Source organism: Microtus oregoni, unplaced genomic scaffold (genome assembly GCF_018167655.1).
Source record: "Microtus oregoni isolate MIOR12 unplaced genomic scaffold, Mior012 000026F_ref0000081, whole genome shotgun sequence".
Lineage (NCBI taxonomy): Eukaryota > Metazoa > Chordata > Mammalia > Rodentia > Cricetidae > Microtus > Microtus oregoni.
Window position 1 is genome coordinate 1,923,534 of NW_024543085.1, and position 72,089 is coordinate 1,995,622.

The 72,089-nt window shown below is 38.0% G+C and overlaps 1 protein-coding gene across 1 annotated transcript; it reads right to left on the bottom strand.

The window, feature by feature from the left end:
* Positions 1-24,271: 24,271 nt before the first annotated feature.
* Bet1 (Bet1 golgi vesicular membrane trafficking protein) lies at positions 24,272-38,511 on the bottom strand. Its single transcript, XM_041675611.1, has 4 exons — positions 38,355-38,511; positions 33,482-33,606; positions 27,000-27,056; positions 24,272-25,381 (listed from the first exon to the last, which is right to left on the bottom strand). Exons 1-4 carry the CDS (start codon positions 38,371-38,373, stop codon positions 25,226-25,228), a joined length of 357 nt encoding a protein of 118 aa, XP_041531545.1. The 5' UTR covers positions 38,374-38,511; the 3' UTR covers positions 24,272-25,225.
* Positions 38,512-72,089: the final 33,578 nt, after the last annotated feature.

Below are 72,089 nucleotides of genomic sequence, written 5' to 3' on the forward strand. Positions count from 1 at the left end.
TGTGGAGTAAGGGGAACACTCATTCATTGCTGGGGGGAATACAAACTTGTGCAACCACTTTGGAAATCAGTGTGGCGGTTTCTCAAAAAATTGGGAGTCAACCTACTTCAAAATCCAGCAATATCACTCTTGAAAATACACCCAAAAGATGCCCAATCATACTATAAAAGCATTTGTTCAACTATGTTCATAGCAGGATTATATATAATAACCAGAACCTGGAAACAACCTAGATGCCAATCAACAGAAGAATGGATAAAGAAAGTGCGGCACATATACACATTAGAGTACTACTCAGGGATAAAAAACAATGACATCTTGAATTTTGCATGCAAATGAATGGAAATAGAAAACACTATACTGAGTGAGATAACCCAGACCCAAAAATGATGAATATGGTGTGTACTCACTCATTAGTGGACTCTAGCCATAAATAAAGGCTATTATGATATTGAGCCTATAGTTCATGATTCTAGAGAAGATAAGCAATAAGGTGAACCCAAAGAAAAACATATATAGATCCACCTGGAAACTGGAAGTAGACATGATCACCTGGCAAAAGTTGGGAACATAGGAGTGGAGGTAGAGGGAAAGGGAGAGGGGGGGTAGAGGGAAAAAGGGAAGAAGGGGAGGGCTGGGGAGAGCTTGGAAGTGTTGGATGGTTGATATGGAGGAAAGAGGGATATAGGAGCAGGGAGAAGAAGATATCTTAATTGAGGGAACCATTTTAGGGTTGGCAAGAGGTTTGGCTCTAGAGGGGTTCCCTGGAGTCCACAGGGATGACCCCAGCTAGGACCCTGGGCAGTGAAGGTGAGGCTGCCGAAACTGGTCTTGTCCTGTAGTCAGACTGATGACTATCTTGAATATCACCATAGAACATTTGTCCATCTGGCGACAGACACAGAGACCCACACCGGAGCACTGGACTGAGCTCCCAAGGTCCAGTTGAAGAGCAGAAGGAGAATATGAGCAAAGGAAGTCAGGACCATGAGGGGTTGGACCACCCACTGAGACAGTGTGCCTGTGCTAATGGAAGTTCACCAACTCTACCTGGACTGGGAATGAATGAGCATGGGATCAAACTGGTCCCTCTGAATGTGGTTGACAGTAGGGGCAGACTGAGGGGCCAATGACAATGGCACTGGGATTTGTCTCTACTACATGTACTGGCTTTTTGGGATCCTATTCTTTTTAAATGCATACCTTGCTCAGCCTGGATATAGTGGGGAGGGCCTTGGACTTCCCACAGGGCAGGATGCCTTGCCTTGTCTTAGGACTGGAGGGTGGTGGGAGGGAGGCTATGTGAGGGGAGCAGGAGGAAAGTGGGAGGAGGGGAGGAAGTTGGAATTTTGACTGGTATTATTTTTAAAGGAAAAAAAAAAAGAGCATGTGTATAGTACCCTAACAAGCAATGCTCCTCATGACCCTAAAGACCAACTTAACCCTTGTCTGACCTGGTACTAGGTGTTTATTCTAAGCTGGAGTTTTATTGTGGGGAAAATCCTATATGAAGGAAAAGTAAAAATATTTCCTATGGAAAGTTTACCTTTTTAATATGGACATATCAAGAAGCTTTCCCAGGCTCAATGTGTACTAGCCATGACGCATCAAATGAAGAAAGAGATTATAAATACCAGGAGGAAACCTAATTATTGACTAAAGAAAAACATGCATGGCCAAAGAAAAGCCATTTCACAAGTACCCACATAATAAAAAATTCTGATATTCTTAAAAAAAAGAATCAGCAACACCACTTTTGTTTATATACCCAAAGGATGTTCAATCATACCACAAGGACATATATTCATCTATGTTCATAGCAGCATTATTTGTATTATCCAGAACCTGGAAACAACCTACATGCTCCTGAACTGAAGAATGAATAAAGAAAATGGTCTGCTACACAGCGATAAAAAATAATGTAGGCAGTGAATAGATCTAGAAAAATCCATATTGACCCAGAAAGGCAAATAAATGTACTCATTCATAAGTGGCTTTTAGACATAAAGCAAAGAAAAACCAGCCTACAGTCCACAACCCCAGAGAACAAAGATGACCCTAAAAGAGACATAGATGATCTTACATAGGAAGGAACAAAAGACAAGATTTCCTGAGTAAATTGGGAGCGTGAGAGTCACAGAAGAGGATAGAAGGGAGCGGGGAGGAAGGGAGAGACAATGAAGAAAATTTATAGCTCAATAAAACAATAAAAATGATTGTCAAAATGCATGGTATTGAATAACAGCCTACAAATAAATATCAAATACCACCAAAAACGGTGAAAGTTTTGTGAAGTTGCCTGTAAGTACTCCTCCACACTATTCACTGTCTAGTAGAGGAGATCACGGAGCAAGGATAACAGGAGGTTCTAGAGCACAGTAGAAAAACCTAGTAATCTACAGAAAAGCTGTAGTTAAAATTGTACCCCGTTTATACACACTATTGACATAAAGGGAAATAGTATGAAAAAAATATAAGGAAACTGCCTTTGCAATGTTTAGCATGCTAAATTCCTTTAAAAACTAATTCTAAAAACTAGAAAAAATACCCTAATATTAATAATGATCGTCTTTTGAGGGGGAAATAAAGATGGTTTTAATTTCCCTTCTCATTTTGTCTTCTAAAATTGCTGAAATGAGCTTGGATTTCTCAGAAAATATTTTGATATTGCTGTTTTATACTCTGGTCAGGAAAGCTGATATACATAGTTGTGAATAACAACAAATTGTTTTTTAATTGTGAAATAATACAGAAAAAAGTAATAGCTCAGCTTACATGGTGTCTGAGAGCCTCAACAGCAAAGGAGATTTGGCCTTTTGGTAGCCACAAACATTCCAGGACAGGCTGTTTTTACGCAGACACTTAAGCCATCACTGAGTCATCCTTTATATTTTAATTATAAGATATCTGCTTACCATATTTGAAAGCTGAGATGATCCTAGATGTCATAAGTTTATACAGAAAATGTTTTTATTTTGAGTAACTGAAGGCTGCTACGATAGTATCTTTTAATATTGTGCTCAACCATACATACCTGATACTGATTTTTAATGCTTAGATATTATGAGCATACAAAAAATACACCTTTATTAGAAGTGTTGGAATTGATTTTAAATTTCAAGATGACATTTTGTTATGTGACCGTGCCCAGGCAAGACTGAGGGAAGCCTGTATTTTCTTTGGCTTCTGGATGAATGTACACAGGATCTGAAGTCACCACTGTTACGTTTTTGAACCTGAAGGATCTGCTGGATAAATACTTAATCGTAGTTTCCAAATTTCTTGAAAAATGCTATTTAAGATTAAAGAAGACATAACTTTCAGGAATTGCATGAAAAGTGAGAAAGCCAGCAACATGGCAGAAATCAGCTTTCTTAGCTGTTCTCGATGGTGCCCTTTCCCCGTTGGGTGCATTGTCCCAGAAGAAAATGCTTCTGGATGTGAACCAGCAAACACCATAAAAGAAAGTGGCCACAGTAAAGCAGTCTAAAAATGACAAGGTTATCTTAAGAGTTTTAACAAACTGGAAACATTTAATATATTTACGTATCATAGATGCATTTCTATAGTTAGTTGTTTTTATACTCTTTGCTCTTTGGGGCCTGCCACCCAGCTCCCAAATAAATATAAACATGGAGACTTATTTTTTTCTTATAAATGCCCAATCTTAGCTTGCCTTGTTTCTAGTCAACTTTTCTTAAACTGTTTTCTTAAAAGATATCTTTTGCCTCTGAGCTTTTTATCACTTTCTGTATGCCTTTCTTTACTGCTTACTCTGTTACTTGCTTTCTGTCTGAATGACTGAACCCTGATTCCTCTCCCTTCTTTCACTTCTCCATCTACATATTCTCTCTGTCTGGCAGCCCTGCCTATCCTTTCTCCTGCCTAGCAATTGACCTTTCAGCTCTTTATTAGACCAATAAGGTGTATTGGACAGGCAAAGTAACACAGTTTCACAGAGTTAAATACAAGATAAAAAATGCAAACATCTTTGTATCATTAAACAAATGTTCCACAGCATAAAAAAATGTAACACGTCTTCAACTAATATTCCATTCTCTTCAGACAATACAATATAACTATAAGAATGTTTTACATATCAACTTTTTATATACTAGTCAAACTCGAAAGTAGGAAGGCTCTCTGAAGTAATGTTTCCAGGTTACTATAAATGAGGATTGGCTTAGCATAACAGTTCTGCTTGGCTACTTGTTTTATAGTTTGTGTTTTCTGGATTATTTGTGGTCACTTGAAATTCATTTCTCAGTGGTAGGCATGCGAGTACTTCATCTGATCTGTTGTCAATCATTATAATTTGGGACTATGGGCTTTTAATCCAAAGTAATGGAGCAATTTTCTTCAACAATGATTTCAAATACACAGTACTCTACAAATGAAGCTAGCTCTCTGAATGCTTTGGTGTTCAACGTGGTTTGGTCTAGCTCACAATCGGCTTTCTCATCTTGCGCCTTGTAAAGAGTATTTGTCACATGTTTTTACGACCACAAGTATCAGGAAAATGTTCTCCAGGATGTCTAAATCTTCAGAAGAAGAAAGAAAAGTGTTACATATAAAATGCCTTCCTCAATAACCTCACTCTTGAGACAATTGTCTCTCCTTCTGCCGAGAACATGATGGGACTACCTTCTTCACTGTCTTGAAGTTTGAAAGTCCATGAACCAGGATCTGTCAGTGAAATCTGAAATGTCAACAGAATGTTCTGGGTTACTTTAGAACAAAAACCAGAAAGTGCTCTTTTCAGTGTTCCATTATTCCTCCCTCAGCAATTATAAAGCTCATCCATGAAAGAAACCTTCAGCATCTGTGACATGAAGCCAGACTTCCAAGTAAACATTTTTAGAGCTAGGGAGGTGATTTGGTTGGTAAGACACCTGCTGTGGAAGCTTGGGGACTTGCGTTTGGATCCCAGCATCCAAATAAAAAGCTGTGGACTCTCTTTTGAAGTCTCAGTGCTGGTGGGCAGATGTAGAGACAGAAGAAACTCACTGACGAGCCAGTCTAACAGGTCCAGTGAAAGGCAGAGAGAGAGCCACTACAGAGAAACCACACATTAACATCTGGCCTCCATACATATGGTTGCTCACACATATGTATGCACACTCATGTATACACACACACACAAATACACAATAAGTGTGTTGTCAACTACACCATTTTCATCAAATAAAATCCATGACAAATGTGGCTGCAAGGCACATGGTTGTGATGGAATCTCAATAAAGTGATGAACAACAGCAGGTGACATAGCAGAAAGGTTGTGAGCTCCTGCCTATGTGGAATTGTTAATTCAAGTGACACGATTCGACTTCACCATTCATAAAAACGATACTTAGAACTGTGTTGCCTCTAAAATATCTTCCATAATCACTACTTTTATTGCTATTATTGTTGTTTTACTATTTTTGTCCTAGAAGCAAGTAGCTGTCAGAAAATATAACTTTAAATAACTTCTTGATTCAAATATAAACAAGTAAAATTTTATCATTGTTTTAATTTTTAGTAAGAAAGCTATTAAGAAAAGCATGTGGTGGCCGGTTTTTCTTTTTAACATTATATTCTATATATTGAACTTTTATCCTGTGACTTAAGAAGATATTTCAATTTAAAATATATTAGTTTTTAACTAATAGGCAGGGATTTACCCAGATCGTTATCTGCATAGGCTTTTCATTATTCTTTTTGTGTGGTCCTGGGAGTCAGTAACATAATATACTTTTTAACTTGAAAACATTAATCTACCTCTCCAGAACACTTGGACAAAAGCTGCATTTCCCCACTCTCCAAAAGATATTTTGTATAATTGTTATATTTATATTATGTCTATAAAATACTTATACATAAGCAAAATGTATATAGATCCAATTTAATAGTGAAGGGTAATAGCATGTACAGAAACTAAATAATTAATATCTGCTAATATCAACTAAAGAGGAGTCAAAAGAGAGAATCCTTTGTTCTTTGGGTAGAGTACTGGAACCCATGGACAATGAATTCTTCCTGCAAGGTTACTGAGTGTAGGAGCTGCTCCTACAAAGTCAGCTAGGGTTCCTGGAAAAGGAATCCTTGAGGCCAAAGAAAAATCAGATGAGAGAAACAGAAGACTGGATAGAATTGGGATATCATGCCAAAGCAGTCAAACAGCCCAGAGTGTATTTCAGAACTTGCTTATATACAAAAGCAGAACAAAGCACAGCACAGACGGTCAGTATCTGACAAGATTATTCCTGCCCTTGAGTGAGCAACCTCCTCTCCAACACGTGCTTGCTGCTTGGGAGCAGCCTTAATTTCTATCTTGGTGTTCCTGAGGTTTGTCGTCAGCAGTATACTTTCTACTAGACAGAGTGTTCTTTTCTCACAGGCTCAATCAGAAGTCTCTCATAGCCCTCAAGGTTATAGGAAAAAGTAGAGCAGGCAAGCGAGAACTCAAATGACTTCTTTAAGTCAGAAATGACTCCAGATGGAAACTGAGTCACATGGGGGCTCCCACAATTCAGGGAGGAATTCTTTCCTAGTCCAACCTCTCAAAAGTAAATAATTAAACATATTTATTTGTGGACTCATTATCCACAATTATCTTACTAGTCAGTGTTCTATTGCTGTGAAGAGACACCATGACCATGGCAATTCTGACAAAGGAAAATACGTAATGGAGACTGGCTTGCGATTTCAGAGGTTTCGTCCTCTATTATTGTCATGGCAGAAAGCATGGTGGCATGCAGACAGACATGATGCTGGAGAGGTAGTTGGGAGATCTACATCTGGATCTGCAGGAAGAGGGAGTGAGACAACTGTGACTCGAGCTTTGGAAACTTAAAAGTTTCATACTTTCTCCCAAAAGACCACACTTAACCCAGTAAACTCACACCTTCTAATACTGCCATTCCTTATGAACCTATGGAGACCAGTTTTATTCAAACCACTGCACTTTTGCATTGCTGATATAAACAATAATGACTTTTTTGCAACCGGGTTTTGGAAAAAATGAATATTTGCTTTCTTTGTGTCTTCTTTCCATTTAAGTTAGAGCATGTTTTTAAATTTTTTTCTAAGTATTCAGTTCTAAATTCATAACATGAGGTATCTCTGAATTAATAAATGAAATAAAATTGTGTTTGTGTGGAGAAGTATAAGAACTGATATATATATATATATATAATTATATTATAAATTATGTTATTGAAATCCACTTGGAATAGTATAAAGTTTTGTTCCACAAAAATTATGAAGATGTGATGCAATCTCTTAAGTTACTTAAAGCGTACAAGTTATTCTGGTTGAATATTATGTAGTTCTCAGAAGAATTTTTTTATTTTTCTTTGTTTTTGAGACGCTCAATGTACATGATAAAACGTGGTCACATCTGCCTCCCTCTAGTGTCTCTGTATCTCCTTCTCACAGTTTTATGGTTTTCTGTCATTCAGAAATTATTTTTGATAATCCACTAAGTCCAGTTAGAGCTGCCCATATGCGCACACCTAGGAGACCATCAAAGAGCACAGGAAAACTACCAGGGGACATTTCCTCAATAAAGAATGATTCTCTCCCCAGCAGCTATCCACTGCCAATCGCTCCTTAGGAAAGGGTGGGGGCTGGAGATCATCTCCTCCATCTATGCTGTGTTTCGGGGTAGGAGTTTGAAGTTAAGTAATCTCAGCATGGCCTGAGTTAACTGCCACTGATGACCACCAAGGGAAGGTAGATCAGTGTATGGACCACAAGCGTTATTACTGCAATACATTCAGGCGATAAGTTGCCTAGTTAAACCTGACATGTGCCTCTCTGTAACCAGTTTTTTTTTCCTTTGAAAAACAGCGGAAGACAGACTACTAGGCAGAATTATCCCAGCTGTCAAAATCCACAATAATTACTTACTTGTCATCAAGACTAGTGAAGAATATTTTTTTCGACAAATTAATTAGTTTATCCTTCAATTCATTGTACTTTATCTCCTTCAATTGACAAGTATGCATTAGCAATATATACTTATTCACTATTTAATCAATTTTCTGCAATCATAAACAATATTCCAACGCAGAAATAATATTTTTATTTTCCTAAGCCTGTGTCCATGGTGGGAGACTAACCAGAAGTTCCATTTTCAGAAAATATAACTATTGTTATTTGAAATAAATATAATGAGGGTCATATTTCACATAGAATGTTTCTAAGCCAAACTTGGAAAGCAATGCCTACAATGTGCCCTGCATGATCAGTTGGTTTCAGGCTTTAGCTCAAGATTTTAGATAAACGGTTGTGTGCTGGAATAGAGAATATCATAAAAGCTGGCTACCCAGAGTGCCACAGATTTCTCTCAAAGCTGTATAATTAATAGACAACATATTTAATCTTTTCATAGGTCTCTGTAGTCTTACACTGGTTAGAAAATATTGATTTACGTTTTTTTTCACCTAAACTATATTTTCCAAAAAACTGTGCTATTTTTTGTTTGTAGGTTTTTTACATAAAAAAGCATTATTTGCTCCCAACCATTTCTCTAATGATGTCTCTGTAGAAAGGTTGAAGAGAAAGAAGGGTTGACCAGGGGCTGATACTGTATTCACAGGGCTTTAAAACTAAAGAACACTATTTCAGAATCCAAAATATATTTCTTAAAGTATTCAGAATGCTTCAGTAACTTGGATAAGGCTAAATCTTATCCAACCTCTGTCTTAATTCTAAAGCCTGAGTGTTTAGGTTCTTAACAGGAAGTAAAGAGTATGTTGGCTTAGAAAAAGATTTTTTTTTTTTTAAGATCCTGAAAATTCTGGTCTCTTAACAAGTTCAGTCTGGCACCATGAAATAATTGATGCCATCAGTTCTCTCATTAACACTCCTTCAGCTTCCCTATCTCTTGAAACGTTATTTGGATGCCCTCAGTTGGTCAAGCTCAGGCTTTCACAGGGAAAGAAAAGAACTTCAATACACCCTTATCTTCTAGAATGGAAAGCTCTTCTAAGGAATATATCTAAGAAACGCCCCATAATAAAAGATTTTCTGGATGCATAGAACAACCAGTTTCCACCACACACCTATTATGATACTGTTCAATGCAATGATGAAGAAATACAAATCAATTATAGATACATTACAATTACTTTGTTATATACATATGCTTATGTATGTTACCTGGAAGTAGGAGAAGATTGCCGTAGTGGTATGTCATACAAAGGAAAACATAACAAACACCTTATTTTTGAAAACTATTATCTTTCATTATGAATATACACACAGGAACTGTCATGTCATCAAGATAACAGGAGATCCTAAACTCACTCTTTCCCACGAAGATAAATGTCTAACAACAACATATAGAAGAACCTTCGGCAAGAAGTTCATAAGCAAGCTGAAAGCCTTCTAAACCCCAGACAGTTACAAGATGAGTCATGCTAAGGCCAGCAGGAATAGGCAAGGCACATTCTTCCACTGCACTTACTCTCTGAAGTGAGAAAAGGGGAACTCTTTCTCTACTTTCTCCCTATGGATGGGCAGTAAGAACTGAATTATGCACCCGACATTTGACTTTTAAGAGGGTGTTCCAAAAGACTGACTTCTACATCCCAGGTCTTTGGCACCCCAGGTCTTAGACTCACTGAGAACAAAGATGACAGTTTGTTCTAGCACACGTCTCAAGTAGTCTAGTAAAAAACGCAAACTAGATTTCAACTTTTCCTTGAAGTGGGAGGTCTTTGACCAATGTGACCAATGTGACAGTATTTCTCTTTCTTCAATGTACACATTTCTAGTAAGATAAAGAACACTAAGATTAAATCATGAAAGAAATAAAAATCTCGATATAGCCATAGCTAAAAAGAAAGATTAAATCAGATATCAAAATTTTACAAGAGTACCAAGTCTGAGTCAGCACTTGACTGAACTCTACTCATGTCTGAAAACTTCTCACCATTCTTTCTCAATGTCTCCCCAACAGCCACAGAGGAAGGCACAATTCTGAATTCATCTTAGGAGGCCAGTATTTCTCTGGCACAGAAATCAGACACTGCAGAAATACTTTTGGCCAGTGTTCCTGAAGAACATACACGAAACATTTATGAGTCACCACCAAAAGCACCTCAAAACGATCACACTTTAATGTAGTAAAGAGTGTTTCAGGATGGAATGTTATGCCCCACAGTGAAAAAGAAAAAAATCGTAAGGTCAGGGAACAAGACAAAGAAGCTCGCGGTTGTCACTTCTGTTCAGCTCTCGAATCCCAAATAAAGCAGTTAGGCAAAGCGAATCACCATTTCACTCATTCTGCCTCCGACAACTCCATAATTTGTTTATTCTTCTATAACTTTTCTTTCTTTAACAAATGCAAGATTGTCTTACTTTGTGACAAAATGCCATGTCCAAGACAACTTATAGAAGAAAGCATTAAATGGGGCTTCCAGTTTCAGACGGTGAGTCTATGACCATCATGTCAGGGCGCAAGGATGCAGACAGGTAAGCATGACACTGGAGAAGTAGCTGATAGCTTATGTCTGTCCCACATGGCACAAGGGAGAAAGAGGGCTGACTGTGAATGGCATGGGCTTTTGAAATCTCAAAACATGCTCCCAGTGACACACCTCCCCCATAAGACCATACCTCCTAATTCTTCACAAACATTTTCACCAATGGTTGAGTTAAATATATGAGCATAAGGGGGCATTCTCATTTAAATTGACACAATAAGAAAAGCAACTTTAGTAAAGGAATTTGTTTCGGCTCACAATTTGAGTGTATACTGAATCCATCAGGGAAGGCATGGCAAACAGGAGTATGGAGGCAGTTGGTCCTGCTGCATCCACAGGCAGGATGCAGAGAGAGATAAATGGTGGTACTGGCCTCCCCTGGCTCACTTTTCCTCTTTTTATGCAGTTTGGAACAACAGCCTTCAGGCTGCAGCCACCTATACTGAAGGCTAAACCTCATCAACATTCAGTAAACTCCCTGGAAACACTTTCCAAACATACACAGGACTGTGTCTCCTAGATGATTCTAAATCCAGTTACTTTGACAAGGAAGATTAACATGTTATTCATTTATTTATTCCTTTAGTCCACCAACTTTCTGCTCTTTGCCAGTTATTGTGTTTAATACACGTAATAAATACTGATATGTTCTATCCTTTTCCTGTGCTCAAGAGAACAGAGTATATCAGAGTATAATCAGAAAGGCACAAAAGAGATTGATACACAATGAAAGATCCAATTCCTTATTTCCAGGAGTAAGGACATCAGCAAAGACAGTTTACTTATTTGTTTACAAAGACAGTTTACTTATTTGTGCTTGATTCTGGAAATACCTCTCCACATTCCAATAGGAATAGTGATCTGTGCCACTTATACTTGAGAAAAAGAGGAAGTACATTTTTCATAAATATGAAGGGAAAATGAGATACATCAATTGTTGGACTCTTCAAACAATCCATCATACAGACACAGTGTGTTCTGATGCTAAAGCCCACCAGGAGAGTGTGGTGGCAGTCTCCCTTTTCCACCTTTATCAATGGCCAAGGTTGATCAATGGTTTGGTGGTTATTTCTCATTTGTCACAGGCTACTTTCCATCAGTGACAAAATATGCTGTCTGAGCTCATTACTCTCTGTACCTCTAATTTTCGTATAAGTACCCTGTGACTTTACGGAGACTTATTATTTCTTTATGCCACACCAAGCTGATGCTTGTGCTTCAAAACATTATAACAATGGTGTCTAATTTCCATATATTAAAATCCATATGTTGAAATAAGGTACGCTGTGGGACAATGGTCTTTTATCATGTTACATATAATTTTTAATAAAATACTGATTGGCCAGTTGCCAGGCAGGAAATAGAGGCAGGGCAATGAGAATGCCGGGAAGAGGGAAGTTTCAGTCCCCAGTCATGACCCAGATGCAGAAGAAGTAAGATGTGACTGCCTTGCCGAGTAAGGTACCAGCCACATGGAAACTCAGACAAAAATTATTGGCTAATGTAAGGTATAAGAATTAGTTAATAAGAAGCCTGAGCTAATGGCCCAATCAGTTTATAACTAATGTAGAACTCTGTGTGATTTCTTTGGGACTTAATGACTGCGAGAACGGAGCAGGACAGAAAACTCAGTCAACAGAGGTACATGAAATTTGTGCTTTATTTTGGAGGTCAAAATTCACAAGCATTCAAATAGGTGAAAACCATATATTTCATGTATCAAAGGTCAATTTTGACACGTGAAATTTGGTTAGTTTTCAAATCAAAACTGTAATGGAAAAAAAACGTTCCAGCGTTATACTCTGTTCACTGGAATGAGTCAGTTTCCTATCAATCCATTGTGGGTTCTAATTATCCAGTCTTTTCATTAACTGCAACTTTCTTTCAGATATTGACCCCATTAATCTATCTGCATTATTCACAAAATTCAGAATTATAATATATCAAGCATATGTTTATAAATGGGGGAAGTAAAGAAAGAAATCATGATGAAGTCTTTTGGGTAACTCTAGAGTTTCTATGACTGTCTGCTTAGGGTTAGGCTGGCACAGCAACACAGGGCAGCCAGAGCCCCACAGCCCTCCCTATCAGTCTGCATGTTGGGCATCTGAGACATCATTCAGGCACGGTTTAGAAACCTGTGAGCACTTTATGTCGATGTATTTGTTTCCTAGAGACAGGGTTAAAATCGACACAAACCAGTAGCTCAAAACAGCACAATTTTGTCTTCTCACACTTCTGTGCACATAACTTCATGCCCAAAGTGTTGGTAGAGCCATATTCCTTTTGAAGAGACCCAGGGCGGATTTTTCCTCAACCACATCCAGTTTATGTTAGCTGCTGGTGATCTATTATGATCCTCTCTGGAAAAATGCATCGCCCATTCTCTGTCTCCTCATACTGTTCTTCTTTCAGTGTCCCCTAAATATCCTTCTGGATATCAGGCATAGACTGTGCCCATCCTAATCCATTTGACTTATTCTTGACTACATTAATCCCCAAAGCACTATTTCCAAATAAGTTTTGAGAGTCAGAGTAGACATGAGTCTTTAGGAAATACCAGCTAGCAGTCAGTTAGTAGTTAGCAACCTTTTTGTCGTGTTAAAACGGCCTTCAGTTAAGGAGATTTAATGATTAAATTCCATCTTCGAGGTAAGACTTGTCTTAAAGGAAGTCCTTACTATTACATCAGAAGTCAAGACAAACACAATGCTTTGCAAAAAGCACTGGTATTTAGAATAGCAAAATAGTGCCAATCAAGTCCTTATTTGTAATCACTCCTCCTGTACACCTTATTAGCATAATTGCTACAGCAAATGTTCAGACCATGATTGCAAATGTCTGATGCAAGATAAGATGAGCCCATTGTAGATTATTACACAAGCTACAAAAAGGTCTGCCAGGAAAATTTAGACATAAGTTTGGCTAAATAAATAAATAAATAAATAAATAAATATTATTCCTTAGAAATGTGTTTATGCACTGTATTACCATAGGATAGAAATGTCATCTATGGGGTTACATGTGATTATGCCTATTACATTTGCTCACAAAGTCAGCTTCTGAGTTTTAAAAATTAAGTTCACAGATCAGCAGGTATCAGCAGGTTTAGATAGTTTAGGCTGTTTCAAAGATGTAAGAAATTGATACCTCAAAGTGGTTGCACAAGTTTGCATTCCCACCAGCAATGGATGAGTGTTCCCCTTGCTCCACATCCCCTCCATCCAGCATAGGTTATCATTGGTGATTTTGATTTTAGCTCTTCTGACAACCACTTTGGAAATCAGTGTGGCAGTTTCTCAGGAAACTGGGGGTCAACCTACTTCGGGATTCAGCAATTCCACTCTTGGGAATGCCCAATCATACTACAACAGCATTTGTTCAACTATGTTCATAGCAGCATTATTTGTAATAGCCAGAACCTGGAAACAACCTAGGTGCCCCTCAATGGAAGAATGGCTAAAGAAAGTGTGACACATATACACATTAGAGTACTACTTAGCAGTAAAAAAAAAAATGGCATCTTGAATTTTGCATGAAAATGGATGGAAATAGAAAACACTATCCTGAGTGAGGTAACCCAGACCCAAAAAAGATGAATATGGTATGTACTCACTCATTAGTGGATTCTAGCCATAAACAAAGGACATTGAGCCTATAGTTTGTTATCCTAGAGAAGCTAAATAAGAAGGTGAACCCAAAGAAAAACATATATAAATCCTCCTGGAAATTGGAAGCAGACAAGATCGCCGGGCAAAAGTTGGGAGCACTGTCCAGCCATGAATGGAGATAAAGACAGAGACCCACACTGAAGCACTGGGCTGAGCTCCCAAGGTCCAGTGGAAGAGCAGAAGGAGGGAGAAGATGAGCAAGGAAGTCAGGACCACGAGGGGTTCATCCACCCACTGAGACAGTGTGACTGATCTTATGGGAGCTCACCAAGACCAGCTGGACTGGGACTGAACAAGCATGTGATCAAACCAAACTCTCTGAATGTGGCTGACAATGGGGGCTGACAGAGAAGCCAATGATAATGGCACTGGGATTTGAGTCTACTGCATGTACTGGCTTTTTGGGATCGTAGTCTGTTTGGATGCGCACCTTCCTAGGCCTGGATGGAGGGGGAACAGCCTTGGACTTCCCACAGGGCAGGGTACCCTGCCCTCTCTTAGGACTGGGGGGAGGGGCAGTGTGGGAGTGGGAGGGAAATGGGAGGAGGTAGAAATGTTGAATTGTATTATTTATAAAACAATATAAAAAAAAGAAAAAACAAAACAAAATAAAATAATAAAAATAAAAAAGCAACAAAAATAGAAATTGATACCTCTACTTTGCATTGTATTTTGAAAATACAGAATTTTTCAACACGGTTCAGTTCTCAGCAAGATAACCTTACTATTCCATTTTCCACCTCCTTCACTTTGACTTCTTCTATATTGTGTGTCCCCTAGTTCTTCCAACCAGTTCGCAAACCCCGAAAGCAGGAGACAAGCACCTATTTGCTAGTTCTCCATCTCTCATCAGGCTATGAAAATGTCTACAAATTGTATTGTGAACAGCAAAGGCATTGCTTTTCTAACCACTACAGACTTTAGGACAAGGCTGCCTTAATTCCAAATTTTATGTGTGATTTTGGGTTGCTTATTGTTTTGAAAAAAGAATTTTATTATAAAAATAATGCTATTAATAATGCCTCCAAAATATTACAAACCTGAGAAAAGTCACAATAGAAAATATGGCCTGACCCCATAATTAGGTATGATTACCAACTAATGTGCTGTTAGTATGAACACAGAAAAAATACATCTGAATTCAAAGTAAACTATGAAGAATTCTGGAAAGAAAACGTAGCTTCTCATGGTGAACATACTTGAAGTTTGTAGTAACCCAGCTTTTATGAGTGGCTGATGGAACCAAATAGAAAGGGATTCAATGAATATAGATATATTTGAACTAAGTTTCAAGCTGTCCCACAGTGAGACACAGTCCTTCAAATAACTTCCTCTGTGATGATAAAATAGAGCAAAATGGTGACACCCAACCGAAGGCCTAGAGCCTCTTTGAGTTTGTGGGCTGGGGCTTGCAGTGCATCACAGCAGTTCTGTGACATTGGACTTAAGTCTTCTTAAAAATTTATCTTTTATTTTTCTGAAATTATAAATATTTTCAGGACTTTCAGTATATATATAGATAGATATTTGTGTATATATTTTATATATAACTTGGTATTGAATGACCAACTGTGTGTTTGTCCCTGGGGAAGACTATTCTCTCACTCTCAGGATTCCTTAGTTGCCTGTTATTCTTTGTGTAGGACTGTTGTCCTTTGAACTTTCTCTGTCCATGTTAGTATGTCTGTTCATGCCCATCTTATTTGTGCCAGCATCCGAGTTTTCTTTCTTCAAAAGTTATACTGCTCTTTGTCCAGCTAAAACCAAAATGTTGACAATGAAATATGATCATATCTCAGTCTGAAAAGCATAGCTGTCTCTCTGAGTACTCCCTTGACTTAATTAGTTATCAGTTCTCTTTTGATTTTTATCTGTGAAAGGGTGTAAGTCAGAACTTTGAATTTATGAGATATATTCTAATTAAATAAAGCATCCTTTGAAATTCAGAGTTCTATTATCTGGTAGAAAATTTAAGCTCTGAGAATTCATGGTAGAAATAAAGAATCGAATTCTTAAGTTGTTGATATTCATCACTTGCCTTTCATGAACTCATTAATAGAGTGCCTGCTCTGAAAGCTGAAAAATGAAGCTTCCATTTTCTCTGGTTCTCTTTTGCAACAGATGGGGAAAAGCCAATGAATGACTGAATCGCCAACCAGCCATGGGTGCCATGGTGACTACCAGTGCTTAACTTCAGATAGCTGTGATAAATCTCAAAACTCACCTGAATAAACTCTTAATCAGTGTGTCAGTGAAATCCTCTTGAAAATGAGAGGATACAGCTTAGACTATGTCTAATGTTTCCCACACCATACCATTGGGTTTTGAATAAAATGCAAATGACTTAGCTATTGTCATCAGTTAAGTTTTATTATTTAGAAACAGAACAAAAATGATCATTTTTAAGATGAAAATTCTAGTCTTTCTGGAATATAGTTTATTAATTGTAGGATCAACTTGGGTCAGAGTAGTTACCTTGAAATATGTATTTTGATAGAAAAGAAAGAATATTAGAACAGTTTTCTTCAATTACTCTTTGCCTTGAGTTTAAATCACATCCATTTTTTTTAATCAATGCTCCCTTTTTATGTCTTTGCCTAGTATAGAGGTTGAACACCAAAGCTAACCTTAGATCCTTACTTTTTTCTTTTTTTCAGCAGAATATGTTTTATTACTTTATAAACAATCCCAATCAAAATTTCTACTTTCTCCCCTCCTCCCACTTCCCTCATGCTCTCCCACTCAACCTCCCCTCTCCCCCTCCAGTCCTAAGAATGGGAAGTCCAAGGCCCTCCCCCCTCCATCCATGCTCCTTCAGTCCCAATTGTCAGCCACATTTAAAGGGTCCAGTTTGATCCCATGCTCTTTCAGTCTTGGTCCAGCTGGATTTGGTGAGCTCTCCTATGCTCAGGCACACTGTCTCAGTGAGTGGACCAACCCCTCGTGGTCCTGACTTTCTTGTTCATATTTGCTCTCCTTCTGCTCTTCAACTGGACATTGGGAGCTTAGTCCAGTGCTCCAATGCGGGTCTCTGTCTCTATCTCCATCTGTCGCCTGACAAAGGTTCTATGGTGATATTTAAGACAGTCATCAGTCTGACTATGGGACAAGACCAGTTCAGGCAGCCTCTCCTCCACTGCCCAGGGTCCTAGCTAGGGTCATCCTCATGGACTCCTGGGAACCCTTCCAGAGCCAAGTCTCTTGCCAACCCCAAAATGTGTCCTTCAATTAAGATATCTTCTTCCCTGCTCCCATATCCATCCTTCCTCCATCTCAACCATCCCACTCCCCCAAGCTCTCCCCAACCCTCCCCTTTCTCCCCTCTCTCTCCCCCTCTCCCATTCCCTCACCCACCTCCACCACATGCTCCCAAATTTTGCCTGGCAATCTTGTCTGCTTCCAATTTCCAGGAGGATCTATACCGGTTTTTCTTTGTGTTCACCTTTTTACTTAGCTTCTCTAGGATTGTGAACTATAGGCTCAATATCCATTGTTTATGGCTAGAATCCACTAATGAGTGAGTACACACCATATTCATATTTTTTGTGTCTGGGTTATCTCACTCAGGATAGCATTTTCTATTTCCACCCATTTGCATGCAAAATCCAAGATGTCATTGCTTTTTTTTTTCTATAGCTTTTAGGTGTGCTGTTAAGTCTCAAATGTGAGCTTTCTCCGTTTTCAAGGGGACATTTTTTTTGATCCAGTCTATTTGGTGTTCTGTAAGCTTCTTGTACCTTCATAGGAATATTCTTCTTTAGGTTGGGCAAGTTTTCTTCTATAATTTTGTTAATTTTCTGGGACTTTGAACTGGATTTATTCTCCTTCTTCTACCCCTATTATTCTTAGGTTTGGTCTTTTCATGGTGTCCCAGAGTTCCTGGATATTTTGTGTTAAGAATTTGTTGGATTTGATGTTTTCTTTGATCAATGAGTCTATCTCCTTTACAGTATTCAGTGCCTGAGATTCTCTCTACTATCTCTTGTATTCTGTTGGTTATACTTGTCTCTGTAATTTACCCAGATTTTCCATATCCAGCCATCCATCAGTTTCTGTTTTCCTTATTACCTCCATTTCGGTCTTCAAGTCCTGAACTGTTTCCTTTACCTGTTTGAATGCTTTTCCTTGGTTTTCTTGGGTAACTTTGAGGGATTAATTTCTTCTAACTTTTTGTTTGTCTTTTCTTCCATTTCTTTAAGGGTCTCCATCATTTTCATAAGGTTACGTTTATAGTCTTTCTTCTACTTCTGGGTTAGGATGTTCAAGTCTTCCTGTTGCATGTTCGCTGGATTCTGGTGATATCATGTTGCATTTCAGGATGTTGGAGGAATTCTTGCATTGGCACTTTGCCCATCTCTTCCTTCAAATGTGGCCACAGAGTCTAGGCATCTTGGTTCAATCTTTGCTGTGGCTGACTAGTTACTTGGGAATTTTTCTTTGTCTGCCCTCTCTTAGGTCCCCTCAGCACTGAAGCAGGCTTAAGGAGTTGGAGGAAGCCTGGATTCAGTTTCTCAGGACTGTCTGGCTGTGTGGTCACTTGCTCACCTCTCCGGATCCCCTCAGCATGGGAACAGGGTTTCTTGCTGTATTCTAAAAACCTCACAGACAAAAAGGCGGACTTGGGGAGCAGGATGGGATGATACAAAGAGCAGGAACACTCCCCGCTGGCTCTCTGGACCCCTCAGCCTTGAAGCAGGCTGTGTTGGGGGATCCAAGAACCTCGCAGAGGAAAAGGAGTGCTTGGGGGCAGGGTTGAATGGGGTAAAGAAAGCCAGCAGCAGGGGACATACCCTGCTGGATAGCCAGAAAAGCTTAGGGAATTGGAGGGGGCCTGGATTCAGTTCCACCGGACTGTCTGGCCCTGTGGCCACTTACCTCTCTGGATCCCCTCAGCATGGGAGCCCCATTCTTGACCCTATAAACAAAACATTAAATTTAAACCACATACTGTCAGCTTTATAAATGAGAATATTATAGGAAAAAATTAATTAGCAAAACATTTACACCCCAATTAACCCAATGGCTATATGTTGTTCTTCCAATATTCAAAATTTAAAACTCAGCTATATGACCAAAACCACCTTTTAACTGCAAACATTCCATCGACTCAGCACTAGAATTTTAGTAAGAGATGACAAAATAAAGGTATGTCCTTTAGCAGGAATAATCAATCCAACATTAATTTATTCCTCAAACATGTGTTGGTGTCTACATTGCACTGAATGTTTTACAGAAAGCACAGGTAATTGAACATAATGTATACACCAAAGACTTTATTCTTGAATTAATTCAAATTAATTCAAGATTTTCAATGTGCTAGAGGTATGTGCATATGAATACAAGTGCCCTTAAAGGCTGCATGTATCAGATCACCTGGAGCTTATATGGAACAGCACTTGGGTCCTCTGAACAACAGTATATGCTTTCAACCATTGAGGAACCTCTTTAGCCATATATTTTTATTTTTGATTATCAAAGTTTGTATATATTACTTTACTATTATGAATTAATATCAAAGTTAGAAAATTATAGACAAGTTCTAACAGTTTATAAAATGGTCATTGATAAGGAAAATATGACTTTTACATACTTGATATTATAGTTCTAATATGGATTTATGTTAATAAGAGTTAAGAAAATGAAAAGACTAAAATTTAAATATTTATATTAACTGAAAAATATCCCTTAAATTTACCTGGCATAAGTTAATACCCAAAAAAACTATTTAATCTAAAATTGATCAAATTTCCGGAAAACATACTCTTCAATTACAAAGAACAAAAGAAAAATTATATTTTGAATAAATCAATGTTTGGATGTTTTATTAATTAAAGTTCCTACATCCTTCAAACTAGGTTAATATAATTTTGACCAAAGACTACAAAAGTACATTAGTGATGGAAACATAGATCCTGTATGCTTTTCCCCTTTGCATGCCTTCCTGTTCATTTCTCATACATCCATTGCATCATAGTAAACCTTATTACAAAAGACCTCCCTGATAATCTACTCCAGAATAAACGATGGCACAAAGGACTTAAGCATAGTTAAGTCACCGTGGCCCTATGAATCTGAATATTAGAATGCTTTCTAGGAGCTAGCTTTGCTTATATACTTAAATTAATTAAAAGTATGAAGTTTAGAAGGTGAACTTTGAGGACTCTACCAGTGGTTTGGTAGAGGCAGAAACACACAGAAAAGCATAGGCTGGCCAACTTAGCTTTGTACTGTGTGGTGTCTCTCTGGACTTCCCAGGTCAGAACCTGGCATCACCAGTTGCCTTATGTCACTGGCTGTGGAAAAATAAACATATTTCTGTTACTTTTCAGTCTCTGCCTGGAATCATTACCATTACATGTCCCTCACACTCAGTTTCCAATGAGCCAAACCATTGTCATCAATAAAAGTAGAGTTTCTATGTTCCATTGGTCACTCTATAATAAATGTTCTCTGAGTACTAAAATCCATTCTAGAAATAACACAATTAAATTCAAACTATTTAGTCATGAGAAATAAATGCAAAGTAAACATTTAATGGAGCCGACTAACATATACTGCTTTGAAATTGGCTTCTCTTTAAAGCAATAATCTAAAACATAATACTATAATTATTGCAAGAGTTTTAATCTAACAGTATGAATCTCTTTAGCTGACTTTACCACAGTCAGACATCTTATAATTGTTTTGTGTCTCTGTAAAGAAAAGCAACTTGCCTCGAATGTATTTCAATATTAAACTTAAGTGTGCAATTACAAAGTTAAAAGGAGGCATTTTAAACAACCAAGCATAAAATCTGTTAAAGTCCAATGCACTTTATTTTGATAATTTTTCTGAAATACACTATTGCCTATAACACTCATCTAATTTCCCTGGAAGAATGAGTTTATCTTGAGAGTTCTAAAGCAAATAGTTACTAAATAGTGCAAAAGTCTAATAAGTTTTTAGCTTCTATAACACGTACTCATTACTGATAAATGATAAAAGGATTCAGGAGAAAAGAATAATTATATTATTTTAAAGTTTAAATTAATAACTTAAAGCTTTCATATATTAGCATGTTTCTGTATTTTAAAAAGATGATGTCTCATGTTTCTGTTCATTTTAACATTCATTACAAGCATTAAAGAATCCACACGGACTCAGCTGTGCATTCTTATGAGCCATACCACAGGAATAGATACGTGAGAAAACACAGCAGGATATAAATATGCAAAACTCCAACTCTATACACTTGTATAGCGCTGACACCTGTTGAAGCCTGCAAAGCTGACTTACTTCATTAAAAGCACTGTCCTAAGTGCCATAAAATCTGTAGAATACATATACTTAAGATATGAATGTGGTTATACTTTAGTTACACTTTAGTTTCAAAGGTTATAATTAACGAAGCTTACATGAAGTTTAAAGTCAGATCTACTATGTTTGACTTTTTCAACTAAAAACGTCATGTATGTGTTTCTAATTTTTTATTTATCTTGAGGATTAAACAAAGGTTGGTAGGACTTGGCCCTGCACAGTTCAGTAACTTTCTTCTACTTCTCTCATGTCAAACATTTGCTTCTAGAATGCTGAAAGGTCTGTTCTCTCTAATAACTCAAGACAGTCTGGGGATTGAAACACAATTCCATCAGGTTGCTGATGATGCAAAGAAGCCTAAATGAACTAAATACCAGAAAAATTCCTAGAAAAGACAGTCAGGACAGTGGGAGAAGTAAGCCAAAATTCATCAGTGTATGAGGTGATGTGACAGATCAGAATCCCAAGAATCTCAACAAAAAGCACCTGCCAAGTGCCTAGCCTAGACTCCTTCGAATGGGATTCCATTCAATTGTCACAAAGAGCTTAGAAGTGCACTATTTCTATATGTGACTTTAATTCCTGTTTCACAAAATCAGCTTGAAATCAGAAGGAGGCCACAGCCAGGGTTTATGTCAGGCAAGTTAGTTCTGAAGCAGTTTGCCAGTAAGTTTATCTATCCATCAATAGAGCCTGATGACTGAACTCCAATTATCAAACATGATTTCAACTACCTCCTTAAGTAAACCCAATACAGTAAAGCCAATTTTGTAGAAACAGCTTTTTACATGGATGCAGGTGCCAAGGCTTCCCCACTCCAAGCTTCTAGCTCTACATCAAAATATTACATGTCAGATTTAACCTATTCTCAACTCAAACAATATTCAAGAATTTTATAATTTAAGTGACAAGAATAACATACATAGCTTATCCCTTTATACTCATGGACATCTATTATTTCCATAAGAATAAATTGTACTTTCTATTATTTGCAAGGGTTTGCTATACTTCTAAAGAACAAGACATAGTAAATTAAAAGTGACTGAGGTTTTTCAAGACGGGGTTTCTCTGTTGCTTTGGAGGCTGACCTGGAACTTGCTCTATAGACCAGGCTGGCCTTGAACTCACAGAGGTCTGCCTGCCTCTGCCTCCCAAGTGCTAGGATTAAAGGTGTGTGCCACTGCCCGGCCCAAAAGTGACTAAGTTTTAGGAAAAACTTGGACCTTTGGTATCTTTAGAAGTTGCTTTCGGCAACCTAAATGCCCCTTGAACGAAGAATGGCTAAGGAAAATGTGGTACAATTATACAATGGAGTACTACACAGCAGGAAAAAAATGACATCTTGAATTTTGCAGGCAAATGGATGGAGCTAGAAAACATCATTTTGAGTGAGGTAATCCAGACCCAGAAAGACAATTATCACATGTACTCATAAGTGGTTTTTAAACATAAAGCAAAGAAAACCAGCCTACAAACCACAATCCCAGAGAACCTAGACAACAATGAGGACCCTAAGACATTGATCTTATCTACATGGGAAGTAGAAAAAGACAAGATCTCCTGAGTAAATTGGGTGCATGGGGATGGTGGGATAGGGTTGAAGGGGAAGGGAGAGCAAGGGAGGGGAGCAGAAGAAAATGTAGAGCTCAATAAAAATCAGTAAAATTTAAAAAATGAAGCTGCTTTCTCAATTTTTACCACATAGAGATATCTACTGTCCTACACACTATCCAAACAGCTGCTAGTCTCAGATCATTTAAATAGAGATGGTACTGTGAAGTTTATCAAGCCTGTGATCACAATCAACTTCTCTAAAATGCATATCTCTTAGAGAATTAGCAATGAGTTTATAAACTATTATAAATAGGACATTTTTGTAATTTAAAATATCACCAAAACTGATTCATAAGAATGCCCTTTCTTAATGGCTTCAAAACAAAAGCAAGTAGAATACTGGCCAAGGATCCTGAATGGAACAGTGCGGGCAAGTACTTCCAGAGGAGTGCCTACCCGCAGGCATCTCAGCACGCAGCAGAGTGATATGTCAGGCTTAGCTCTCCACAAAAATAAAAATGTAATATTGATGGGTGCTGTAGAATAGCTTCTACCCCATCACATGTGACTCCTGCTGTTTCCATTAGTTCCAACTACAACTTGAATTACTAATGGTGACTTCTAAGTCTTAAGCTCTAATGTCATGCAATTGGCAGAGGACAGTTAAAAATGTCTGGAAACAATGAGTCACACTCTCAATACATAATAAAAATACCTGCTTGGAGGTTATATAATTATCTCAAGACCTGAAACCAAACTACCGGACATTAGTAACCCTTCCTGACTATGGCAGGTCAGGAGCTTCTTCTCCACTGTCTATGGACAGCGCTCAGTCCTGTGAAAATGTGAGTGAAGAAACAGAGGCTACAAGCCTCGGGCAGGTAAAGATGTGCTTAGGGAGCGCAGATCATCCACCTCATGTTAGCATTTCTTCCTACACCTCAGCCCTGTCTCCTCACGTCACTTAACTGCACTCAGATTTAGTGTTTGTAACCAGTAAAATATAGGCCCAAAGGATACACCACAGAAGAGCTCTTGAACTTAGTAGGGAATTATCAATGAGCGAAAAGAATTGAAAATGCATGCAGGCCAAATGGATAGACTCCTAAGTAAAAACAGAAAGAATAAAGATTTTGAAGTAGCAGTCAAAATTTGTCTCATTTGTTCTGTTTAATACAAGTGTTCATTTTGACTCATTTTGTTTAGAATCTTGAGCTTTGGGGATATTTCTAAGATTCTGTGTCAAGAATATAAATCACTTGAAGAAGCCACAAATACATTTTCATAAAAGTTTATTTTTGAACCTAGAAATATGCAAATTTCTAAAGTAGGAACAATACAGAATGTTTTGCAGTATTTTAATATTTTTTTTTTTTACTTAAATCCACCTTGCATTTTGATCTCTGTAAGCAAATAAAATGGTGCAGAACAACAATCCTCTGTGCTCTGGTTTCAGCACCAGCAGATTTTCAGTCCCCAGGGAATGGTAGAACATGTGCTAAAACAAAGGCAATTGATTTTTTTTCAACACTTCATTTCTCCACAGAGCTTAGCAACACTGAACTTCACATTATTCTGACACAAATAATCACCAAATGGCCCATCCATGCAGCTAGACATCAGAAAACAGTTCTAAAGCACACCAACAGAATTTATCATTAATATAGAACCATACCTACACTGATGCACATGTGTAGTATGCTCCCACAGAAATATGTCAATAGTTTTATGCAAAGAAGTTCTTATACAAACGTATTAAGACAATTATCGGGAAAAAGAAGTTGGTACATATATGGTAACAAGCGAGGCAAGCCCATCATCCCAGTGATGACAGCAAGCAAAGAAAGGGAACATTCTACCACCAGCCAACAGCCACCACAAAAGTGGATGTCAGCTTCTACAGCATTCTATTGCTCTTCCACTTGCTTCAGAAAGTTACACTTAGTGTAGCACAGGGTATATATAATATTGGTATTTAATCTGAATGGAAAAACATCAGTACAGTCACACAGATTTCAGGCTAACTCCAAACCCCTGAAAATAGGAGTCAAAATGAGTCAAGATGGAAGAGCAGTCAAAAAGCACTGGGTGGTAAAGTATGGTTTCTGAAAGAAGAAAGCTCCAGTAATCTTCAATGAAGAAAGCCATTAGAAACGTTGGGATGCTGGCTATCAAAGTGGTACCCCAAGATATTAACTGCAACAGATTCCAAGTCCACACTAACTTGTATCACCTCAGTTTAATAATCCAATAAATGACAAAAAAGACAAACAATGAAAACAACATCATATAGCATAGTAATTTTGTTTGGCTTCCTCTGGATAAAATCTTCAGTCTTCCCATGGTTTTACCTAGAAATCCAGTTGTAGAATCAAATTGTGAATCCTATGAAAGAATAAGAAAAACATAATAAATTCTAATATTCTACACATGCTCATTCCAAGCAATTTACATAAGATTATTAGTATGTATTTTTAAAGATAATTTGTATGTAATCAACTCAATTATCTATCTATTAGCTTAGGAAATCAGCCTGATTATTCTATGTAAAATAAAGCAGTTTTCTCAGTGGTTCTTTCATTATCCAATAAGGATTTCTTGCAGTTCCTGAGAATCATTAAAAAACTCAAAACTCAAATGATTTAGGACTTTCTTATTTCAATTATATGAATAAAAAGCCATTAACAATAAAGGCAAGTCATCTCTGTGCTAGTCAGCATGTCTTTGTCCACTTTCTGTTTAGAAATTTTTTCCCAAGGTCAAATGTGTGAGTGTTTAGATACTTCAGCTAAAATTTAATATGATTAGTGCCAAAAACGGTAGAGTCTTTTGTTTAGACAAATGACTTTGAAATACAGAGAAATTTACTAAAAGTTAAGAGAATATAGAAGTTGACAGAGCAGTAAGTGGAGGATTTAAATACATACACGAAAAATGCCATATTAAAATAAAGCCAGAAAAGCCTTTAAGACATGGAGACTAGCAGAGGTGAGAGACAACACACTTGCTTTAAGATCACAACATGCTGAGATGAGCAGGCACCAGCACAATGAGGCTCCACATAGCTTAGTCTCCACATAGCTCATGCATTTGAAACCCTTGCTTCTTCATTACTTCGGGATGCTTCTCACAAAATCTAAATGTTGGGCTCCCCTAAATGAGATTTTGAATGAGCTTACATGAAAAAAAAAAACCACAGGAATATCTGTTTTCAAAGAACACTGCATTTGATGCCATATTTGCTTTTAGATAGCTGTTTTGAATGCATGTGAAGAAACAAAGGAAGGTCTAGAGAAGCTGGGTATCCAAAGTTAGCATCAGTGACTGACTGGACGGCTGCTCTGAGAAGAAAAGGTACATGCTCTTGAGTTTGTTTAGACTAGAAATAAAGAGACCTTGTCTACTCAAATCTGAGGAATTTGCTCAGCAGTAAACCTTAGTTGGCGGAGGAAGTGTCTGTTAAGTGAAAGGCACTTAGTTGGTTGGACATAAAATGCTTTTTTATGGCTAGGTTAATAAATTACAAGTGCCTACCCATTACAATTTCTAAGACCACTCTAATAACCATCACCATTCGCTTCTCAACGGTGCTTTATACCAGAGTTAAAATGCATTGGCTTCAATGTTCACTTCTTATTTACATCTTAGACAAGAAGAACGCAAAAATACACTTGATAGAAATTCTAAACTGATTAGCTAAAAACTGAGTGAAGTCCAACAGGACTTACAATGCCAGGGTCTGTTTAACTGGATAAAAATAAAGGATAGGGTGGGGAAGAGTAAGAGGGGGAGCCATGAGAGTTGAATATGTCAAAATACATCATGGGAAATTCTTAAAGAACGTATTAAAATTTTATTTTTAAAAAGTATTACTGCATAAATTATATCTGTATAGAGTTGTTAACAAAAAATGTTTTTAAAAATGTAATTCCTTATACCTGGTCAACACACTAAATTTGAAAACATTAGATAAAATTTCTTAGTTAAAATCATTATAACTTACCATTTCAGATAATAGTTTGTTTTGGTTTCTAACTTCATGGCCTATTTCAATGGAAAGCTAGGAAGAAAGCATATACATTACTATTTACATGAAGGTATTCAAAAGTGATAAAGTAAAAGCAACACTGCCCTACTTAGCATATTTAATTTCTCAGATGAAACTGTATTCTAAAAATATACACTCTCTCCTCACACTTTGTCCAGTAAAAATATTGGAATATAAATTTAAAATTTTCCCCTTCCAACAATAAACATATCTCTCTTCTCTTCCTAATATTCAATCTCTATGTTAACATTCTCCTCCTGGCTCCCCTATTCTTGTATTCTTTCTTCTGTTTTTTTTTTTTTTTTTTTAGTCATATAAAAGTATTCACCCACAGATTCCGTTTTTATATTTTAGCAAATACAAACACTCACATGACCAATTCAAATACAGACATATACATTTAGTATTCTCTTAACAAAATATTGCATTTATTTGAATATAAGTGTAATGATGGAGGAAGGTCATTGGCTAATAAAGGCACTGCCCTGGCCCATTTTATTGGTTAGAGGATAGGTGGGAGGAGAAAACAGGACAGAACACTGGGAGCAAGATGAAGTGAGCTCAGAGACTACACAGCTCTCCTCTCGGGAGCAGACGCCTGAGAGAGACGCCATGCCCGCTCCGGGATGAAGCTCCGACCCAGTATGGACATAGGCTAGAAGATGCCTCAGAGAGAGACGCCATGCCCTGCTCCCGGCATGAAGCTCCGACCCAGGATGGACATAGGCTAGAATCTTCCCGGTAAGCGCACCTTGGGGTGCTACACACAGATGATTAGGAATGGGCTAAATTAATATGTGAGAATTAGCCTAGAAGAGAATGGGCCAGGCAGTGTTTAAAAGAATACAGTGTCTGTGTAATTATTTTGGGGCATAAGCTAGCCATGTGGGCGGCCTGGTGTGGGGGACGCAGCCCTGCAGCCCCATACTACTACATTTGGCGCCCAGACGTGTGAACAACTAAACCCACTTAAAAAACCTGAGAAGGCTTAAAAATAAGGGAGAGAGAGTTTAACACAGATTTTTGCTGTTTGTTGGTGGCGTGCTGTAGAGAGATTTCCTGATTCGGCAACAGTAGCAGAAAAAACGCTGTGTCATTTTAAAGCGCGACTTCCTGGGGCTGTGCCACCATTGCGATCTCTGTCTGACTCCTGCAGGAGACAGAGCTTTTGAATAGACCATTTGGAGTAAAGTGCTACGATTTGTTTGATGGCAACTAGACTCGCTGTGTTCTCGGGTCTGCTCTGCTTGCTAGAGGCAAGCATGCGCTTTCTTCTAAGAGAGGCTTCCTGACTCAGCTTTAGCTGCAAAGCCTGCAGCTCATTAAGAGGTCCTGCCACGAAACACTTAAACGGTGTTGACGAAAAGCTGAGCGCATGCTTTTCGGTTTTCAGCCGTAGCAGGAAAAAAGCTGCGCCGTTTAAAAATGCCGGCTTTCTGGGCTGTCCTGCCAGGGCAAACTCTGACTGTTTGAGGCAGGAGGGCCGGCTACTGAGAGAGGACTTGAGTGTTGTCTGTTGTAGCTCACTTGCTGGCAGGGACCTTGAAATGCCATCCAGTAAACATGGCTACAGCCAGTACCTCAGCCATGAGGCTGGAAAGCTAAGGAATGGACTGGATCTAGCTGGCAAAGCCACGCCTTTAGTCCTACTGAGATCGCTTGGTAAATTAAAGACTCATGTGGTCAGAAAAAGAGAGATATATAGTAAAGAGAGATTCAAAGACAAAGAAAATTTCTAAATGGTTTGAAGTGTGTTAAAAATATATGCAGACTAAAATTTAAAGTTCTTAAAGTAACAAAAAAAAAAGGAAGAAAGTTGTGTGTGTGGTAGCACACGCCTTTAATCCCAGTGCCTAGAAGGCAGAGACAAACAGATCTCTGTGAGTTCAAGGTGTAGTAGTGTACACCTTTAATCCCGAATGCCTGGGAGGCAGAGACAGGCGGATCTCTGAGAGTTCAAAGACAGCCTGGTTTACAGAGTTACTTCAGGTCAAAGATACAGAGAACCTGTCCCAAAAAGCAAAAAGTTAAAAGTAAAAATAAACAAAATAGAGGTTAAAACAAAGCTGCACAAAGATGGAAAATACACAGAGAATCTTGATACTGTATGCTATTATGCTCTCTTTGAATTGTTTGAATGCTGAGGAAGAAGCAACAGCTGCTAAAAGATATTTATTTATAAATGCTGCTGAACTAATCCGACATAGATATTTTGATGCCTTAACTTTGAAATTTGGATCTAAGGACATGATGCTTTGGAAAGGAGTTTCTTATTTTGTTTTCACAGAGGATGAGATGCTGTTCATTTCTTCTATTCTGATTTGGTATGATCGACCACGCCCTCCTGAAGGGTTGCAGTGAACATCTTCAGAAAATTGCTTCGCTCAACTGCCAACTGAGATGAAACTAGCACACAGGTTATACCATGAAAGACCTAATTAACGACGCCCCCATTCAGCAGGAAGCAGTTTGGAGAGAAATAACTGCGCCCATATTCCCAAAAAATGTTTATAAATGTTCTTTTACATTTAAAGGGGGATATGATATAGATATGAATAATTTGCATTAGTATAGATTTTGCTTTATTGATAGCGATTTAAGGTCAATTTTGTTATATGTATAAGTGTTTCTGATTTTGATTAAGGTATTGTGATTGTGTAGTTCATTTAAATATGTACTGTATAATTAAGAAATATAGGTTGTTAATGGATAATCATCGATAATAGTAAAGCTTGTAGTCATGTTAGTTAGATTTTCTAGATATATAGAGATGTATTTCAGTTAGATAGACATTCTTCATGTCTTTCAAAGATTACAGAATAGGACATTTAATGTTTTAATAACTGAGGACTTTTCATGACAATGAGACACTCTGCTCCTGGCAGCACCAATCTACTTCAAGAGGAAGATGGGCATCGAAGAGGCACCTTATGGAGTTTGATAGCCATTTGGGCAAGAAACTGCTCTTGCCTGGACTATTGCATAAACTGGACACAGAGAACCCGCAGAGAGAGGACTACTGAACTTGCCTAAGGTGAGATGATCTTTCGGGGTTCCTGATTCATTTTGAAAGAGTCTGCGAGACATTCTGCAGGACACAACAGATAGTGACTGAACTGACTTTGAATTTTCCTGCTTTATGGAAATGTCTGCTGGATACCATGGGCCTGAAGGCTGAAGATGGATGTCCCAACGGTACAAAAGAACTTTGGGTGACTGTCCAGGCAGCGAGATGTCTTTGTCATTTCTAGAGTTTGAAGTTTCTTAGTATATTACTAAGGTAGTATATTACTTAGGTAATATATCTTTCTGGAGTCTTTGATGGAGTTAAGAATAGTTAGTTATAGTTATAGTTTTCCTTAGTTATGATAAAGATTATTGTAACTTTTACTTGATAACTGTTTTCTTATATGTAATTTTGCTATGTTAAAGCCTTCTTTTTGTTTAAACCGAAAAAGGGGAAATGATGGAGGAAGGTCATTGGCTAATAAAGGCACTGCCCTGGCCCATTTTATTGGTTAGAGGATAGGTGGGAGGAGAAAACAGGACAGAACACTGGGAGGAAGAGGAAGTGAGCTCAGAGACTACACAGCTCTCCTCTCGGGAGCAGACGCCTGAGAGAGACGCCATGCCCGCTCCGGGATGAAGCTCCGACCCAGTATGGACATAGGCTAGAAGATGCCTCAGAGAGAGACGCCATGCCCTGCTCCCGGCATGAAGCTCCGACCCAGGATGGACATAGGCTAGAATCTTCCCGGTAAGCGCACCTTGGGGTGCTACACACAGATGATTAGGAATGGGCTAAATTAATATGTGAGAATTAGCCTAGAAGAGAATGGGCCAGGCAGTGTTTAAAAGAATACAGTTTGTGTGTTGTTATTTCGGAGCATAAGCTAGCCGAGCGGGCGGCTGGGGTGCTGGGGAAGCGGCCCCGCTGCCCTTATTACTACAGTGTAATTCGTTATTTTAAAGACTTTGGGTTTAAAATAATAATAAATTGGAAAAACCCTTAAGGTTAGTATTATCTGATGGAGGAAGGTCATTGGTTAAATAAAAAGAAACTGCTTGGCTCTCATTGGTTAGAGATAGGTGGGAGGAGTAAACAGAATGCTGGGAGGAAGAGGAAGTGAGCTCAGACTCCACAGCTCTCCTCTCAGGAGCAGACGCCTCAGAGAGATGCCATGCTCCCAGCTCCCAGGCAGACACACACCATGAAGCTCCGACCCAGGTTGGACTAGGCTAGAATCTTCCCGGTAAGACCGGTTCTCACAGATTATTAGAGATGGGTTGATCGGGATATCAGAATTAGCCTGTAAGGGCTAGAGCTAAAGGGCCAAGCAGTGTTTAAACGAATACAGTTTGTGTGTTGTTATTTCGGAGCATAAGCTAGCCAGGCTGCCGGGGTGCTGGGGATGCAGCCCCGCCGCCCTAATTACTAAAATTATCTATAACCTAAAATTATATAAAAAGAATATGAGTGTGTAAAACAGCAGTTGCTATGCAAAACTATACCTCATAGCTTACACAACAAATTCATCAGAGATTTCCCTTCTAATGAACTTAAACACAATTAATTACTGAGAGTCTTTGTAAACAACTATTAAATGTTCTTCTCAATTTAATCTGAGTGAAAACCAATCACAGATAATACTGATATGGAATTATACTAAAATTATGGCGATCAGATATGAAGTTTTCCTCCAAATTCATCAAATCAGAGATAACAAAGCAGGCAGCCCAACTCACCCAACTACTTAACATGCCATTCAGGCAAAAGGAATAAAATCTCCAGTCTTCTAATATGGGAGCTCAATAATCAACACTAGAGGGTTCTGCTTGTTTATTTAAGACATTCAATTCTATGTCCTTCCCAAACTTATGTTTCTTAACCTCTGAACATTATACATGATTAGGTCCATAGATTAAATCGTTTTAATTAATATGATTTTGAAAACAATACCATATATCAAAACTCTAATTTGAGTCCAAGCTGAATACAGTTTAATTTTTCAATGACTGAAACTAAATACCAATTCCATGTAACAATGTGAGCATCTACTGAATGCTTCACATGTATCATATGTTTATTGCACTGGAGAATCAAGACTCATGCTTTTAACATCACCTTCTATAATTCCTTTAACAAAAATTCACTCAGTATTGCTAAGAAGGAACTATACTGCATGTCACAAATGACCCTAGGTTTATAGCGAATGAGTCAATTCTGGATGTAGTACTGAGATACAGCATGGAAAGAGGCAGGTGCAGCGATGGGGCCTTTCATGAAGAAGACAACTTCAAAGTAAGGAGGAAGACAATGAAACTGCTTAAGGCAAAGTTTAATTTTGAAAATATGGAATAGGGGCAACATCAGTATGCAGAGAACAAAAGAGAATTCTTATTTTTCTGGCATCAAATCCGTATGCATTCTTGATGTGCTGAAGAGAAGTTCTGCTCTGAGGAACATATAGCACAATCAGTCTACAGAATGTGAACTTAACCTTTTAAGGAACAGTGGACTCCAAAGACTTCAGAGCGGGCAGGATAAGCTTTAACAAAATTCTACCAATGACTGTGACAACATAACATAGACCAGGGAAAGCTGAGACAGGTCAAGAGATTCCTCCAGGGGCCTAAGCATAAAAATCAGGACTGTGTTAGAGAACAACAAGAAAGCCATGACTCAAACAAGGCTCAAAGACCGAGGAGAGAAAGACTTGTGTAATGTATTCAAGCCTCTATCAGAAAAGGCTAGAGGAGCTATTTCAATGGCTCTCCTGACGCTCTGTCCAATGGAATTATTGGACAAGAAAATTTAAAATTTCTCTTCCTTCTAACAGTGGCACCTCTCACCTCTCTTTCTCATAGTAGTCAACCTACCTATCAATACTCTCTGGTTATGTTATTTTAGCAAACTCTGTTTTCTCCTTCAGTCATAAAAATTAAATGCTTTCATCTGTATATTCCTTACAATTTACAATGTACAAGTATTCATATAAACAAGTCAAATACATACATACACATTTAATATTTTCTTAACAATATATGGTATTTCTTTTATTATAAATCTAGACTGACTGTTTTAAATATGTTTTCTTTACTATAATAACAAATTGGAAAGAAATTACAAGTTAACATTATCTAAACTTAAAATTATAAAGAACACATGACTGGCTCTGTTTAAACTACTACATGAATGTACAGTACATTTTAGATTTTGCTAGGTACACAACACAAATACACAACTGAGGTTTGAGAAAAATTAAACCAAAGTACCCTATCTTTTAAGTTGTGGCATCTTCTAACTTACTTATGGGCAGCCTGCACTTGTGCGGCACTGTGACCTCACCGCACAAGTTTCTAAGTTAGTTCCTTATTAAGATGACAGTGAGCACAAATCTAAAGGTGAAGTGGGAAAGCACTGGTGCTGTACTTACAGATTTGATAGCATCCACTTTGCTCCTCAGACTTTCAGTGAGTCTGTCGTTCTCTTCTTCACAGGCATTATATCCACTACTGGCATAGCCATAGTTCCCATAGCTGCCAGGAGCTGCTCCATCACCTACGAGGATCAGAGGCAACTGGTAGGACTGCAAACAAAACCTTCAGCTACTTTCCAAAGTCTAGCAGTTAAAACAAGCCGAAAAAGACGCCTGGAGGGCGTTGCAGACCCCATATATTTACAATAGTTACACTGAAAATCAATTTTAAAAAATCAGAACATTAAAATTAAAACAATTCTTTTTATACCCTCTTTTAAGGAAAGTATGCATTTTTTCAATACACATTTATTAATTGCTTAAAGACACTAAAACAGGTACTGATATACAAGAATATTTGAGAGAAACTTCTTGCATACTAGAAATACATGTTTTAATAAAGGACACAAACATAGAAACATCCACCCAAAAGAGAAGCTAGATGATAAGAGAAAAGGTGTGGAGGATGGGGTTCCCGTGGCAGAAAGATGCTGGTTCTTTAACGAGCAACTTCTCTTCTAAGAAGCAAGTGGTGAAAAGTGAAGAAACAAAGGGAAGTAGAGGCCATTAGTGAACGCCGAGGAAAAAGGTCCAGTAGCTTGTAGAGGCTATAAGCTGAGATTTATAAAGAAGTCACTCATTTTTATCAACAAGTATTCGAGAAACATCCATGTATCAACTCTACTTTTCTGCTATTTGTAAGAAGTTGCATATAGGACACGGTTTAAAAATCACAATATCCATTATTCTGTCTACTACAGTACTTGATAGTCACTAGGAAAACAACAGGTATAGTGAGCATTGGGCAGCAAATACATATATAAATGTGTTGGGACTGGGATATTATTTCACCAAGGTTTTTATAAACTGATGTCAGAATTTTCATTGCAAAGGAAGAAAGTGGGCTACACAGCAGAGAAGAGTGATTGTTTCTAATAAAACAATAAAGAAAATCACGAAGACCAGTGACCAAAATCATCCAGTATTTCTAGGAGAATAAATTGACAATGGCTGTGGCAATATAGCTGGATTAGTTTCTGTCTTTCCATATATGAGATCTCTCAACAAAAGGGTTCCTTGGTCTCAAGTCAGCTGTTGAGAAGTCACACTGTTGGATGGACCTAGAATTATATGTTTTGATATTGGGACTTCAGAAGAACAAAGCCCCCAAACTTTGGAATGTGGTGTTAAGAGGTACTTCCGTCTATGTGCTGCTTTCATTAATGAATAAAGAAACTGCCTTGGCCTGTTGACAGGGCAGAACTTAGGTAGGTGGGGAAGACGGAACTGAATTCTGGAAGGAAGAAAGCAGAGTCAAAGAGACATCGTGGAGCCACCATAGACAGACATGCTGAATCTTTGCCCATAAGCCACTGCCACGTGGTAATACACAGATTACTCTAAATGGGTTAAATCAATATAAAAGTTAGCCAATAAGAAGCTAGAGCTAATGGGCCAAGCAGTCTTTTAATTAATATGGTTTCTGTGTGGTTATTTCGGGGCTAACTAGCTGAGCATCAGGGATGAAGAAGCGGGCCCTCCTCCTACAGGTATGGTTTGACAAAAAGAGTGGAGAATGTATTAAAGGGACTAGATTATCCACGGTTAGAAGCAGTTTCTCTAGTGAACCAAGAAAGCGGAATAAAGGAATAGCTTAAAGCTACAGGCTACCATAGGCTCAAGCAGCAAACGGAGTAGCAATAGTAGTAAGAACAAAAACTGTAACAGCCAAGAGGGTAGACAGCAGGAAGTCTGAATGATGGTTGATGTGTGAATGAGAAACTCTTTCAAAGCACAGCACAAATTTAATTTTATTAAATAGCAAAACTCTTGAGTCCTTACAGCTTGGATTGTATAACATCAACTTTGACATCTAGATTGAACTATAAGATCACAAATTAATCATTCTATACTTCCATTTACACACATGTACACACAGGCACATACATGAACAGGTGTGCACATACCACCACCACCTCAGTACTTTAAGTGAATACTTGTAAATTACTGAATAAAGAATACAATTTTAATTTACTGCTAAGCAACTTCATTAAGAGCAGAGTATCTTATGCATCTACTTTCTCCCATACATATGAGCACTTTCTATGCATCAGAAACCTACAATTCTCCTTATACCACAACAACAAAAAGTTGAATATTCCAAACAGATGGCACAGTTACATACTCACATCTCCTATCAAATACTGGCATGCTATCCATGAGGTTCTCAGTACAAGTTTTCAAACAGATTAAAAGCTGCTGAACTGTGCACAATCATTTCTTCCCACTCACCAACTAAAATACCACTTAAAATACCCTGTGTAACCTCTAACAAGAGCAAGATCTGTAACTTGTCTATGTGACTAAGGATCTCAGTAGGACACACAGTCTAGTAAGTTACTCTGGAATAGCTAAAGTTAATTACTGGATAACTTCACCAAGGAATTCATTCAAATTTAATGGCTATTTTATTTCTTTTGTTTTGACTCTCTGGCCAATCTTAAGTTTAATTGTAGAGTTCTTCCACTTTTTCCTTTAAAGTAAAATTCTCACTTTTTGTTCAGAAATTGTTGATGCAGTTCCAAATCTGACTTTCTTCAAACTATCCTCCATTCCAATGCAGAAAAACAAAAACAAACAAAACTAAAATTCCAGAGCTCCTATTCCAAACCTAACCCATTTTTTTCTGTGCGAATCACTTACTAGCATTAAGAGCTGTAGAAAAACAATCCTGAGGTCATCTGCAACCTGTTATTTCTGAAAAATGCTCCTTCCGTGAAGCATGTACCATCAGTAACCAGGCCAATTCACTTACAGCTCATGTGAAGTGTGACAGATTTTTACACATAAATGCCTGTCACATTTGCTAGTATTTCATATTTGCTAAAATTTCAAGTAAACATGCGTTGGTACTTTAATAGGTCTTCATAATTTTACACCAATGCTCTTCTCAACTGCACAGACACTTTAGAAAAAATTAGGAAGGGACTCTTGTCTAGAGACTCCTCTTTAATTGAAAATCTAATTTACTATCTTTCTGAATAATTCCAACACATAACCAGAGCTAAGAACCTATTGACAAATTCATGCCCTGCATGTAATAAAAACAGTTAGCACAAACATCCCAATAGGCCAGTGGCCTGCTGATGAAATGTAAATTCCTTCCATAAACAAAGATCTTCAGAATGCTTCAGGGTCCTAGCTTCAAAGTGACTTGATCACATAATCTCTTGCATACATCCTTCATAACTCAATGCCTGAATCTCTGTCATCTTCCTATTTAGAACCTACTTCTCCCGCTCTGGCCTGGGGAAGTACACAACGAACCATTCAGTATTAAATCCCTACGGCATTCACCATCTATTGAACTTAACTGGTGTTGGGGTGAAAATTACCACCTTGGATCAGTTTCAGAAGCAATTTGTCTTCTGCTCCTCAGTTACATGTGAAGCTTTGGGAAGTCCACACTAATTCACAAATGACCATGCAATAAGACTTAGGTTGCCATTAAGTGTTTGTTGTCATTAGTAATGGAAGAATTTAGGAAGAATAATGTCACTTGATATTATTCTTATATAATAATTATATTATTATATAATAATGTATAACTATATTATTATATAATAATGTATAACTATACATTATTTGGCAAGGACTACTTCTTCCAATGATTGCAAGCATTCAAAAAAACTAAATTTATAAGTTCCGTCAGAAGCAACTATTTATTGATAACTGTGTAAGTCTGTATTACTAGCACGTCTCACCGCCAATATTTTTCTATGGTTTTAAATTACCCGGTTTCTAGTCCTATAAGTAACCCTATTAAAAATACCACTATCCTCTTCCTCTCTGTATTTCTCTTTCCCTCGTCCTTCCTTTACCCTTCTTTCAATAAACTCCTCACTTAAAAAAAAAAAAAAAACCCTATCTCTCTTCACTGTCCTGAGTACTGTATTCCTTTTCATACAATTAAAATTCATACACAGCAGTGGGTTCTGGACTGAAAAAAAAAAACCTTTATTTATCTCCCATGTCTAATTTAAAGTGTTTATTCACTGGCTTTAGACACCTGAAACTTTTTTAAAATACGTTTTTTACAACTTATGGTGGAATGGAAACATCCTTTTCCATGTTTCATTCATTTTTTAAAGCACTCTGCCCTTCCTTTACAAAAAATAAACAAAAAACATGTTAAAATAGAACTTCAGAACCAGAAAATGCTATTCTAATTATCTTGTTATTATTTCTCCTGATCCATAAAGACAAAAACAAATGTTAAGTCATCAAAACTTATCACCATCTATTGCCTTAACAGTGGGACAAGGTCTAACTCAGAAACGTACCAAGTAAATCGCCTTTGATCGAGACCTCTCACAACTCAACTGCCACTTAAACAATAATGACGTGTAAATTTACCTTTGTACTAACAGATCATTATTAGCAGACACTGAGTTTAACATCTACTCTCCAAATGTCACTTCTAAGACAAGTAAGATCCACAATGAGTGAAGAAAAGGGACCTGGGCAAGGCTTGGAAAACACGGCTACTTCCCAAACTAGCACATCAAAAAGAAAAATCCAAACAACCAATACTCCACCACTCTGCTACAACCTACCATATAAACTTTCCTGTGAATTAAACTTAAGGAAGCAGCTCGGACCTGGGACAAATGATGCCCTTCCACTTGGAACCTCCTTCAAAGAACCCAAACAGTTGTCTTTCCGCCCTCAGAGTCACTGACAGAAGGCCGGTAGAGTTCCCCCCACGCCCCCACTCCTGGCTCGGATGGTCCTAGGGTCCCCAAAGCTCGAATCTCTGTCCTGTTCTTACCCAGGCCTGCACGCCTCATCCTGCCTGGAGAGGGAAAGGCGGGCGAGAAGGAGTGGGTAGGAAAGGGTCAGGGCCACCCGACCTCGGCTTCACTTCGAGCGCCCCTCAAAGCACCAACTTTTTGCCTCTGAGCGCCACGACATCAGTAGAGTCTAAACCCCGCGCCGGTTTATGTCGTCACCAGGACACTTCTAGGCTCCGTGCAATGAGGTTTAGTTGCATTCTGGGAAATGTAGTTTTCGGCCAGCTCTGGGCTGTTGGCGAGGAGGCTGGCCTGGAGCGGGCGGAGCTTCCGGAAGAGTGACGGTCGCGGCTGGGGCTCCAAAGTCTGGGTGTTTTCCTCTTCCCGGGCCTCCAGTATGGTACTTTCTGTTGTTAGGGCAAACTTTAGCCCACGGTATTTACTCCTTCACGGACGGGATGATGGTTGATTCATCCTTCCTGGTTCATCCTAGTACTCCACTTTCTCAAAGTCGGGTGAGGAAACGTCAGGGAAAACTTGGTTGACTATTCTCCTCTTGGTGCCTGAGCCTCTCATCCATTTGTTCCTGATAGTTCAGTAGACCCATTTCCTTGGAGTAGGACTCCTGGTAGGAAAGCCTGGCGTCTCTCATCCCTTGTCAATGCGTTTGTTCCAAGTCTGGAAAGACCGGTGCCATTTGGCTCTTAAACTCTCCCTCCCAGGTAGACCTTTTAAAACTTACACATAAATACCTAGTACTTGTTTTCGTGGAGTAAGGAGTCAATGTAAGGGCTTAAAAACTTCTTGAGAGGAATGGGAAGGCAGTGGTTTATATCAAAGGATCATTATGGGATTGCAAAGGAATAATGGTTTTTGAAAACTGAGAGTTGTTCCCAATCCATGTTCAGATACATCACAGTTTTATTGCTAATGTATAACCGTGGTATAGTATTTATAATGGAGCTTTCTGAAAGTGTAATCTTCGAAAAGTGGTTTCCCATTAGAAACACTGGTCATAAACATCAATTTTCAAACATGAACAATGAATATAATCCTAGCTTAAGTCTCTACTTTACGGCTGTATCTGCAAAATACACCCAAAACAGTTTTCAATGTCATTTTTTGGTTATTTTATTTTTTTATTGTTTTTATTGAGCTGTAAAGTTTTCTCTGCTCCCCTTCCTCCCTCCTTCCTCTCCTACTCTCTCCCATGGTCCCCAGTTTACTCAGGAGATCTTGCCTTTTTCTACGTCCCATGTAGTGTTAGATCCATTTATGTCTCTCTTAGGGTCCTCATTGTTGTCTACATTCTCTGGGATTGTAAATTGTAGGCTGATTTTTCTTTGCTTTATGTCTAAAAGCTAGTTATGAGTGAATTCATATGAAATTTGTGTTTCTGGGTTTGAGTTACCTCACTCAATATGATGTTTTCTAGATCTATCCATTTGCCTGTAAATTTCAAGATGTCATCATTCTTTTTTCTGCTGTGTATACTCCATTGTGTAAATGTACCACAATTTCCTTATTCATTCTTCATTTGAGGGGCTTTTAAGGTTGTTTCCAGGATCTGGCTTTGGCAAACAATGCTCCTATGAACATAGTTGAGCTCTTGTCCTTGTGGGACGATTGGGCATCCTTTGGGTATATACTCAAAAGTAGTATTTCTGGGTCTTGGGGTTGAGAAATAGCTATACTGATATTGAAAGGGGTTGTACCAGTTTCCACTTCCACCAGTAATAGATGAGTATTCCCTTTTTCCCACAATCTCTCCAGCGTAAGTTGTCTTCAGGGTTTTGATCTAGGCCATTCTTACAGGTGTAATATGAAATCTCAGAGTTTTGTTTTGATTTGCAATTCTCTGATGACTAAGAATGTTGAACATTTCCTTAAGTGTCTTTCAGCCATTTTAAATTCCCCTGTTGAGAGTTTTCTGTTTAGGTCTGTACCCCATTTTTTTTTTATTGGATTATTAGTTTTTTTGATTTCTTGAGTTTTTTTGATATATTCTTTGTATATTTCTGGATACCAACATGTAGAAGAATGAAAATAGATCCATATCTTTCACCATGCACAAAACTCAAGTCCCAGTGGATCAAAGACCTCAACATAAAGCCAACCACACTGGACCTCATAGAAGTGGGAAGTACAGTTGAATGCATTGGCATAGGAGATCACTTCCTAATTATAATTCCTATAGCACAGATACTGAGAGAAACAATTAATAAATGGGACCTCCTGGAACCGAGCAGCTTTTGTAAAGCAAAGGACACAGTCAAAAGACAGAACGGCAGCCAACAGAATGGGAAAAGATCTTCACCAACCTCACAGGGGACAGAGGGCTGATCTCCAAAATATTCAATGTGATATTTTTACTGAGGAAATAAACTTAACTCAATAACATTAAAACAACCTTAATAAAACTAAAGTATGCTACTATTCTCTAGAAGCAACACCCTTAAATGATGACAAAAATCGGGGTAGTTTTAAAAATAAGCCCATGAGAGACATGATAGGCTTTCCTTTTCACATACAAACTGTGGTAGTTGTTCCTCCCACCCCACCCCCTTTTGGCACCCAAATGTGAGGCAGAAAGTAGGTTTAATATACAGAATAATAATGACTGATCGTGGTCACAATTGACAGAAAGTAGAAACAATTATTTTTCCTCTTTTTGTACTTTTCTTCATTTTGTTAAAATTTCTAGTCGTTTTATTGATTTGGAGATGAATAGCATCAGTGATTTCATCCTTATATCAGAGATAATCTTGTAGAAAATATGTAATTTTTGACTGTTCTCAGGATATTGTTAACTAAAAATGACAAGGTAACATTAAGTATTCTTATTGTAAAAGCAAGAACATAGGCAGAAAAATCTGTGAAGTTTTCCACAAAATTATATATTTTTTAATTTTTCCTGTTTTGTGGTCTCCTGTGCTCTTTAAATTTCTGTTTCTATCTGCATTCTAAGTCCAAACCAAGGGATAACATTTTACAAAGATCTTAAAACTTGTTACATAAACATAATTTTTTTACAATTATGTAACAAATTCAGCATCTCAAATATTACAGTTGAACATAAAAATGTAAGTTAAAATCAAGTTGTTTTGTCCTACCAAATGAATATGAAACAAAAGATAGTTTGTAACTTCATTATTTGGTCACGAAAATAGATTTTTCTGGCAGTGAAGTATGTTTAGATTTCAAATCCAGCTCAGAAAAAAACAAGGCTTTCTTAGTTCCCATGCCAGATAATCAAAATCTGTGTAGCATATGGGAGCGTTGAAACAATTTATGCTTTTCTTGAAGAAAATACAGATGAAAATGCATTCCCCCAGTTCAAAATAAATGTTTGTGATTAAAGATACTAAAGCATAATGTTTTTTCTTAACCCCAAACCCTCAACATCATGCTATTTTATTATCTATGTAATTTTGACATCATTCTAATGAAGAAAGTTAATTATTAATGAGTTTACTCTTTATATTATACAATGACAATTTCAAGTATGAGCAAAACAATATGTGAAATCAATACAATTGTATAATTGGTGTTTTATGGCTCATAGATGAATATATATTTCAGTCTTGTCAAAATATTGGGAACAGTTCATCAAGTTAACATATATTATACTTTAAAATTGTGTGTGGTGTGTGTGTGTGTGTTCATTTGTGTTTGTCTATCCATATGTATGGATGTCAAAGGATGACTTTTGGGAGTTGATGCTCTCCTTGTACAATATCGGTCCTGAGAGGAACAACAAAAGTCATTTGCAGCAAGAACCCTTGGATGCTGAACTACGTTGTTAGCCCATCTAAATTGCACATCGTTTGTTTGTTTGTTTTTCAAGACATATTTCCTCTGTGAAACAGCACTGACTGTCTTGGAATTCACACTATAGACCAGGCTGGCATTGAACTCACAGAGATCCGCTTGCCTCTACCTTCTAAGTACTAGACTTAAAGGCATAATGTCACCACCGTCATTATGAAGTTCTTAATTGCACTTCTTAATAGACACACGTTTTATTAACATTCCACAATCAGCTTACTGTAGTTTAATAATTAAAGGAAAAAGAAAGTATGTGTTTCATTGTCTTTGCCTCTGTTTCTAGGTAATTATCTTTTAAGATCCTTGGTGATTTTGCTTTTTCATTACAAGTTTACAAATAGAACATGTGACTATGGAGGCTGTAAGTGTACAGACTCAGGCACAAACTTTCCATCTTTATCTTGTATTCCTTGTGTATCTTGCCAAACTATGATGGGGTGAGAAAGCTGAAAGAATCCAAAGCATGTTAACAGAGAACCATGAAAGCACTTACTGCAAATAGACCTTTGGCTCATTAACACAATAAACTGTCCCATTAGACTTTGTTTACATGATGCAAAGGCAAAAATTATTAAGAATTTCAGAACAATGACTTGAGAACACTAAACAAGTTTAGGAGCATGTGTAAAGGCACAGTACAACTGCATAGGTTGCACACCCATGAACCTGCCTTTGTCTTCAGAGGAAAAAAATGAGCATGCAAAGCCATAATTGATAGAGGAAAGGACTAAATGAAATAATATTGATGAGATAGATGTGCTATATAGAGATAGGTAGATAGAGAGGGAATAGGTTGGCACACACAGATACACAGAGACACTGTGTAAAGTGGGGCCCTTCAACTAACAGTGACATTGAGAGGGGAGGAAATAGGGCAGTTCATGTATAAGGTATTCCAAGGGAACAGAAAGAAAGGACAGCGTTGTATGTGGTACACTCTTCCCAAAGCACTCACCAAGCAAGTTTCTTTGTAGAATAAGTGGGTTATGTGGTTAATAAAACATATATGGGTGAATTTCTTATGATTTAGTAAGTTTATGCAATAAAAAGAGGTCTTCAAGATAGGGACTGTAGCAGAACTGAGTTGTGATGACAGAAAATAAGACTGCTACTGTAAACCACTCCAAGGTGATTCTTCCTTCCAGTACTTTAGGTGCTTTACCAAGTATTCATTCTGGGAAATGATTCCTCCTTAATGCCAACTAATTGGTAGATGTAGAGAGAAGTTTCTATCCTGCCTGGGCAAGCAACCATTCAGTTCCAAAGAAACAAACAGAGCCTTATTGTAAATATAAACTGTTTGGCCCATTAGCTCAGGCTTGTTGTTAACTATCTATTACAACTTAAATTAACCCATAATTCTTATCTATATTTAGCCATGTGACTTGTTAACCTTTTAACAGTGAGGAATTCTCATCTTGCTTCCTCTGTGCTTGTCTGGTGATTGTTTCTCTTCCTTTCCACTTCCCAGAATTCTTTTAGTCTGGTTGCCCAGCCTGTACTTCCTGCCTGGTACTGGCCAATCAGTGTTTTAGGAAACCAACATGAGTGACAAATCATTATCCCCCCCCCCCCCCCCCACACACACACACTCACACACATTCTTAAAAAAAATCTCATGAAATTATAATCTCCATTCATTTTCTAAGAAGGAATTACTGATCTCCAGATCATGTCTCAGTAGAGACTGTCTCTTTCCTGAGGACAAATAGTTACTTCACATAAAGAATTGGGAAAATATCTTTAATTAGTTTTATTTGTAAATAATCAGTCAATTATAGTTCTTCCAATTGAATCATAATATTTCTAAGACATCTGCATGAGAATTTACTGTCAGTTTTGTCATAGAGCCTAATCTGGTACATAAAACGCACACCATGTTGAGGCCAGGTTGCCTCCAGACTGAAGACCCCTTGCCCCTGCTCTTGTGAGTAGTGCCAGCAACAGCCTTCTACTGTCAAGTCTCTTAAAGACATGCCTCCACTAGCCGGGTCATCTGTCCTACAACCATACCAACTTTCCCTCTCTGCTGGCTCTGCTCTTCTCTTGCCCACCAGGAGTCACCCAGACATGGCATCCTAAGAGACCTAACAAGAACCATATACAAACAGAACATCACTTGGCATCAGTTGTAGAGCAGATTGGGAATAGCTTACAAATAAAATAAGACTGATTACAGTCTGAGTTCACCATATTTTGACTGTCATTTCATAGTGAGTCAGCTCCACATGCTATTAGTATGCAACATGTCCTCTGGCTCTGCCCTGCTATGTACTCAAGAGGATCGGAGTCCATTTCATTCCTAATATAATTTTCTTGGGGTGAGGCCAAAGTATTGATAATTTTTTATATATTACATTTGGACAAAAGAAGAAATTTAATTCTGCCTTTCTTTTTGGTAAATTACTTATAGGAGCACACAAAATGTGTTACTTAATGTCTTTTCATGGGTTTAATATTCTATATGACTTAACAAAAATATTAGAGCATTATCAGCATCTCTAAAGTCCTCTCTGCCTCCTCTCACCTACTTGGAAGAAAACCCAGTCTTTCCAAAGTTCTAGCATCAGGAGATGATTTTTTTTTTTTGTAAGAGGCTTACAGGGCCAAAAACAGACCTGGCTTTGAACTGGAAGTGCCAGTTTAGAGTCTATGCCCAACCACGTGGCCTAAGTCTATTTCAGAGCATTCTCCAAAGTGGCTCTTAGGTCCAAAAGGGGTCACGGAGATTGAATGAATGCCCAGCGTCCTGATACAAACAGATCTCCCCCTCAGCCAACCCCGATCCCGCAGGATTGACCACAACCTGACTCGAATTCCCAGCATGAGCTCAGGACTTCAAATGGAAATCCGAAAACGACAAAAATAAGTACAAATGGGTCCCCCCAAACCCTATAGCATAGACAAGAAAAGGGACTCACCAAGATGCAGCTGCTGTAGCCCAGAAGCCGGTTTTAAGCGTGGCGTAGAGAGCTCGAACTGCGGACTAGGGGCCTTTCAACACGTGGCCTGCCACGTGGAAAGGACCTGCCCTAGCTCGGTGGGAACCTCCAAATGTTAGGAATATTTCCTAACCGAGCTCTCTGACGACGCAAAAATTCTCAATCAAGCCAAATCAAAACAAGCCGAATTAAAAAATATCCAGGTTTAATGAGAGATCTGCGCTTTCGGGTGGCCCCGAGGGGGAAACGGGAAGCCACAGAAAAGCGACCCCCAGGAGGAAGAAAGGGGGACTACTTGTTCTTCTTTTGGGGGATTACTTAAGTACCCTGGGGAGGGGTTCTGACCCCTCCCTGGGGTCAGGACCTGGCCTGCTGGAATTTGAAGTCCAGACCAAGCCTAGGGGCTGAGATAGATGCCAGGGACTGGGGCCTAGGCTCCCAACCTAATACCTATCAGCTTACCCAGTTTTGTGCTGATAAAAGTTAAGGAACATGTGAAAAAGTAAAATTAACTGCCTGAAATTTTGACCAATATGTGGTTGAATTGGATTCTACAATCCAGTTGTCCTTCCATGCACAGACAGAAATCTTCATGTTCTATATGAGTGCTGGTAAGTCCGTGAAACAGTTAGCAAATTTCAGGGATCATTGTAAATCTGAGATGTCCATTTTTAGTGGCCATCAACTGACAAATATTACAATCCACCTATATTTTAAGCATTTTATATATACAAAAATGTAAAGGGTTTTGCCATTGTTTCATCATTAATTACTCAAGAGTAACCCCTGACAATGACTATCTAATCTATAAATTTAATGTTATTTTTCACAATTATTATTACATTTTGCAGTAACAGATAGAAAGAAAGGAAAATTTAGATTACAGGTTAGCACAATAGATACAGATAAATAATAGGCAGATAAATAATGGACAGACAAATGATAGGCAGATAAGTAGATAAAGCAGCCAACCAAACAGATAGAGTTTCAAAGGGAATATCCTGGAAATCAGTTGCACAAAACAGAGCTAGGCTCTCTGGAAATCTCTGCTACAGCCAATTCTTTTTACCTGTTTTTGTCCTTTCTGTATCGCCCACATCATTCTCTCTAAAGCTTCTCCAAAGGAAAACTTGAGAGTTGTATTTCTGTAACCCTCAAGTATACTACATATTGGAATATTTGCTAGATAGTGTCTCAGTCTCTAAGAGAGAAAACCAGATTGGTGAGCTGCAGATAAGGTGCCTTCCCCTGTTCAATCAGATTGACTGGTACAACCTGGGGGAGGGGGTGATTGGGAAGAGCAGACTCTCTAAGAGAGTTAGGTGGTAGATGGGGGATGGGCCATTATCAGCAGCTTTTTAGGCATTTCTGGAATGTAGAGAATTTGCCTAAAAGCCTCTGGTACTGAAGAATAATAAAGATTCTTCTGGTTATGTGCCTGCCTCTTCCCAGAGGCCTCACCACCCACGCCATTGTGTATTAGGGAAACAGCTTATTATCCTAACTTTACTGAGCCAGACCACATACCTTCTCTTTGTCTTATTGAAATTAGTTTTATAGGAATGAGAGGACCACCTTTTCTCTGGAAGAAAAGAAAGTAGACACAGTCTCATCTAAAGCACTCCAAACTTTGAGGCACTTTGTGCCAAGGCTTTGTGTCACCTTGTATGGTGGAGGCAGAATTTCAGATTCTGATCTTCACAGAGATGGTCCTCATAAATATAGTCTACTGGATGTTCCATAGACAGCAATTCCGAAATAAAACATTAGCCTCACAACTTTAATAAAAGATACGTTTTCATGAACACTTAAGTTTTCTCTGGCAAATTTTTATATTCTTCCATTTTTATAAGAAATCCATTTCTGACACAAACTTGGAGTCCATGAATAATTTTTGGAACAAATGTCACCTTTGGTTTGCTGTCTTCTTACCTCTACAATCTACTTGTTGTAGAAAGGAGACATGGATTGTTTTCTTTCTTTTCTTACCAGGTAGCTTTCCTCAAAAGTCTGATATTATAGCTTCAAGATCAAAAAGCTAGATTGGTTGCTAAAGATTATAAAAGAGTCTTATAGATATTATAATTGATAAATAATTCCAACACAGTGTTCATGGGTCTGGGTAACAAATGGTTAAGCACTACTATCCCAGCCCCTCAAATTGTGCTACGGTATTGGTATTAACAATATACTTCTGAATATAATATTGATGTTGTGTTCTAGGTTAGTGGGAGCACACACACACACACACACACACACACTTTTCAAAGATAGAGTTTTAAATGATAATGTATGACATAAATATCCATGTTTAAGCACCCTCTGACGCTGTTTATTTTCAACTTTCTGCCATTAAAATGTAAATGATTCTTGTTTGTTTACTTCCAGATGTTTTTTTATTGCAGGGCATGGTGACTAATGGCAGTCATCACACATGCCCGTGGATATTTAACCATTATTCCATTGTTGGTTGTAAGAAAATGGGATAACAAAAGATTATGAAGAAAGTTCCCTCATGCTCAAAGGAGTTTTCCCTATATCCCCATACTCAGTTGAAGAGGACAGAATGTATTAACTGCATCAGGGAATACCAAAAGGGTATCAAGCTAGTGGAATAATGAGTTGGCTGGCTGTAGCGCATTAAAACATCCCTTTATTCAAATGGCTTTAAGAAAAGGTTGGTCAGTTTTACTAAATATTTTGTGATCTAAGAGTTACTCATAAGCAGTCCTTATTAGGAGAGTTCAGTGTTCAGGGCATATTAGTATCAATACTTACCCTTTCCCTTCCATTTCAAAACCAGTGTAGAGATCTACCTGTGTAGATGATACAGCATTTGAAACAGAGGGAATGACTGTATGAGAGCGGACAAACTGTGAGTTAGTCATGAGTCACTTCTGTTGGCGGAGGCTTCTCATTCATTTCCTAGTCACCCAGACCCAAAATAATCACACAGAAACTGTATTATTACAACACTACTTGGCCTATTAGCTCATGATTCTTATTGGCTAGCTCTTATATCTTAACTCATTGATAGTCATCTGTGTATTGCCACATGGGTGTGACCTACCAGTAAGTTTCTGTCTGGCACCTGTCTTCATTGGAGGCTACATGGCTTCTCCCTGTTCTGCCTTTCTTCTCCCAGCATTCAGTTTAGTTTTCCTGCCTAGCTAAGTTCTGCACTGCTATAGGTCCAAAGCAGTCCTTTATTAACCAATGGCATTCAGAGCATACAGAGGGGAATCCCACATCACCTTCCCTTTTCTGCTTAAGTAAAAAGGAAGGCTTTAACTTTAACATAGTAAAATTACATATAACAAAACAGGTAACAAGTGAGAATTACAATTACAATATTTATATCTACTTTATCTTTTATCATAACTATGGAAAACTATAATTATAACTATCTATTCTATTATAACTCCATTAAGAGTCCAGAAGGATATAATATTACCTAAGTAAGCAGGAAGTGCATTGTAAGCAACTTCCAAAACTCTAGAATTGACAGTGACATCTTGCTGTCTGGACAGTCACCCAAAGTTCTTCCATAACATTCTTCTGAGTATCCGTCTTCAGGCAATGGGCTCACAGTATCTGACAGACTTTTCCATGAAAAGGAAATTTTAAAAACAGTTCCACCTATATTGTCAGTTTGTCAGTCACTTTCTTCTGTGTCCTGCAGAATGTCCAGCAGACTCTTGAAGCAGGAAATTTGTAGATCTCTTATGCCCTGTACTGGCAAAGTTCATCACTTGCTTTCTTCTGTGTCCTGGAAAATGTCTGGTAGACTCTTCACGAAGCAGGAACCCTGAAGGACTGTCTCACCTTCTATAGGCAACTTCAACAGTCATTTTTCTGTGGGTCCTGCATATCCAGTTCATAAAGCATGACATCAAAAAGTTTGGGCAAGAACAGTTGGCTAGCAAACTCTATAAGGAGACTCTTTGATACCCATCTTCCTCTTTAAGTAATTGATGTTGCCAGGAGCAGATGTGTCTCATTGTCATGAAAAGTCCTAAGTTCTTAAAGTATTTTAAATGCCATATTCTGAAGGCCTTTGAAAGGTTTGAAGAATAACTATCTGAAATATATCTCTGTATATCTAGAAAAACTAAAATGACTACAAGCTTGACTTTTATAGACAGCTATTAACATATATTTCTTAATTATACATTACATTTCAAAATGAGATACACAAACACAATATCTTAATCAAGAGCAGAAATATATATATATATATATATATATATATATATCAGAATTGACTTTAAATTTGTGTCAATAGACCAAGATCCATACCAATGCAAAATATTCATCTCTATATCTTATACTTCTTTAGATGTAAACAAGCATTTATAAACAATATTTGGGAAATTGGACATAGTTTTCTCCAAATTCCTTCCTGCTTTTTGTTGGGTGAAGTAATTTTGGGTGTTTCATGGAGACTTTTCAGGGGCTCTTGTTCCATTAAGCCACATTAGTCTGTAAGTAATCCATAGGTTCTTATCCTCTGTGGAAACAAAAGCAGAACCTCTTTTCCAATTCAACATAACCTTTGACCCAAATTTAGAAGTCAAGATACCTTGAAAGTGTATATGTTGATTTAGCTTAGCAGCCCATACAATGAAATATCTTTCTATACTTAGCTCATTTACAGCAAAAAAAAAAAATTAAAGAAAACACAATAATATACACAATCCTGACTCTATGTATATTTTCCATCTTTATGCAGCTTTTTTTTTCTCCTTTAATCTATGACTGTCTGTACTCTGTCTCTTTAAAGATTTTGCTTTATTTATTGATTAAAACCATTTACTTCTTTTTATAACTATTTATTCTCCCTCCCAAGCCGGCATACATTTATTCAACACCAAGACCCATATAGAGGTCTTTTCCATGTGGATTTGTCTTTATTGCATGTGTATCTGTAATTATTTTTTGACTAGTAGTGCTTAGCAGGCATGGCTAGGACCAACTCCTTCGCACTCCCTGTTGGCTCCTCCAAGTCCAACATGATGGAGGCATGTTCACTGCCTCTGAGAATGTTTAAGAGTTTCTGTGATCATAGTGTCTCTGCACAGCCTAGGAACCCTGAGTAATACAGGCTCCATATCTCCAATTACTACAAGGGTTCACTAGATTCAGTCAAATGGATTCTAGGGAGTTTCCACTGAACTAGTTTTCTATATCACCCCGCAAAAGCCCCCAAATTCTCCCAGTATTCTCTCCCTCCACTCTCCCATCCCCATCTGCTCCCTCTTGTTCCCATCCCCCCAGTCCACCCACAAAACCTATTCTATATTCTGTTTCTATGGAGACCCATGCTTCCCCAAAGCTCCAGGGACACAGTGGGTCTAAATCACCATTAAACAATTTGTAACAAGCTGCTCACAGACCCCATTTAAGTGTTTGACCTCCTGAAAGTGAAAGGGCTAGAGCTGTTCATGCAACTAAAACAAACCAGGAAGCCACCATTTTGAAACTGCGCAGTTTTTGATTTTTTGTTTTTGCTGCTACCACTGAATCAGGAAGACCTCTTTTAAAAGAACTGTGGCACCCCTGCTTGCTCCCAGCAAACAGAACCCATGAAGAAAATAAAAAGAAAAAATATTGGCTACTAAGAAGTTGTGTTTAACTTTGCTCTTTTGTAGCGAGAATTCCTTTTCAATTCTCAGGTTTTACATGAGTGTAGTCAGCCCCATGTTGGCATGCCAATCTGTTGGCAGAGGTTGCTTGTTCGTTTCCTGGCTTCCCATACTTGAAAGAATCACACAGAAACTGTATTATTTCAACACTGCTGGGCCTATTAGCTGATGTTTCTTATTGGCTAGCTCTTCTATCTTATATTAACCCATTTCTATGAATCTGTGTATTATCACATGGTTTCAGTCTACCTGTAAGGTGTTGTCCCCCCATTAAGTATCAATCTTCTGCAGCAGCTACATGGCTTTTCTGACTTGGAATTCCTCCCTTGTCCTATTCTGTGCTGCAATGGGTCCAAAGCAGGATCTTTAATAATCAGTGACTTTCACAACATACAGAGGGGAATCTTACATTATACTTCTCTATAAATTATAATAACATTCTTGGTAACTTATTCCTACCATTCTTTTGCACGTTTCTACTTGAATGTGTCACCATGATCTTAAAATCAACAGTCTCCTACAGTCATAATATCTTCCATGTTTTCTCAATTTTCCTTAATACCTTTTTAAGGTTGAAACCTCAGTTTCAGTTTTGTTTACTATTTAAAAAAAAAGTCCCAACATGCCCTATTTAAGCTCCAGTTTGCATTTCTTTTTCATTTCTTCTATTTCCAGTACGAAACTAACAGTATTAATATGGAGTTCAAGAGTCTTTATTGATAGTACTTTTCAAACTTGTTCTCACTTCTACTTTCTCCATGCTCTGCTTCTGACTACACTAGAATTTCTTAGACTATAATTTTTTTTAGCACCACTGTTATAAGGTGTTCAGTGGATTCTCTAGGACATATTTGGCAAAAGGGTGAAGAGTTCATAACATTTTAATTCTGAAGCTCCCCAATGGCCTGGATCCTGTAATTTCCCTAGTAAAATCTATAAAAGGTCAAAGCTAGCGTGTGAGGTGGCAAAAGTCAGCCTTAAATTTACACTTACTTTCTTTGGGGTCAAGACCTGCTGGTTGACATTTGTTCTGCATCTGAACCCAAAGTCCCTTTTTCTTTCAAAACTATATCCAGCTTTTCCTCATTAGGGTGCCTCTCCGTCTCTAGCCAAAGCATTCTGCTCATTATTTTCTGCATGTTTTTCAGACAAGAAATCAGTAGGTATGCAGGACAAAATGATACCATTTCAATTCCCATGAGTCAAAGCATCTCCTGCGGATCTCAATTTTCTTGGATTCCACCATAGATGCTGCCCACAATAATTACAAGATAATTAAGAAAAAATGATTTTTCTCTTCCTGGCTGTAAATGTCACCTAATTCACATCCTGTTTTATATTTTGATTAAATAACAAGTTTGTTCTATTTTTTTTTAATTGTAGACACAGTAGGAAGAGTCTGGAAGGAATACAGGAAAAAAAGAATGGTTAGTAATTTAAAATTTATAAAATAGCCCCAAATGTTTTTACTTCCTGTCGCCATATCCTTATGCTGAAATGTCTCATTAGTAGATGGGACTAGGGTGGGAATTTAATGTCTTTTGTTTCTGTCATGCTTGAGAGCATGCATGAGGTCAAGCTTAATCAAAAAAAAAAAAAAGCCTAAGGTAGTGAAGTGAGTGTCATCATTGAGCTGACCAATTGTTCCGGCCTTGTTAGATAACACTATTCTATAATCATAATCAATAAATCTGCAGTTATTCTCGTTACTAATATTCACTCACATTGGTGTGCAGTGCTGCGTTCTAAAACATCCCAGAGGGCTCGTTCTCTAAGTGTCTATTTTTCTACAACTGTAACCCAAAAACTTTTAGTCATTTTCTGATTTCCAAAACTTCATTCTGCCTTTCTCTGTGGTTTTAAACCTTTTGTGCTAACAACTTTCATTTCTACTGATGGATAAATTAGTAACTAAATGTGGCCTATCCATGCAAGGACCAACTGTTGGTAGTGGATGTCTGAGGCCAGCTTTCTCTAACTGGGCCAAAGTGATCAACAGTCTGCTTCCTTAGACTTAGGAGAAATGAGTACAATTGTCACTTGTCACATTGCTAAGGAACTGGATAGTCCACTTTGAGTCTCTAGCCCTGTCTCTAATTCAGAGTTTCTCACTCATTTCACATGCCTTTGGTTGCACCTTCAGGCAACAAAGCCCTCCAGCTTCCTCTCCACAGGGATGAGTCATGCCATTGAGACTCCTTGTCCTATTGTGTGGGCAAATAACTGAGGCAAGTCCATCTAAGCCTTTCTTTAAGGATTTGTTCCAAGGAGTGGGAGAAAATGTGCCTGCTACATTTATCTCCTAAGCTGTAAAGGTGAAGAGTGAAGAAGACACCTCAAGTAGAAACTCTACACTAACATAGGATAAGGACCACCAAGAGAAACCATGATAAACATCATTGAAATTATGGTGGCGGTAACTACAGAAGTGGAAACGAAGGATAATGATAGGGAAATGAGGTAGAGCGCCGTGATAGCACTGGTTGATTCTGAAAGTAAACACAGCAAGTCAAAGTTGCCAAAAGTGGCCAAAAGTGGACAGGGTTTAACTTCTTCATTTATCATCACTAAATTTTATATCTTTTCATATTTTTGTCTTTATTACATTGCCAAGAGTCTCTAGACTCCAAGAATGTCAAACAGTGACAATTTCATTTTCAAATTCAAAAGAAAATCTTCACTATCATACATTGCCAAAATATCTAAGTAAACAGTCTTCTTGGTACTTAATAATTTCAAAGATTTTTGTCATATCAAAAACATTCTAGTGTGCCAAGAGGATTTTATAAAATTTTATTATTATATTTTACTTACTTAGTAAACTTATTGATATGATCAGATTTTATTTTTCTTTTCATACTCTGAATTACATTGATTTTTTTCCAAATGTTAAGTCCCTTTTGTATATATATATATATATATATATATATATATATATATATATATATTTTAAAGATATTTATCAATGACTTACATGTCCTTATACGTTAGAGAATTACCTGCAATGTTTCTTTCTTGGAATGACTCTTAAGCTTTTAGAATTAATAGTATGCCAGGTTTATTACTTACATACTTGGACAAATTCACACAAAGCCACCAGGTTCTGATCATTTTCATATGTTTTCTTGACAATATTACTTGTTATTGTTTAATTAGATTCTAGCTTAACACTTACTGATCTGTTCTTATTGGCTTTTATCCTTTGTTTTCACTCCATGGCCCTTTTTTGTTTTGCTAACATGTTTGTTTTGACTCAGTTACATTGTGGATTATTTGTAATGCCACTATAAATTTTGAAACATTTTTTATGTTTGATAAAACAGATTCAGCTTTTTCTGTTACTAGATATAGTGTGATACATTTTCTGGTTTAAGTGAATTGTTTTTAAGTTTAAATGGGATTTAATTTAAATATACAAGGCCTAAAACTCTAAAGACTTAGGCAAATAAACAGAAGTTTCAGAAAAGGTTAACTTGGAGGGATAGAGATGTTTGGAATAAAGAGACCTGTTCAATACCCACATCAGGCAGCTCATAGCCATCTGTAGTTGCTCCAAGTGATCTGGCCCTCTAGTTTTTCTGGGCACCTGCACTCATGCACACAGACCCACATACAGACATACACATCTATTCAAATATTTCAAATTAGTCAACATAGTGACATGTTTTTAAAGGTTAAAATAGAAATAAATTGGTCGAAAGCCAAAACATATATTTATATACATTAAAAGCAAGATGCCTGTAAGTTGAAGTCTTCCCGGGTCTAGCAGAGCTGCTCTGACTTTGAGTTACCACAAACCTCTGAACCAAGACTGTTAAAAAGAGAAGAGTAGAATTAGGAAAGCACAAACCTTAGAATTACAAAATGAATGATATCCACAGCTCAGGAATGTATTTATTCCATCTATTTTTAAAAAGTCCTTTTAGGGGCTGGTTGTGAAACATTTCAAACAATTGCAGAAAAGAAACCCCTCCCATTAATAACTTCAAGTGAAATTAGGGAACCAATGTATTTAATTTCAATCCAATTATCCCATAGAATTTAGTCCACTTTACAGAAGATATGTTTATGTTATGTTTATGTTTAGATAAATACTCAAAATTATAAACAATATTTAACATTTTCCCAATACTTATAGGGAGCAAGTCAGGATTTCATGTTAGATAAGTAATCTTGGTATGCTATCACTAGTTAGATGAGACTTTCAATTGACTCTTTATGTTCTTTCCACATACACAGTCCAGATACATGCACACACACACACACACACACACACACACAAATATATACACACTACAGACACACACACACACACAAATACACACACAAACATGAACATGCAAACATATTTTCACTATAGACACACTCTCAAACATATATATATATATATATATATATATATATATATATAAACAAATACACATGCACCAACACACACAAGCGTGCACACACACTATATACATATATACACATTCAAAGACACACACACAAATATATACATGTAGCATGAATCCTCACACCCAATATCTTCTCTGAAGTAGATTAGTGCTGCCAGAAGCAGACATGTCTTATTGTCATAAAAAACCATATTTTATTAAAACATCTTAAATGCCATTTCTGCAGATCTCTGAAGTGTTTGAAAGTGACCTGTCTAAAATATATCTTTGTTTGACCTTGAAAATGTACCTGATGTGACTATAAGTTCAATTATAATAGATGACTGATTACTAACTGTATTTTCTTATTATTCTAAACAGGTGGTAATAATAATTTTCAAAAACTAGAAATTTGCATTACATTCTTAAATGATCTGTATATTGTGATTTGAACAAGATTAGAAATGTAGGTACTATATTTTTAACAAAATTAATCTCAATTTGTATCAATATACAAAATATGTTTATAATATAAAAAGTCCAATCCATTGTAAAACATTTAAAATTAATAGTTCTTTTTAAAATTAGATTCAATAATCTACCTTTTACTGTTATCATATCTTTATCATCTCTTTTCTTTTCAAAGTAGATTCAATAATCTACCCTTTTATCCTACATCTATTTCCCTCTTGTTTCTTTTCAAAACAAGACCTTGAATCTAATTTCCTTTGTTTAGCTTTTTCCTGACCATTACACATAACAACTTGTAACCAATACATTAAACAAAGACAATCACCTATAATTCATTTTTTTGGAATGTGGGCATAGTTTTCTAGGCTACTTTGTGCTGGTAGGGGGCACTGATGATCTTATAGGAACCCAAAGAAAATTTAGGATTATAGTTAAGTCCTCTCTGGAGTATTCTGGGAGCCTGCATTGTCTCAGCCAGCAGTTTTGAGGCTGTTCTGAAGGTAGAACTCAGAGGCAACTGCAGCAGAGGAACTCTGAGATGTTGGATCACCTGGGCCATCTATTCCTATCAGAGATTTTTTATGGGTGTTCCTTGAATAAACCTCATTTTTCTTAATCTAGAATAAAGCCACAGCCTTTTACTTCCTGTTGTAAATAGGGGCGGCAGGGCTGCGTTCCCAGCACCCCGGCCGCCTGCTCGGCTTATGCCCGAAATAACAACACACAAACTGTATTCATTTAAACACTGCTTGGCCCTTTAACTCTAACCCTTACTGGCTAATTCTGATATCCCGATCAACCCATCTTTAATAATCTGTGAGAACCGGTCTTACCGGGAAGATTCTAGCCTAGTCCATCCTGGGTCGGAGCTTCATGGCGTGTGTCTGCCTGGGAGCGGGGCATGGCGTCTCTCTCAGGCGTCTGCTCCCGAGAGAAGAGCTGTGGAGTCTGACCTCACTTCCTCTTCCTCCTAGTGTTCTGTTCTGTTTACTCCTCCCACCTATCTTCTAACCAATAAAATGGGCCAAGGCAGTTTCTTTATTAGCCAATGACCTTCCTCCATCAACTTCCTGTGAAAACAAAAGCAAAACCTCTTCTCCAAAGTAGCATATCTTTTGACTTAAATTTTAAAGTCAAGGCATTTTCGAAATACATAGGTTGAATTAAAGCAGCAGTATTTATAATCAAATGTCTTTTAGCAGCTGTTGCCACTTCCTCAGCAGTTAAACAATTCAAAGACAACACAATAACATACAGTATCCAGATTCTCTGTGTGGAATGGATGCTTAAAAGAAATCCTACACTAGCTAAGAATTGAGAAATAGATAGTTATTTATTTAGGGGTAAACTCACAAATCAGAATCCTCTGTTGGATCAAAGATCAGAAACCGAAATCCACAACGGGTACAGACAGAGAGGCCGGAAAGAGGCCCGACACATATTATGCATCAGCAAATATAGTGTAACAGGCCACGCCCCAGTGCTTGGGTTAACACTAGCTGTAATACTTCCTACAGCACCTCCTCCTTTTGTTTAAGTAAGAGAGTTCTAAGCCCAACACAAAATTATATAAAGTAAGAACAAATATTCAATAATTATCCTATCCTAACTAGTTTAAGTCTTGTATAATAAATAACTTGGCCAAGTTATGAAAAAAGTAACCACAACTTTCTGGTGTTCAACTCCATTGAAGAACCGAGAAGGGAAGAAATATTACTTGAGTAGGCAGAAAATGCCACCAACCAACTTCCAAAAGTGCAACACATGACAGAGACAACTGGCTACCTGGGCGATCACCTAAAGTCTTGTTTGCAAAGTTGAAGCAACCATCTTTGGCTAAGGCCTAGAGTAACTTACAGACCATTTTCAAAGACAGGGAAATTTTCAGAACTGTCTTACCCTCTCTTGGCTAGATTTCACAGTCCTGCTTATCTATTTCTGAATACTATATATCTTGTCAGTGGTTGAGGCATGGGCATTTCTTTGCCAAAAGGCCAGTTTTGCCAAGAAGAAAACAAGCTCCAAGTTCAGTGTTTTCAGTGCTCAACATTCTCTTGGGAATAGATCAGTGTTGCCAGGAGCAATTGTGTTTCACTTCAACAGAATCCTAAATTATTTAAATGCCACATTCTACAGCTCTTTGAATCTGTTAAAGATTACCTATCTATGCAGAATATAATCTCAATGTATCTAAAGAACCTTACTAGTCTATCTATAAGGATGACAAATATAGATGACTATTGATCTATAATTCTTAATACCTATATAACCTAAAGACCAAGATTTCATATTAGAATATTATACAATTAACAATTGTGCAACAAATGAGGACAATGACCTCAAAATGTAAACAATGTATAAGTATCTTGATCAGAGGTAGAAATGTACATTGCAATATGATCAACACATAAAAATGTTTTAAGCAGAGGTAAAACCATGCATGTATGTAATCTTCAATGTACTTTAACTTTGTATCAATATACAAGAATCTATGCCCATGTAACTGTCTATAAATATTAACTCACAAGTATTAGCTCTATTACTCACTATTATTATTAGTGTGAGTAAGCTCATACCAATTTATTATCCCATCCAATTTCCCTTTTTTTTTCAAAAGATTCCTGAGCCTATAAAATTTCCCCCATCTCCCAACCCTATAACAATTATAGTGAACCTTTATATGATGTCCCTAACCCTAAGGACAAACTTTGATGGGAGAGGGGACGTCATCTTCTAGAATTATTTCCAGCTGTCATGGGGGCAATATTCTTTCTATGGTAAGTAAAATAATAGTTAAGTTCCAAGATTAAAGTCTGGTATAATTGCAAATAGTCTCTGAGTATTTGGTAAAGGTCTGCCAAGAATGTTGTTAAAAAGTGCACCATTTCAGCTAACCAAGTTGGAACTGTCTTGAACAACTGGTACCCAAAACAGGTCTTGTAGTAGAGTTATCAGCATCATGACGTCATATAAACCAGGTGGAGTCATTGTTGTGAGGGCTCCATTTTATTCCTGAAAACTTGAAAGATTACTACAGGAAGCTTTGTTGTTCATTGTGGAAAACTTAAGCATTATTTATATAGACATATACAGACATATATATTCAATAAAAGGTGTGATATAGACAAAAATAGATATAAACAAAAGTAAAATTTTTTTAAATTCTTTTTTCTTTCTGTCCCATACCAGATGGCTCTTGACATGAGACAGAAACTCAGGATTTTTCTTTTAACAACATGCTTGGTTTAGAGAAAGATAGAGCCATTGTCTAACGCTTAAACCAGCTCTATATTTTCACACACACACACACACACACACACACACACACACACACACACACACCTGTATGTATTTTATCACCTGTCCTTACAAGTCATATTCATTTTTCTTGATGATCCTTATTGGATAGTTATCTTTTCTTCTGTCAGCATTCAAATATCCAGGATCTCTTGAATTTTTGAAGATGAGTATTCTTCTGCAAAGGCAAGATCAGAACCCTGCCCCCACCCTATATGCTTTCCTTACCACCTCTATGGTTATCACCATTGTAGATGAGCTGTCATTTCTCCTTTTCAAGAGGTTTCTTCTTTTCAAACTGAATCTTTATTAATTTTAATGGTATCCATAGTCTTTCTTCTCCTGTGGAAACAAGAGCAAAACCCCTTCCCCAATACAGCACATTTTCTGGCTTCCATTGTGAAGTCAGCACATCCTTGAAATAAACCAGTTGATTTAATTCAGAAGACTTTCCTATTATCCAATGTCTGTCTATGGCTGTTGTCCCTTTCTCATTAGTGTTAAGAAAATTCAAGGTTAATAAAGCATTGTGTAATTTATTTCTGGGGGTATTTCTACCCCTTTCTGTTTGTTTAACATATCCTTTATAGTTCGATTTGATCCTTCTATAACCGTTTGACCTGTAGAATTGTGTGGTATTCCTGCAATATGCTTAATATTATAATAAGCAAAAAAAAAAAAAAAACTGTTTCATTTTCCTAGAGACATTTGCTGGACCACTGTCTGTCTTTATTTGTGCAGGTATAACCATGATGGCCATAACTTCTAATAAATGTGTGAGTACTGAATCAGCCTTTTCTGAGCTTAAAGTAGTTGCCCACTGAAAGCCTGAGTCAATGGTGTGGTGTACTTTTTTTAATTTTCCAAATTCTGCAAAGTGCAATACATCCATCTGCCAGATTCCAATCCTTTGAGTACCCTTTGGGTTAGTTAGTCCCTGAAGATAGTGGTGTTTGGTTATAGAAAGATCAAGTAGGGCATCTCTCTATAACTTTCTTAGTTTGTTGCCATGTAATAGAAAACTCTTTCTTTAAACCTTTGTTATTGACATGATGTTTCTTATGAAATTCTGAGGCCTGCAACACACTTCCAATCAATAATTGATCAATTTCTTCATTACCTTGTGTTAGGGGACCTGGCAGAGCCATATGGGATCTGATGTATGTTTAACCCTGGTATATGATTCAATTCTTTTTTATAGTTCTTGAATCCTGTCCCAAGCATTTAAGGCTGCATTGTGGCATAGGGACAAGATTTCATCATTGTAAACAGCTTGGACCTGTGGGTCAGCATAAGGGCCTTCACCAAGAGTTTGATCTTGGGAAATCTCAAGGCCTTTTGCTTTTCCCTGTTGTTCAAAAAATTTGGCTTCTTCTCTGAAATAAATTTTAAACATCAATTGAAGTCTATCATTCAGGAATGCTGAAACTAACTGAAAGATATCATGAGGTATTGCCCCCATAATTTCCATGCAATCATTTACTGCTCTAAGATCTTGCAACAACCTCCATTTACCAGACTTTTTCTTAATGACAAAGATAGGGGTATTCCAGGGAGAAGTGGATGGCACTATGTGTCCTGCTTCTAGCTGTTCCTGGACTAGAGTATGAGCAGCCTGTAATTTCTCTTTACTCAGGGGCCATTGCTCTATCCATACAGGTTTTTCAGTTTTCCATTTTATAGGAATGCTTTCTGGCTGCTCTGCAATGGCCCCTAGGAAAAATTTCCCAACCCTGCATGCTGTCCAGGTGACTGTTGTATTATTTTCTTGTCTGCTAATGAAAGACCCTTCAGGCCCCCTCCTCAAAACCCGCAGCTAGCATGCTCCCGGGGGAACGTCCTGTTTGCTTTTAAAAAAATTCTCCGGATAGGCAGCCAGCCTGCTCCCATAAGAACATCCCATGTGCTTGAGAGAGCAGGATATCTATGAGATAGAGATAGGAAGACTGCAAGGCAAGATGTCAATAAGATAGGACATCAACAAAGCAGGTTAGCTATAAGATAGGAACAGGATGACTGTTGCCAGGCATCCACGCTGAGAGAGGAAACCATTCATGCCCCCGCCTCATTCCGGTCGACCAATAACCACGCTTTTGCTTCTGTAAACTTGCTTTTGCTTTTCCTTTATAAGAAGCCCGCCCTCCAGTTGGCAGGTGCGCTAGTCTTCCGAAAGATCTTGCCGCCTGCAGGTACCTGTGTCTACTCAATAAACCTCTTGCGATTTGCATCCATGCGGTCTCGGCCTGTTCCTTGGCATTGGGGAGGTCTCCTCCCAAAAAAAGGTCCTCGTCGAGGGTCTTTCACTAAAATCTGCACATCTCCCTGCAGATTTTTGCCCAAACCCTGACCAGGGACAAAGCCCTGCTTCTATAGCATACGCTGCACAGGTTCAGTGGTCAGAATTGCTCCCATAGCTTGCAAAACATCTCTTCCCCACAAATTAAGAGGAAGGTGTTCCAGGACAAATGGTTTAAAAATGCCCTTATGGCCTTCTTCATCCTCCCAATCTAAATATTGAGTACTGCACTCTGGAGAACTGGCAGTTCCTACTCCATGTAAGGTTGTAGAGGCTGGCTGTAGAGGCCAGGCTGCAGGCCAGTGCTTTTTAGCAATCAATGAAGAATCAGCCCCTGTATCAGGAAGGCCTTGGAACCTTTTCCCATTGACTGTTAAAGTAAGGGTGGGGCGATTCTCTAAACTAGAAACCCAAAAAGCTCCAAGGGATCCTGTGGAGCCAAATCCCTTGTCTCCTCGTTCTTGTTTAAAGAAAGGATTAGTAGAGCGAAACATGGGCAAAAGCACTAATTGAGCTATTCTCGCTCCTTGAGGGATGACAAGGACTCCCATACCAGCTTAAATCATAATTTTAATTTCTCCAGTATAATCACATTCTATAATTCCTGGTAAAATTTTGATTCCCTTGAGCGCAGAACTACTTCTACCCAAAACTATACCTACTGAACCCTCTGGGATAGGTCCAAATACTCCAGTCCCCAAGGCCTGCACACCCATTTGTGGGGTCAATACTACTCGGAAGGAGGTACAGAGATCTAGTCCTGCACTTCCTGAGGTGCCTCATACAAGGTCGTTGACAGTGAGGCATTTTTCTGAGGAATGAATCTGATGGGAGCTGCTGGTCCGCTCATGGCCCTGTACACTTGTGTTTTGGGGGCCTGGGGCAGGCCCCTTTCCCCATTTTTTGACCCGGGGATAAGATTTCCTTGACTGTCCGTCTTAGAGTGACAGTCGTTGGCCCAGTGAACTCCCTTTTGGCATTTTGGGCAAACACCTGGATTTCCTCTAGGCTGATTAATTTCTCCTTACCAGCAGTTCAGTTCCTTTTGAGGTGTCCTGACCTTCCACATTGAAAACAATTCCTAGGCCTAGCTTCACCTTGGCCTTCCTTAAGGGCAGAAACAATGACCTGGCCCATCATGTGGGTGCCATCAATGTCTCTGCATAATCGGATAAAGTCATTCAAATCTCCATCTCTATGGGGGCGTAAAACTTGCTGACAGAACTTGTTTGCATTTTCGAAGGCCAGGTGTTTAACGACTGGCATAGCTGAATCCACATCCCCAAAAATGTGACTTCCCACCTGTAGAAGGTGGTCAATGAACTCAGAATAAGGTTCTGAAGATCCTTGAAGGATCTTAGAAAGCTGTTCTTGTGATCCTTTGTTAGGTAAAGTTTTCCCAGCTTTAACGGCTGCTGCAGCTATCTGAGCATAAATTGCAGGATCATAAGCAATCTGTGCTTCTAAGTTAGCATATTGTCCTTCACCAGTTAACATGTCAAGGTTATTCTGGGGGAAACCTGCTTCAGCATTTTTGCCTGCAGTCTTTTTGCAATTTTCCTGCATTTCACCTCTCCATAACAAATAATCTCCCCCTGAAAGACAAGCCCTGCAAAGTTGCATCCAGTCACTGGGTATAAGGTTGAGTTCTGCAAAGGATTCCAATAAAGCTACAGTGAAAGGAGCAAGAGCTCCATAGTTCACAACTGCTTCTTTTAACTGCTTAATATCCTTTAAGGCCAGGGGGTTATGTTGCCTGGCTCTCTGTCCCTGCTGATCAATCTTTTCCACAACAGGATAAATCTGCTTCTCTCCACTTAGATTATTTAACCTGTCCTGGATCTCTCGGATTTCTGCCTCTAAGTCCATAGGGGCAGAAGCAGTAGTGCAAGGATTATGCGGAGGAGGTCTCATGGAGACATCTCTGTTTGCTTCCTTCCTTTCCTCTTTTTCTAACTTCTTTTTTATCAGTGCTATCTCCTTTTCTAAAATTTCTTCTTCTTCTTCTATATCCTTTCTATTACTTCCTGTTTCTAAAACTTCCTGTTCCTCAAAACTCTTAATAGAACTCACAGATTCTACTTCCTGAATCTCCTCAAGGGTTTTGTTTAAACTCTAATTGCTCTTTCACTTTAACATCATCACTGAGAAGAGCATCTCTGACCAAGCGCCATAGTGAAAATATCGCCATGGGGAATTCTTGTGGCCCTCGCTCTTTCAGTGCATTTTGAAGATCAGCCTTTACCTGCTCCCAATCAGTAATATTAAAACCCCCTGATATAGGAACCAGGGACTAAACTCTAAAACTGTCTTAATGATCTCTTGTGCTGTCTCAACTTTAATACCGGTGCCTTTATTTTCCAAAAGACCTAACAACTGGCCGGTTAACCGGCCCTTTAACACTGGAACAGAATAACTTGCACCCATAACCAATTCACCCTTGCCACACAATTTCTTACCTGCTGGCCAGCCTTCCTGAGGGCGACCTCTCAGGGATCTCTACTTCCCTATCTCGCAGATGAATCTAGTTGCCGATGATCATCTCGCTGGGGCCTCCAATTGTAAGACCCGATTTGGTGTTACACCCTCGGTACAGTTCGTGCCACTGTACTGAGGGCAAAGGCCTGGAGGTTGAAAAGAACACACAGAGAGACCAGGGTCATTTGAAAGGAGATCAGCCGAATGCCACTTTATTCAGCCTTTGGGAAGTCCTTATCTACCTAACTGCAGCACAAGGATTTCCGCCCAGGCAGGTGGGAAATTACCATATTGAAAATGGAGTGAATGCCCTACAGCTAACCACCAGGCAGGGCAGGCATAGCACAGAAACACACAGGAAGCTTAGTTAGTTGATCATAAACTCTCCCTGCAAATGCTCCTGTGAATGCACCACAGGAATAAGGGAGACCAGGGCCCTACAAGAGAGAACAATTTACTGACTTTTTATAAAGATTAAGTAAGACTGTATAAATAGGAATAACAGACCCAGATGCTAGATGAGTACTTATTGAAAATGCAAACTTAGAGGGCAAAAAGATACTTTGGCCTTTAAAGGTTAGATCAGCACCTATGGATGAATGGATCCTACATACAATGAATATTGAGACATTTGACTATAATACTGAATTAAATGCTAGAAGGCCATGACTTTATCATCTCCATAACAAATGTGGAATGCAAACCATAAGTTACAGTAGCTTGTTTAATTTCTTTTAGATCATTCATTCCTGTAGGTATCCATCTACCTTATTTGGATCCTTTTGGGCCTTTAGAACCTGATGCTTTGTCAGAGTAGATTACAGGGTAGGAAACTACAACCCTGGGTAAGTCATCTCTGACAGCTACTGGCAATGTTGAATCCTGTCTTTGTGCTTTCTTTCCATGTTCATCAGCTCCAATAATTTCCTCAATTGTTTCAAATCATTTTACTATTATTTTTTGTAAAGCCTGAATCTCCTGGCCTGTGTATATTTCTAGTGATTTATTGAGGCACCTATTCTCTGGTCTTCATTCTGCACATATGATTCCAAGTTCTGAAGTTTCTCCTTCAAAGATAGCATCTCATCCTTGGACATTACTTGAATAGCATGCAGATTGTCATCCTGGAGAGATAGTTTTTCTATTATCTTATCATTACTTTTTGACAAATTTTTGATTGTCAAATTCAACAGTATGAATTCTTTCAGGTAACTTCTTATTATCCTAGATATGGATTCAATTTTGTCTGTAATAGTATTAACTTTTTGAGGTAACTTTTGATTTTTGATATTAATCCTGTCAACTAGCTGTTCATTATTAGTCTGTAAAAACTGCATCATTCCTAAAAGTGCCGTATTCTTTCTTAATGATATAATAGAATATGGAGAAGAAAACTGAATCCTAATACCCAATAAATTGATGTATCACCATAGTCATATAAGCCTCGCATTATAGAATCCACAGTATTAGCAAAAAAAGTTACTAAAAGTTGCAAAGTTAATGAAGTCTGCCATAATGATTTATTTATTACCTGTTATGTGATCTGGTAAACTGAAATCTTTATTGCCCAGCAGATGTTATGGTTGCAGAGTTGCGACTTGAAGCAATGCAACCAGTGGCGACAGGAATGGTCCTGGGTTGCTTTAGTTTCCACCGTGGTACTGGATAAATACTGAGAAATATGCTTTGTTTGAAAAATTAAAGGCAATTAAATCAATTCCATACATGGAGCAAGAAACCCAGAACTCATGGGCAGGGAGCAGAAACTGGAAGCTGCACAAGTCACCAAGCACCAGGGAACTGCCCCCAGGGAATACAGCAGTCCTGCATGCTTGGGAAATTTCCAAGTTGCTGCCTGCAGTAAACTATGCTGTGGTGGGGATTCTACAAAAAACTTCTTAGGTAAAAGTAAGCCAAGTGGGCAGGATTGGAAGACTGTCTGGGCCGTGGGCTGGCCAGGCCATTAAACTGTCCACCTGGTAGGCGTGGAGTCCGATGCCACATGAGAGCCAAATGTGGAAGGAGGCTTAGAAGAAATCCCACACTAGCTCAGAATTGAGAAATAGATAGTTATATTTAGGAGTAAACTCACAAATCAGAATCCTCTGCTGGAATGGAGATCAGAAACCAAAATCAACAACCAGAACAGAGAGAGAGTGTGGAAAAGAGGCGAGACGCAAGCTCTGCCTCAGCATCTATAGTATAAGAAGCCCCTAGTGGGCGGGTAACCCCTGGCTGTAAGACTTCCTACAGCATCTCTGTGTATTATCCATCTTTAAATAGTAGAAGTTCTCAAGAATTTATTTAGGTAAGCACTCACTGATACAAAATGGTGTAGGCGCCACTGATCCAGCTGCCTTTGTCTAGTTGTTCTTTCTAGGGGGGTGAAGAACACCAACAGCAAGCTGTCTGCTCTGATTCCACTATGGAAGAGAGTGAAAGAGAGCAAGAGACCCTTTCCCTCAGCTTATAAATTGTCATGTAGGCAAACAGGACCACGTCTTAGGGCTTGCTTCCCCAAAAGTCATTGCCTAAACAAATCGAAACCTCACAACATATACACATACTACAGATACACACTCAAACATACACAAACATATACATACATAGACACACACACAACAGACACACACAAACAAATATATACACATACTACAGACACACACAAACACAGGCACATACACAAACATATGCACAGAAACTGCATACACACAGGCGCACACACACACTCACACATATCATGGTAGAAGGAGTCTTCTTTCTGGTGAAGATTCCGTTTCCAGAACCTCAAATTATAGTTCTTAAAACCCCATATTTTAGCAATATAGAATATTTACAGAAATGGTTAAAATTAATTTCTGGAAAGCACCATCTATAAGCATTTTTATACTAGAATTAGTTTTCCACATGTTCCTTTTCCTTTAATGTTGCTAAAAATCAAAATGGGTAGAAAACTTGCAGGAAAATGCTAAAACTGCTTTTTTTATTTGAAATGTGATTTAAATTGAGGGAAATTAGCACTATGAATTAATGACAAGAGTTGGCAAGGAGATCATAGTCCTTCATATCCCAATTACATAGCAAGGGCAGAAATCTGATTAAATAGTGAGACTACATTTTTATTTTAGTATGTGAAGAAATAACTACTTCTTTAATTTGTTTTTCAATGATAGTTGATATTTGAAAAACTCCCAATTTGCAACCAAAGAAAAATAAATCATAAATCACCATTCCAGAATCTCCGTGGATCACAAAAGATAAAAGGAAAGGAAAAAGCATTTTGTAACACCCCAACTAAGTCTGCTTATCTCATGTCAAGACAAACAGATTATATTTTATGGGAAAGAAAAAAATTAAAAAATCTCAGGCAATCTTGCAACTCCAAGGGAGTTCACCAGCACTCTTGCCAATGGTCAAAGCAAAACCAAGGGCAGTGAGAAGGAAGGAGGGGGGCAGAATCATGGCAGTGCCCGGATCACTCATTGATCACTAGCCATCAGTATAAACGATTTTCACGGGATTTAACTTTACTCTGGAAGCTGCACGAGTTGAACTCCTTCCCTTGTGTCGTCCAGCACCTTCAGTTGTGAACAGAAATCAGGGCTCGTTCTTGTTTCCAGGTCACCACCTCATTATTGTGCTCTAGGTTTAAACGTTTCTGCTTTGTTGTTGGTGGTGGTGTTTTTGTTTGTTTGGTTTTGTGTATGTGAAAGGGTGAGTCTCCTCATCTACATCTGTTTCTTGTTACTTTTGGGGGGCTTTCCCTCTTCTTGTTTTGTCCTTTTCCAATGTGTTAGTTTTTGTTTGAGCTTATTTTATTTTTATCCCTTACAAGCCTCTTTGCTTTCCAATAAAAGTGGGAGGGTCAAAAAGGGAGGAGAGGTAGGAAAGAAATATGAAGAAAGGGAAACTGTAATTGGGATATATTGTGTGAAAAAAATTATATTCAATAGGAGAAAGGGGAGAGTTTCTGCATTGAGTCCTCAGAACTGTTGCCCCTATGTGTGGAATTAGAAACCAGCAAACGTAGTTGAGAGAACAAACTTGAGAGGTCTGCAGAAGTCTGCCATTTATCTACAGGGCACCTTTCCCAGCAGGTTTTCCTCATGCTGTTGTCTTGAGAGTTTTGAACTCTAATCTCTGTCACACAGGTCCCATAAGAGGACTGTTGCAAGTTCAAGAGGCAGCATTCTTTCTCCAGAGTCCTTCTAGACCCACATAGCAAGGAACTGAGAAATATCTTGAAAAAAAGGAAGGATGGTTGGGGCATTGGAAACTACTCAATACTCTTCTGTATTGAATAAGAAGCTGACTAGGGCTATCGGAGACCCTGTCTGAAAACAGACAAATTAAATGACCTGCCACAAAAATCATGAGGATATCCAGCAACAAGCCTAAAAGCCAGGCACAGGGGCACTCGCTTATGACTCTAGAGTTGGATGCTGAGAGAGGAAGCCTGCAGCTTGCTGCTCAGTTGGAATAATTGAATTGGTGAGCTCCAGACTGAGTGGGAGATCCCCAAGATGGAGTAGACAGCTGTAAAGGAAGAAATCAACTGTAAAACTCTAGCCTTCATGTGCACACATACTCATCTACACACACAGGAACACAGGCACATGCCTGAAACATGTATGCATACATATATGCAGATAAACAGATTGGTTTAATGTCATGAAACTTCAAAAACTTTGTCTCCAAAAAACTTCAAAAATATGTATTATTTCTTCTTTAAGTTTTGTTTCACCTATTAGATGTGTGCTTTAGTTGGGAGGTAGTGACCTGGAGATTGAAACTTCCATTTTGCTTGGCACTAGGTGTGCCCACTTGTCTTGCTCTTGCTTATGAAATATGAGTAAATGTAATTCATATTAACTACTGGGCCAAAGCTGATTAACAGGCAAGTTCACCTGATCCGTACATTCTTCGTGCCTCTGCCCATACATTATTATATAATAAAATATATTATTAATTATAATAATTAATAGTTAATATTTTAATCATGATATTAAGATATTAATAAAGGGGTAAGGGCACATCAAAGTCTCAAATACACATGAGCTGCAGAGCAACTTCATTGAATCAAGCAATTTGAATCTTGGATCCTGAATTTTTAATAATTTTTGTCTATTCCAATACACAAAGCTTAGATTACATGCTTGAAATGAGTATTTTTGGTCAACACAAAGAATTATAGTCTAAATTAAGAGTGTTAAACTTTATTTATTAAAATGAACATCTGGGACTGGAGTTATGGGTCAGTGGTTAGGAACACTTGTTGCTCTTTCAGAGATCTTCAAGTCACTTCCAAGTGCTCACGTGGTTTCTCACAACAATCAACAGCCCCAGTTCCAAGAATCCTATGTCCTCTTCTGGCGTCTGTAGACACATGGTTTATACATGGTACACAGACATACATGAAAGCAAAATGCCCATATATTTATAAGATGAATATTATTTTTAAACTAACTACTGAAGTTAAGATCACGAATTAACAAGGTATCATATGCAACACTGAGACTAAAAATCAGTCTTTAATGAGACTCTGCCTGACACTGTTGTCAGAGCTGAAAATCAATAAACCTGCATGACAAATAGTTTGACCATAGGTGCCGAGGTTTAAATGATGGCCTCGTTTCAGGTATAAACAGCACACTGACATTCTTTCCAGGATAAAAATATGAATGCAAAGGGATGTGAACACTGAACATTCCTATCATTGTTTTTAATACAATGAGAGCTAAAGAGAAATTATTCATTATATAAATTATGTTAGATTGTAATTAATATATTTTGAGTATTATTCTTCTATAAAGTTATCTATTAATCTTTAAATACATTCATTCACGTGATAAGTACATAGAGCATATGCTTGTATGTGTTTTATGATAGAGAAATAGAAAAGAGAGACTCAGAAAGAAGAATGTAGAATAATGTCTTTGCAAATATTAAAGCAATGACCATCCTGTGTTCATGGAACATTTCTTTGAACAAAATTGCTCTTTTATCCTCCCTCTCCTTTGTTTTGTAATAGTTATGCATTAACATTTTTATGGGTGAAGGCAGAAAAAAAGTGGACGATTCTTCAAAGTGCAAAATGAAAGGTGATTTGAAAATGTTTCGCAAGAGTATCCAACTCCCTGAATTAGGTGTAAGAGCAGAGATGTGCATTTGGGGCCCACTATGTTCCAGTGGCCATGTCTTCAGGGTTGAGCTCTGAGAATGATTTAGGTTTCACTGGTTTTGGCGGGGCCAGGTGATATTTCTTGATCATGTGAATGAGGCTTTGAAGAGGGTAATGGGGTCAAAGAACTATAAAAAAGCTCTTTTAAGCTTATTTCCATCTTCAGGGTAGCAGGCAGATGTGATATTTGTTATCAAAGTCTGTAGATACTAATTATCAGTTTTGAGGAATTGCTTTATTCTCTATATATGTATCTTATGAACATCTGTATATGAAAACTGAATATCTATATGAATAGTCTCTACATTAATAGCTCTGTATTAATATCTGATGACATATTTCTTTCTTATAGTCTAATAGTTAAATTAATTTTCAAAACTAAATTCAAGATAAACTTGCTTCAACCATCCTGTAGGAGGTTGGGAGGCAAAGAGTATGTGCTTTCTCTAAGGTGGGTGCAATTTGTGCTGTAAAAGATCAAGCAAATTCTTTTATTACAGCCATTCTTCCCTAAAAGTAAGTATGGAAAATGGACATAACTGGGCAATATGGAAGTAACACAAGGGGTTTTAGACTAAACAAGGCTCATACTTTAGGCTACAGAATTGTGTTTAATTTAGCCTTAAGCACCCCCCTGTAGAGACTTCCTCAGGCAGACAGACGGGGTGTCATGTGTCTTAATGACTGTTTGGTGGCATCTCTGGATAGTTTGGTGTCAGAAATAGTTCAATACTGCATTTCCTTATAACATCGGACAATAATAATATTATTAGAGCTAAAAAAAGAAAAAGAAAAAAGAAAAGGAAAAACTAGTTTGACCCAACAGATACTGTGGAAATTGCCTTGTTCTTGCCTTTGTCCTTCTGATAAATGTCTTGTGAGTCCTTGCAATCCATATTGAAGTTTGTAAAATGAGGAATTACTTCTTTTTTTTCTTTCAACTCTACTAAATTAACATCATCTACAACTGACAGAATACTATTCCAATAAAATATTCATCTTCTAATGTCATAAACCTACAAATATGTACATGGCAAAGGGTTATCAAGCTTGCAGAGAGTATTGATTTGTTCATTCACTGACCTCAATCTGGGGAACACAGCCTGGGTTATCTATGCGACCTGAACATTACAGAAGGGTCCTTAGCAGTGGAAGAAGTGGATGGAAGATAATCAGAAGACAACAAGGCTATAGGAAATAAGACATGGCTGCAGAAGATACCATGGTGGTAGCATTGAAAACAAAACAAAAAAAAATGGGTGAAGTAAAAAAGCAGGCTTTTAGAAGCTGGAAAGGAGACAGCAACAAATCCTATCCCTAGAACTTGCAAGAATTTTAGCTCTTGGAATTCTAGCCCGCATAGGCCAATGAGTTCTATGCAGTTTGTCCCAGCAGTGAAAAAAGAGATGCAACATAGTTCTTATTTCAGCCTGAACCCCTGCTCAGATTCCTCTGCTAGATCTTTTGTTATCACAGTACTTACTCCTTTTTGTGTCGTAAGGCACAGAAAACAACCACAACTATAACTTGACTTAGCTAATCCCAGCTTTCCCACATTGGTTGTAAACTCCCAGAGGCTGGTGCCTGCCTAGAACTCTGGAAAGACCTTGGGTAACTGGAGAGATGCCCTCGCCAATGATCGTTTCTAAGCATCTCAATCACGATGCCTTAGGTAGCAGTCTTCTCCTGCCTTATGTCTTATGAGGCACTGCATCACTACATTCACTGAGTAACTGGGTTAGCACGCCACGGAAATCAACCTTTGAAGCCGTGAACCAACATAAGGCGTCCCTGTATGGCCATCTTGGTCATTTATTTCACAGTAACAGAATACTTACCAGCACACAAGAACTTGTGTCATACATTGATAAGCTGTTCGTGTGCCATTCTTCTCTAGAAACCTTCTTACCTCTAGATCAAGACAAAGTGCTAGTTGAGAACAAAATCACAAGTGGCAGCTGAGGGAAAGAAGCTCATGTTCTTCCCCCCCCCCCAAAAAAAATCTAAGTTTAATTGTGCATATTTGAAAAATAGAATAATAATTATAAACCAAGTCAGTTTGTTCTGAAATGTACTGTTTGATTTTTTTTTCCCCTAAGAGTGAACAACGGGGTCCCTGATGATCTATATTTCTGACAGAGTGACAGTAATTGCTCCTTAACAATTTCATAATGGGTTTCAAAAGCAAAGATTAATAAATGAACATGTTAAAAGTTGCATCCTGAGAAATTCTGTGGTTTGTCCAAGATTAATAATATA

Coding starts and splice junctions, on each gene's coding strand:
- Bet1 (XM_041675611.1), bottom strand. Junction 27,057..33,481: donor AAGTGGATGCTATCAAATCT/GTAAGTACAGCA, acceptor CTTTCTTCCTAG/CTTTCCATTGAAATAGGCCA. Junction 25,382..26,999: donor ACAAACTATTATCTGAAATG/GTAAGTTATAAT, acceptor ATTCTTTCATAG/GATTCACAATTTGATTCTAC.